This window comes from Borostomias antarcticus, assembly GCF_949987555.1.
Source record: "Borostomias antarcticus genome assembly, chromosome: 20".
NCBI classification, from domain to species: Eukaryota; Metazoa; Chordata; class Actinopteri; order Stomiiformes; family Stomiidae; genus Borostomias; species Borostomias antarcticus.
The window spans coordinates 20,483,805-20,541,304 of NC_140253.1; the positions used below are offsets into that span (position 1 = coordinate 20,483,805).

Genomic DNA, 57,500 nt, shown 5'->3' on the forward strand with positions numbered 1-57,500 from the left:
ATTAGGCTAGATGGTGCATTCAGGATACCTCTGAAAACTGGGAAATGACAAGCAAACGCACAGAGGGGATTAAGGTTTTATTGGGATCTGCTGGATGAAAGAATCATTTCCCGGTTGTGAAGTTTCATCACTAACATTTAACCTTCTATACTATCTATGCTATGCATTAGGCTGTTGCAATATGAACAAATAAATAATAAATTAAGCATTCTAGGGGAGGTTGTTCACATCTGCGTGCAGTGCTTGGCTGCTGTGTTGTAGTGCACAGGGAGCAGTTTTGGGGTGCAATGTCTTGCTGGAAGAGGACACTTCACTGGGATGAGCTGGAATTGAACCGGGGATCTGATCTCCGGCTAGTCTAGCTCCTGAACTACCTGCCACCCAATACAGTACATATGGTTTTAAAATTATATATTGAACAGATGTTAGACATGTTAAAGTGAGTGAGTCGGCGAGTTTCTTGTCTTTGAAATCGAGAGTTTAACATGTTTTTGAAAGAATTTTCAAGGTGCCCATCCACATCCATTGTATGACCAAAAACGGTGGTAGAGCAATTATCAGACTTTCTCAAAAGTGCTAGTTTTGTCAACGTTTTGATCTGAACCATTGTATATGATCATAAGTAACCTTAAAACAGGGCTAAACATGCATTTTCCCTTTACTACTCCTTTAAAAGTGGTGGCCCTGTGGTCCCCATGCTCCAAACTGATTAGGCTTGGTGTCAAGAACAATTGGGTCTTCTTGTTTTTATGTTAAAAAGAAGGTCAGTACTTAGGCTATCTATGTTTAGGCTACTATTTTGTGGTTGATACTTGGTCATATTTTCACCTACAGCCTAAATCTACCCCAATGAAGCTTCTATGTGTGTTTTTCTTCCCACTAGCACTTTTGGCCACGCCGAGTCAAACCATGCTGCTTTTCAAGGCGCCGAGTCAAACCATGCTGCTTTTCAAGGCGCCGAGTCAAACCATGCTGCTTTTCAAGGCGCCGAGTCAAACCATGCTGCTTTTCAAGGCGCCGAGTCAAACCATGCTGCTTTTCAAGACGCTGAGTCAAACCATGCTGCTTTTCAAGGCGCAGAGTCGCGCCCAAGATGGACCATCTTTGGAGTCCCCCAAGTGGGGTCAAAGTGCGCCAGACGTGCCTCAAGCGCATAAACGGGTTGCATTAATGAGTTCATTAGTCCCTGAGTTTTTCAAGTTGCAGGTGATCCTCGACCAAGCCCCACTGGAGCAGTGGAACCTCCAAGCCCTGATCATGGTACTGGAGAGGCGGTTCGGGCGACAACCCTTCAGCTACCAGTCGTGAGCAGTTAGCCAGCTGTTGCCGCCAGGAGGGAGAGAGCCTGGGAACCTTTGCTGCAGACGTGCGTCTGTATGCTCGACATGGATACCCGCAGTTTGACTCAGCTGCACGAGAGGAGCTGGCCCTACACGCTATCCTGCGGGGGCTCACACCAGAACAGCTACGTCAGCATGTCTGCCTTGCCATGCCCCAGTCCGTCAACGAGGCTCTCCACAAAGCTGAATGGGCCAAAGGGGTGCTCTCCACGCAGCCTTCCCAGCAGAAAGCTCCTGTGCTCCGACCACAAGTCCGCAGGAGTGAACATGAGGAGGAGGCAGAGACAGAAGAGGTCCACCAAGCCCGAGAGTCTCCACGTCGGGGTCGCCAATCTGCCCAATGCACACCCAGGTCAGCCAACCGTTGTTACCGGTGCGATGAGCCTGGTCACATAGCCCGCAACTGCCCAGCACTGGCGCCGAAGGCCAGAGCTCCCCAGTCAGAGGGAAACGACAGCAGAGTGGTGTAGTGAGGGGACCACCACTCCAACCCCCAACCCCTCCCCAAGATTGTTGTACGCTGGTTGGCCATGCTAAAGGACTTTACCTGAATTGTCAGCTTGATGGCCAGGCCTGGGTAAGTGCTGATCGACACAGGATCCACCATCTCCCTTGTGCAACTGGGCGTGCTCCCAGACACCACAGGTCTGCTCTCAGCAGCATGGTCACCAACCGCCACCCAGCTAACGACGGTGACTGGAGGGAAGGCTGACATGAGGGGGACGAAGGCACTGCGAGTCCAGGTTGGGAACCAGGAGCTGGTGCACGAGTTCTGGCTTGCCAACATCTGGGACCCGTGCATCCTCGGTCTGGACCTGCTGACCCGCTGGAGAGCCTGTGTTGATGTATCGGGGACAGCCATCACCCTCGGCATTGAGACCGTGGCTCTCCAGTCCGGTCTGGGATAGAACAGGTCCAGGGTGGAAGAAAGAGCCAGTCGCCAAGTAGCTGCCGCCCCACAGGTATCGAGCCCCGGCACTACTCTTTCTCAGTTACCTATTATCAGTGATCCTGTGTCGCCTGCAGAGCTAGCTGCCCCGCCCTCCGCTGAGACGACCAAGGCCATACATGATTTATGGCAACGCAGTAATGACGGCCTCAACTCAGAGCAGCAGCACCAGCTGAAACAGCTCCTTGATGACTACGCCGACATATTTGCTGCTAGAGATGAAGACTGTAGGCAGACTGGGCTTGTCCAGCATGCCATCGAGACCGGCTCTGCCCAGCCCATCCGGTTGCGCCCCAATCGTCTGGCCTTCCACAAACGTCAAGTGGAGGAGGACAAGATTCGTGAAATGGCTGCCAGTGGGGTGATCGAGCCTTCCAACAGTCCATGGGCAGCCCCAGCCATCTTGGTGAGGAAAAAGGATAACAGCTGGCAGTTCTGCATGGACTATCGACGCCTGAATGCCGTCACCAAAAAGGACTCCTATCCGATTCCGCGATTTGGCAACGCCCTTGACTACATCTCGGGGTCCAGCTGGTTCAGCTCCCTCGACCTCCGCTGCAGTTACTGGCAGGTGGAGCTGGTTCCCAATGCGAGACCGAAGACCGCCTTCACCATCGGGCAGGGGTTGTGGCAGTTCCGTGTTATGCCGTTCGGACTCTGCAATGCGCCAGCTACTTTCGAGTGGCTGATGGAAAGGGTGTTGGTGGATATACCCCAGAGTCGTTGCGTCATCTACCTTGATGACATGCTGGTACATGCCACTGACTTTGATGGAGCCCTATCCAACCTGCGTGAGGTCTTCGCTGCCATCCGCCGAGCCGGACTGCGGTTGAACCCAGCAAAGTGTCGCCTGCTAGCGAGTGAGACGTTGTTCCTGGGCCACATGATCGATGCGAATGGCATAGCTACCAACCCAACTAAGGTGGCTGCCATCTGAGACTGGCCAACCCCTGCTAATGTCAGCGAGCTGCGAGGTTTCCTGGGACTGGCGTCATACTATCGCCGTTTCATCTGGGGTTATGCCATGGTCGCCAGCCCACTGCCACCGCCTGACCGAGAAGGACCGGTCATTCGACTGGGACGACGCCTGTGCTACAGCCTTCACCAGACTCCAGACAGCCCTCACTGAAGCCCCAGTCCTAGCCTACCCTGATGTCCGGCGGCCTTTCATTGTGGACACTGATGCTAGTAATGTGGGGATTGGCGCTGTCCTTTCTCAGCAGGGAGATGATGAGGAGCGTGTTGTGGCCTACTACAGTCGTACTCTGCATCAGGCCGAAAGGAACTACTGTGTGACTTGGCATGAGCTGTTGGCGGTGGTTGAGGCAGTAAAACACTTCCGGCTGTATTTGTATGGCAGCCACTTCCTTATCCGCACTGACCATGCCTCACTGACCTGGCTCTTGAACTTCAAACACCCTGAAGGTCAGGAGTATGACTACGAGATCCATCATCGGGTGGGGCGGTACCATGGCAACGCCGACATGCTCTCTCGCCGTCCCTGTGCAGTGGTGGAGTGCCGCTACTGCCAGCAACAAGAGGACTGAGACCAAGCGGAGGTAATGGTAGCGGCCGTCCATGCTGCTGAGACTGAGGAAGGTTGGCTACCCCTGACCAGCCTGCAGCTGCAACAGGAGGCAGATATTACCCTGGCGCTGGTGAAACACTGGTTGGAGATGGGGCGGAACCCTGAGTTGACTGAGGTGTCGGCACAGGGGCCGGAGGTGAAGGCTTACTACTCTCAACGGGGCATCCTTGAACTCCACGACGGGGTGGTGTACCGGACACCATCTGGAGTACCGCCCCCAGATGGTCCATGGTTCAGTGGGGACGGGGCACTATGGCACTGCCAAGACACTCCACCGCCTGCAGAGAAGATTCTACTGGCCTGGCTGTCGGCGAGATGTGGAGCTGCACATGCATAGTTGTGACTCCTGTACTGCCAAAAAGGGCCGGCCCAGTGCTCCCACGCAGCCATGCAGCAGTACTTGGTAGGTGCCCCGATGGAGAGGGTAGGGGTGGAAAGTGGCCAAAGTGGACCGAGGCGTATGCGGCGCCAGACCAGAGTGCCAACACAACAGCAGAGAAACTGGTGGAGGAGATGTTCGCTTGTTTCGGGGCCCCCGGTGAGCTCCACAGTGACCAGGGGCGGAACTTTGAGTCACAGGTGTTCTGGGAGGTCTGCCGGCGGCTGGGGGTGAGCAAGACATGGACGACACCGCTCCACCCTCAAAGCGACGGACTGGTGGAATGGTTCAACCGTACCCTGGCCACCCAGCTGGCCATCCTTAACAGTCAACACCAGCGGGACTGGGACCGCCACTTACCTCTGGTCCTGTGGTCCTATCGGACAGCTGTCCAAGAGTCCAGCCAATGCACACCTGCTGCCCTCATGTTTGGGCGAGAGATCCGGACACCGGTGGACTTGGTGTTTGGCGCCCCACATGAGCCTGAAATCGCTGAGGGGAAGGAGATGGACTACCTCCGAAGGCTGATGGACCGGCTGCAGGTGGTTCAAGACTACACCCGTCAGGCCCAGGCCAACTCTGGGGTTCGGCAGAAAAGGGCCTATGACACACGGTGTCGGGGAGATGCAACGTGCAGCCTAGCGTTTTCGCTATCTATTGTGCAGGTAGTTATTAGTGTTAGAGATAACAGTTTTGGTCTAGTTAGTTTAGTCATAGCAAATGAGTAGTTGCCAGTGTGAAGCTAGGCAGTAGTTTGAGCCTCTGAGTTAACGTTAGCTAGGTTTGCCGACCGGAGCCAGCTAGCTACATTTGAGCTGTTCTGTTCTTGGACATCAATAAAAACACATCAACTAAACTGGCCTGTTCCCTGCCGGTCGCTACAATAAGCTCTCACAGAGCCAATTATACAACAGCTAGTTCCGACCACGCGTTGTGATTGGCCAAGAGGCATTCGGAGCATGCCAATACACCCGATTTATTTGACAAGTCGATGTAAATCAGCCAATTAGAATTGCACAGGAGGGTGCCTGCTGACCTAACAGGTCAGAAGGTTAACATGTCTTGATTGATATGAAATGCATAGATGCGCGCGAGCAGGGAGCATTGAGCAATTCCCCTGCTCGCTCCTGGGACCGGTTTCATAAATCAGCTTGATCCCTGTGTCCACGTAGCTGGTAACTAGCTAGCTGACCCCTGACATTTGACCCCTGTGTCACGTGAATGGTGCTTATGTACTGCCAACGGTTCTGTGTACTGCTAGTTAGTTCCGCCAGCTAGTTCCTCTAGCTAGTTCCGGTAGCTATCGCTAACTGTTGCTAGTTCGCTCAGCTAGCTCGCTAGCTAGTTTTGCACTCCGTGTTGTGTCCACGTCTGGGTTGTTTGGTGCGCCGACTCTCCCTCAAAAGCGCTCATAAACTAATACCCTGCGTATCACGCTATGAATCGAGATATGTCAACTTTCTGACCTGTTAGCAGCAGGTGCCCTCCCGTGCTCTTCTAATCGGCTGATTTACGTTGTTTTCTCGAATAAATAGGATGATTCCTGCTGTATCTGGTGGCCAATAACCACTATATACCAACGGTTAAATCATCGGTAAAGATACTCCGTAAACGCTGTCAGCGGCGTTATATTGCCATAGCAACAGTTAACAATTGGGAACTGTTTCAGATTAGGAATGTCTGAAAGCATGCTGAAAGTGCTATTAGCCTACCTATAACGCAATTTAGCGAAATTGAACATGTATAACATTGTATACAAACCCATCTTTTTCACACACAAAAATAATGACAGTGCAATGCTGTTGTATAAAAGCAATACCACACTGGAGGTCGTGCTTTATCGTGGTTATTGGCTGTGCACCGCATGTCGCTGCCTGGGCCTCCACCAGGTGACCTCCTGGTCCACTCACTTCCAGAATCTCCTAGGCCTCCACCAGGTGACCTCCTGGTTCACTCACTTCCAGAATCTCCTAGGCCTCCACCAGGTGACCTCCTGGTTCACTCACTTCCAGAATCTCCTAGGCAGACGCAGGTGACCTCCTGGTTCACTCACTTCCAGAATCTCCTGGGCCTCCACCAGGTGACCTCCTGGTTCACTCACTTCCAGAATCTCCTGGGCCTCCAACAGGTGACCTCCTGGTTCACTCGCTTCCAGAATCTCCTAGGCACACGCAGTGGATGGAGCTGAGGAAGACGTACCTTATGAATCTCAATATTGACGATGGTTGGTTTACAGTCAGGGAGTTCGCCAGAGTAAAATCCACGCTGAAGCAGGGAAAAAGTGCCGGGCCTCTCGAAACCAGACAACTGATCATTGCAAAGATTCACAATCGCCTGATACTGAATCGGATACAGTGCCATCGACCCTCACCTGAGGGAGAACAAACATTTTCAAGAGGGGAGGACCACCGTGGCCCAGATCTTGGCCTTAAGGAGAATCATCGAGGAGGTACTGTGCTTCATTGATTTCCAAAAGGCATTTGACTCGATTGCACAGAGGCACGATGATGAAGATACTAAAGGCCTACGGTGTCCCTCCCAATCTACTCCAGGACATAGAGACCATGTACATGGGTACAAGAGCCAAGGTAGTGACCCCAGATGGCAACAGTGAGGAGTTTGACATCCTGGCTGGTGTGTTGCAAGGTGACACCCTTGCCCCCTTCCTCTTCATCATAGTCCTGGACTATGCGCTCAGGAAGGCCATCAGTGGTCGGGAAAAGGAACTCGGCCTCACTAGAACACCTAGTTGAGACGACACCCCACCGTAGGTCTTAACGGACCTGGACTACACGGACGACATCAGATCACATTTATTCTGAATACAATAACTGATTGAGTCATGTATTTGTCATTGAGTCATACAGATATTGAGTCAGATATCATTCACTCAATCATATCATTGAGTGAATGATATCTGGATTTCAGTTGTCCGTGAGGTCAAATATTGATTACCCGTTATTGGTCAAATTGGTCTACCAAGCCCGCCTATCAAAATAAAGGTTTGCCAGAACTGCTTTTCATAGGTCAACTGGATTCTTTTTTCTTTTTGTCTCAAAGGACAATTTGCCATTCATTTCCTGAAAGGCACAACAATCTAATTACGCCTTGTCCAAATCAATAACTGAATCGTTAGCTAAAGATTTCACTCCAAATTGTTGTGTTGAGTGTTCATTCAACTCACTCACTCAAAAACACCAATAAAACTAAATGCATAGGCATGATTGTTGAGGCTGTTATCATTGCAGGCACTGTAGAAGTGCTGAGCAATGGAGACTCACTTATTTGACTAGTTCAAAATAAAGGAGCACAGGTGGACACAGGTTGCCAACAGGCCATTTAAACCCATGAGCTTCAACTCTTAAACTAGACCGATGCTGCACAGAAAATGGTGACCCACCGAATTGTGTGACCCTAGAGGTCAATGTTGCACGTTTGTTCATTATATTTTTTCGCCAGCTATTCCGTTAGAGATATGGCAGCAGATGTGCTCGCTATAAGAATAGTCACTGCCAAGAGATAGCCTATCAATGTGTCATGTGCCGTCATAGAAAATGAATGGAACCCACATAGTTGAGCAAATTTGAACCCTTTGCTGTAAACTTGAACACCTGTCATTGAGAGATTTTCAAGGTAGGCTAAGTGTTCAATGCAATATGCACTTTGAAATATAGTAAGTGTGTGTTTTAGAAAACAAACTGGTAACAAATCTGTCTGGCTGAGGTCATCTATGGAGATGTTGATGTGCTCACTAGAGGGTGCTGTGGCATCAGGAGTCCACCTTCCACAACAGGGATCATTTGATGATGCATCTTTCTAACCTATAGGCTATTGAAGGCATTCACCTTGGATCCAACTGAAGAGAGATAAGCACAACTTACTAGAACCATTTTGAGCACATTTACAAGATTTCTTTTAGGAAGAAATGCCTCATAAACCTAGAACTGCCATTCGAATGAGTGAAGTACTCATGACTTCCTAGTGAAGTTGATCATTGGGACTATTAAAAAGTGCAATATGGTGAACAACAAAATCATTTAGTATAAATCAATATAGTGACATGTCCTCAAAACAGGGGCTGAACAGCTGAATTACTTAATACTAAAATGTAAGAATTAGAAAATAACATCAGTTGCATGTTATATTCTCTCACTGATTCAAAGAACATCAGTTGCATGTTATATTCTCTCACTGATTCAAAGAACATCAGTTGCATGTTATATTCTCTCACTGATTCAAAGAACGTCACCAAAATCATGAAATATGTTTAAAACAATCAACTGCCTTCCAAATCAGACTGAATCTAACGAGAGCTTCATGAGACTCAACAGTGGATTTGTAAAGCAGGTGAACAACTCCATTATGCAGAACAACAGACTTTCCCCTTCATTATGGACACGTTATGCCAACAACATCAAAGAGCTTCCCAGACCATCAGCTTGGCTACTCATAACCAGCTTAATCTGGGAAGAATTCTGAAATAGTGTAGTACATTTTATTTGTTAATCCATTTCAATTAACAAATAATTGTTAAGAATTATTTAACAATTCGAGTATGTTAAGAATTCGAGTATGTCCGCATAACACTTACTTGCTTCATTCTTGATTCTCAGGAACACCTTTTATTGTCTTGACATTGTGCTGATACATCAACATACAATTAAGATACTTATCCTGAAGAATTCTTACTATTTTGGGAAAAAGAACATGTAACAGAGCTTAACATGTAACATGAAAAAGGATTGATATTCCCAAATGTAAATTAAACCCCAATCACTTTTAACAACTCTCCCAATACCAACATTGAGGAATCTTAGAATAAGCTAAAACATAAATCAATCTAATTGTTTTTGATCAAGATACTCCTGGTAGGTTTCTCTTGACCTACACGGCTGTCTGTGTAAAAAAATCATTTTCTTATTCTCTTTTTATTTTCTTCTTTCTTTTTTGCTGTGAAGTTTTTGATGCCGTGACAACAGTCTCTGGAAGCCATGCCAATGTTTTAACAGTCCCAATAGTTAGATGTTCAGGTGATGAAGGTTGTGAACAGGTCGGGGGACGATGGACGACGGCGTGTTCTTGTCTTCCAACCCCCCACTTCCCCCCAGTGTCACTCCTCCACCGCCTCCCGGTCCACCAGCTCTCCCCTCAGGCCAAGCTGTCTGTCAGACGCTGGTGATGGAGGCCAGACAGTTGGAGGACTTCTGGAGCTTCTCAGGCTGCGTGGTGGCGGTGGGAGGCTCCGGGATGGAGGGGAAGCTGAACGGCAGGCCGATGCTGGTGCTGCCAATGTGGCCGGGACTCAGCGCCGAGTTCTGTCGCCTATTGCTTTCCACTATACTGGATGTGTTAGATGCCAGGCTTTCACGTGTCCTGCGAAATGGACAGAGGAATGAAGGTATGAAGTAAAGGCACGGTTGGGGGTGAGAGGTAAAGGAACAGAACAGAGGTCATGGAAGTACACAGTTTGATCTCAGTGGTGTTGCATATATTTTATACAAATACTGTCTCTTAGTGTATAACCCCTTTCAGTGGAATTATTGGTCACTCGGGCAAGCACTAGACAACAACAACAATCTGTGATAACAACAATCTGTGATAACAACAATCTGTGATAATAGTCCAACGCTAGCAAGTCGAAAACTCTGAGACCTTGTTATTTGGTGTTGGGATTATTATTTACATATCTCAACTATTCTGTCTTTGGGAGGCTGCTTGTCATTTATAAAGTTAGCTAGCTAGCTAGCTAGCTAGCTAGCTACCGCCGCTAACGTTAGCTAACTTGACAGTGATATCGTCATGGCAAACTGGATGTTGAGATGGACCAAAGTGCCAAACGGTCTATAATACTCTAATAAGCGCTTAGCAATATTTTGACCATCTTACGCCGGCTTCAGACTGGATGTGAAAGCGCCGCAAAGCGCAGCCAGGTTCCTTTCGGCACCCATGTTAACCACCGTGACTGTTCACACCGGTTCGCGCCCTATACCGTCAGAATCGACGTCTGGTCTATTTTTCCGCGAGCAGCGAGCGAACGCTCCTCCCAAAAGTACAGGGGAACAGGGTTGCTGGGTTACCAGCGCAGAGAAATGCACTTCTGGTGTGAACAGCCAGATTCCTGCTCGCCTGAGTATTGACGCTTCACGGCGCTCTCACATCCAGTCTGAACAAGGCGTTACAGGGATAAGTTCCCCATACGCAATTGTTGTACAGTATATTCAAAGACACATACATGTTGCCAAACTGCAGATCACCTCAGTCTAGATGGGCTTACCTCGGGGAGTTGAATCCGCTGTCCACAGTCACGCTGCTACTGTCCATGCTGTCCAGGCGGGCAGAGTGAGCCGACTTCTGGTTGCTGTTGCTCTCAGTCTCCTTGGGACTGAGTAGAGTCAGATTGTTCTCCAGTTTCCGCTGCAGGTCGTGCTCCTTCTCTCGCTCCAGAAGCCACTTCATAGTCCCGCCAGTGCCGCCCCTGGCCCCGGCCTCCCCCTGCTCTTTGTCCTCTGCAGCTGCCACTTCCTTGCGCAGGTCGTCCTCCGCCTCCTCGTCATCCGATACATTGTAATAGTCAAAAGAGGCGGAGGGCGCCTTGGGCTCGGAGCCCTGCGGGATGGCAGCGGAAAGCGGGGAAGTTGCTGAATTCGAAGGCTGCTGGGGATCTAGATTGTCAAGGGCCTCTGTTGATTTGAAGTGCGGGGCCTTTCGCAATGTGCCAGACTTGGTGTAGCAGCTGCTCTCCACGTAGCTTGGAGGCAATGAACTGTGTGGAGGTTTGAACAAAGTGTCTTTGCTGAAGATCTCTTTTCGCTTGTCCACCGCACAGCCGCCTCCCCCTCCGGGGTCCACGTTGTGTTGGTGCGGAGTCAAGCGTGCGTTCGCCACGGGCTCTGGCGTCTGGCTGGGCGTCGGTCGCAACGAGCCATTTTGTCCTTTTGTGGATGAGTCCTCTTTGTATTCCATCGTCTGGGGAGAGGTGAGGTGAGTGGTTTGACGATCGGCCGGAGAGCCCTTCCGCAGTCCCTTGGTTGAGGTTAACGTGTCGTACTCTGATTTCGCCAGCGGGGAAGGGGCGGTGAGGATTGTTTCGTTTGACGTATTGCACTGGAAGTAGTCATCTGCTGAGGGCTTGGGCGACAGTCCCTTCAGATCACTGTAGGCCGGCAAACTGTCTCTACTCTTGTTCCTCTCGAGGGTAGTCCTGATCCTCGACTCGTCCACGCTCCTGTTCCCTAAATCAGGCACAGAATAATCAGAGTTGTACTTAGCAGCAGAGAACATGATCCTTGAGTAATGGGATGATTTCTTGGTGACCCGCAGGTTACCGTCGTCGGTGCAATATCGATTCCGCTCGTCCGGGCTATCGTGCCTCCCCAGCGAGACAGCCACTCCACCGAGAGGGCCCAGGGAGTTGTCCATGGAGCGGGACCTCTCCTTGGACTGGTCAGTCCTCTCGTTACGGGACTTCCTGTCCTGGTTGTGACTGTGGCTCCGGTGCACCCTGGAATGGGAGGTTCCGTGCGAGGGTTCAGGGAACGGCATCTCCGTCCTCCTCTTGGCCAACTCCGCGGACACGTCCCATTCGGGGGCGACGGAGCAGTGGGAATCGGCAACATTGGGATTGCTGTGAACCAGGTACACCCCTTCCCGGCTCCGGCGGCGCTCCAGCGTGTACATGGCCTCCCGCGGTGAGCGCACCAGCGAGTGGCTGAAGAAGCGGTAGTCCCTGTCCCTCACAGCAAAGTCCAGGTTGGAGACGTCGGAAGGATCGCCCCCCCGGGAGGGACGCGTTTTGCTGTGCGAGCGCGATTTACCGTGCGGCGCCCTCCTGTGGCCGCGACCCCTCCGGCTGCGCGAGCTGTGCTGGGCCGACGACCCGCCGGCCTTGCTCCGTTGGACGCGCTCTTCCTCCAGCCTCTTCATCACGGCCGTGTGCCGGGCCACGTTCTCCACCGTCAGGTCGGGGTTGATCCGACGGATGATCTCCATCTCCACCTCCCTGGGGATGGGGGCAGCGGCAGCGACCGTCACGTCCTCGTCGCGGAGCGGCCACTCCTCGGGGGGGAACTGGGCCGAGAATGTCGCCAGCTGCCTCATTTTGTCCTTCTTGAAGCTGAGCCTAAACAGCCTCAAGCCAAATTTCTTCGACTGCTTGTCGCCCATGCCGCCACCAACACTGCTACCCCCGCCATCCTTCTTTTTGGTGAGCGTGTCCATTTTATAGGAAAAGGGGGCAATGGCCTTGTTCTTATCTTGGGGAGTTTCAGGTGAGGGCTGAATTTGTGGGGTAGCGGGTGGTGGTGGTGGGGGGGGCTGGGGATATGACGGAGGGTCTCCTCTGCTCTCCTTGTGCACCTTACTCTGGAGCCCAGAGGCGTGGCCTCTGGGCGCATCGTTGTTGTGTGAGGTGTGGGTTTCGTTGTAGTTTTTCAAACTGGGTCTTTCTATGGTGCAGCCCGGTGTGGAGGGCGTGATGGTGCCTGACTGGGGAGAGGTGCACAGCTGCTGCTGCTGCCTCTCGGTGAGACGGTCCTCCAGGTGGTACCACTTGTTGTTACTACGGATGAGGGAGGGGGTGATGAAGTAGGTCTGGGGAGTGACGATGAAGTAGCCCTCGGGCGACGGGAAGATCTTCCTCTCTTGCACCAGCATGTTCAGTGTGTGTCGCAGTATCTCCGAGCTCGGTGTGGGGACGCCTGTGGGTCACAGATAAGAGTGGAAAGACACATTTTTAACACGTTTCAAAAACAAGTCAGATATATAGAACACTCATCGCAATATGGTGGTCGATAATGTTATCATAGTTTTTAGTCGACCCCCACCTGGCGATAGCCGAAGGGGCGGGGCTTTAAGATAGCCAGTGTTATGCCATTGGTCAGTACCCCCGTAGAACCAAAATCCACCACAAAATGGGCGCCTTTTCAATTAATCTTTCCATTGACAAGAACCATAGTACCAAAATCCACCAAGAAATGGGCGCCTTTTCAATTCATTTTTCCATTGACAACATTTTGATTTTTACATTAAAAACTATGTGTCTCAGTATAGCATAGAACAGGTTTACTCAGGAAAGCATATACTTTGTACATCCGCAGAGAGTCAAGCTTGAGGTGTTTAGTAGCCGTAGATATGTCTGTATTTCAACATTCATTATATTGGACTTAAGACCATACCTGTGCATGGACTTGTTTGACCACTAGATGGGGACATTGAGTAGGGAGGTGGAGAGGGATGGTGGAGTGGATGACCCAGAATCAGTGAGAAGCAGGGGGCTTGTTACCACAAGGGAACATGCATAATGTGTGGGGGACAACATGTTTACATGTGTACTTGTTTTATTAATTAAAAATGACCAGGAGCAACACCATCTTGCTAATTCTAGAACAAGCAGTATGATGTAGGGTAAACAGTTGAGCTGACCTGAGAAGCTGCTGGTCAGGTGCTCCATCAGAGCCTCCTGGGTGACGGGCTTGTGGGCAGCGTTCATGGCTGAGATGGCGAGACACAGGATCTCCCCCAGAGGAATGAACTGGGACTGGCTGATAGGAGACATGCTGATGGGGGACACATCACCTGCGGGTCATAAAAAGGACAGAAGACAGATCATGTAGAAAGAGTAGTGAGGGAACAGCCGGTTTGAGGAAGCAAAGCGGTTGGATGGCTCCTAAAGGATAAGTTGACTTATTTTTACAACTTTAATTATTACAAATTATTATTACAATGACAAGACACACACACACACACACAGCAGTACAGGGCCATAGCCACACACAAGCATCCCCTGCAGCAGTGTAAGGGTAAATGGATGGCACGATGAACCACACTGAACCGCCTGCGATCTGGGGTTGGTCGTTTTTAAACATTGATGAAGAAGTGGGGCCTGGCCGACAGTGCGGCATGCGAGTGCGGTGACCCTGAACAGACAGCCGAACATATAATCACCACTTGCCCCTTGTACAGACCACCCTCGGAAGTACCTCTTTGACCTAGGACCCGAGATGCTGGCATGGCTACACGACACCGAGTTGGACCTCTGACGTTACACGAAAGAAGATGGCACGATGGCAGAAGTGGAAGACATATTGAGCATTATCTCACAAGCCTCCAAACATCCCCGATAAGTCGACAGTAGCTATCCAACAAGGCTCTACCTCAAGGCTTCCACCACCTTTATTGAATAAAGAAGTTCATAAAAATTGCACAATCCACTTTGCACACAGCACTGCTCAGAAGTAACAATCCTCCTCAGTGTTATTCAAGCCAACTGATTAAAGATGACCAAGATGTTTAGAAATGATGATTCCACATGCAGTAGTGAGGAACCCACTCCCTCAGTTGATCAAGGGCAAAGCATCCTACTGTTCTGGGTGAAGGATGGGGGATGAGGAGAGGGCTTCAGACTGCTCCATTTAGATGCTGGATGTGATTTTGTGGGCCTCCGTGAGGTGGACCTGGTTCCTCCCCTCCTTCCCACCATCCGCCATCAACCTGCTCAACAGCTGGACACGGTAGACCTGAGCCAGCTGGGTGGGAGCTAGGTTGGCCACTCTGGCGTCAGCTGTGGACCCCTCTCTCTCTCCCTCTATCTCTCTCTCTCTCCCTCTCTCTCTCCCTCCCTCCATCTCTCCCTCCCTCTCTCCCTCCCTCCCTCCCCTCTCTCTCTCCCTCCCTCTCTCATATATATAGTTTGGTACTTTTTGCCCACCCTCTATACACTGCATATTGAGGCTTTCTGTGCCTTATTGCACAACCCCCACTTTTTGCACATTTCTGTGCCACTGTGCATTTTGATGTTATTGTATTGTCGTGTGCTATGTGTAGTTTTTGCTGCATCTAAGTGAATTTCCCTTTGGGGATAAAGTTCACGTCTGTCTGTCTGTCTTTCTATCCCTCCATCCACCTCTCCGTCACGCTCCCAATGTCAATCTAGGCCATTTCCTATAGGTCACATTTTATAGGTCACATTCTTCAATTTTAATCATCTTAATACATTTCTGAATGGTGGTGTCCAGAATGCCATAGTAGTGAAGTTAGGTCAGTTTCACTGGCATTCCTTTATTATCTGGGTCCAGGCTACCAGGCACACTGACAGACACGTGCAGAAGAGTGGACCACTAATCACAAGGGGAAGGACCATCCATAGACAAATTATTTTGTTCTCCATTTTTAACAGTCCAGTCCACACGTATTTATGTTTGGTCACTTTATTCATACAGAATGAAATGAGATGGGGAGAAAAACCCTCACCAGGACCCAGATCCAACAACCCTCACCAGGACCCAGATATAACAACCCTCACCAGGACCAGAACCAACAACCCTCACCAGGACCAGAACCAACAATCCTCACCAGGACCCAGATCTAACAACCCTCACCAGGACCAGAACCAACACCCCTCACCAGGACCAGAACCAACAACCCTCACCAGGACCAGAACCAACAACCCTCACCAGGACGCAGATCTAACAACCCTCACCAGGACCAGAACCAACAACCCTCACCAGGACCCAGATATAACAACCCTCACCTGGACCAGAACCAACAACCCTCACCAGGACCCAGATATAACAACCCTCACCTGGACCAGAACCAACAACCTTCACCAGGACCAGAACCAACAACACTCACCAGGACCAGAACCAACAACCCTCACCAGGACCAGAACCAACAACCCTCACCAGGACCCAGATCTAACAACCCTCACCAGGACCAGAACCAACAACCTTCACCAGGACCAGAACCAACAACACTCACCAGGACCAGAACCAACAACACTCACCCGGACCCAGATATAACAACCCTCACCAGGACCCAGATCTAACAACCCTCACCAGGACCAGAACCAACAACCCTCACCAGGACGCAGATCTAACAACCCTCACCAGGACCAGAACCAACAACCTTCACCAGGACCCAGATTCAAGATCTAAATGCATGTGTTTTGTCAGCTGGGACCAGTTACACACAAATGTTCAATCTTAGAACGACTTCTAAACTTCGATTGTAAATGGTCACAAACCTCACCCTAATGCAATGACAGACCTTGTTTCTCATAACTCTGTATTAGCTGAGAAGAAAGCCTCGTTGGGAGTGAGCGAGTGTCTCCAGCGAGTGTCTTCCCTTCACGCCTGCCTGCGGAGGCCAGCGCAGCGTCGGAGGAGGAGCGGTCGAGGGGCTCTCCGCCGTCCGACTCACCTGCTGTGCGGTTGCCAGAGGCGGGGGGCGATAAGTGAGCAGGAGGAAGGTTGGCGAGGTGCTTCGGGACACGGAGGTCCTCGCTACGAGACGGGTCCCGCTCTGACGTCCGATCCGAGTGTCCGGGAACGGGCCGGGGCCGCCGCAGACCGCCGCTGCTCTTCATAGCGGCCCCCCCACCCAGCGAAGGACGCCTCGCCACGGGGCTAGAGGGCTGGGGTCGAAGGGCGTGCTGGTTTTTGAGAGGAGGACGGGGGGGGGGGGGGGGGGGGGTTGGGGGGTGAGGGGGAGGCCCACCTGAGGCTTTAAGTGCCTCCCCCACATGAGCCGGGGGCGTCCCGTTCGGCCGCTCAGACGAGGGACATGGCGGCGGGGGCTGGCGGCGCGCGCCCTGGCACACGTACGCACGCGTGCGCGCTGTTCACACCCGCGGGGAAACGGCGGCGCCGGTCTCGGTCCTGGCGGCTGTGGGGGCGGGCGGTCTGCTGGGTTTTCCCGGGCTGGTCTGTCGCGGCGGCGTCGGAGGCGACGGCGCGAGGCATCACCCTTTCATCGGCATCGGTCCCGACCACCATTTGTAGCGTCCCCATCTGCATGCGTAGGGAGGCACATTACGTAGCCGCTGAGCTGTGTGTGAAGGAGGAGGAGGAGGAGGGGGGGCGAGGATAGAGATGAGAGAACTGGGGCATCGGAGGTGAGGAGAGATGTCGGCGGCGGAGGAGAGATGTCGGCGGCGGAGGAGGGCGTTCGGCTGCGGTTATTTCATTAAGGTGAGGGGGGTGAGGACGCCGGGCGGCGGGGTGCGGGGGGAGGAGGGAGAATCGCAGATTAAGAGGCCCCCGTCGTCGTCCAAACAAAAGCCCGATTCTCCACGGGAGCACTCAGCCAAGCCCCCGCAAAAAAACAAAAGACACCCTTTTTGAAGAAGAAAAAAATACAAATAAAAAAAGGAATAAAAAGTGAGAATATCCTCCCTTTTTTCCGTTGCCCTAAGCTACGGTGAGAGCTCTCCGGCGTTCCGGGTGGCTCGATGCAGGGGAGGCCAGATTTACCTCCATCCTCCTCCTCGTTCGATCACACACACACACGCACACACGAGACCTCGTCGTCCGCTCGGCCGCACCGGGAGAGGGAAAAGACGGAGAGAGAGCGCAAACGCGCGAGGCGGCGTCCTCCTCCTCCTGCTTCCAGCGCAGGCCGGCGCGTGGGGCTCCTCCTCGGCGTGCGCCGGACCGGCCGTTCATCGGCAGAGACGGGAGCTCCGGCTGACGCTAGCGCTGCTGCTGCTGCTGCTCCCGCTACCTCCAGGAAGGGTGTGTGAGTGTGTGTGTGAGTGTGTGAGTGTGTGAGTGCGCGCGCGTGTGAGTTTGCGCGCGTCTGCCTGCTCCTGCGCGAGAGTCTGCGTGAGCATGCGTGCCTCCGTGTCTGGGTGATTGAGACTGAGGGGAGGGGGAGGGGGAGGGGGGGGAGTTGAGGGGGGGGGAAGGGGGGAGTTGAGGGGGGGGGGGGGGGGGGGGGGGGGGAGGAGAGATGGAGGACAGAATTGAGCCACTGAGGAAGGAAAACCCCTCCCTGCATGCTAAAAGGCAGCAGCAGCGGTCACATGTGTCCCGGGAGCGACTGGATATCAGGCTGGGTGCTTACAGAGCCTCTGGATGGGATCTCTGTCCACACCTCCACCCCTCTACCCCTCCACACCACTACCCCTCCACCCCTCTACCCCTCCACACCTCTACCCCTCTACCCCTCCACCCCTCCACCCCTCTACCCCTCTACCCCTCCACACCTCCGCCTCTCCACCCCTCCAACCCTCCACACCTCCGCCTCTCCAACCCTCCACACCTCCACCCCTCCGCCTCTCCACCCCTCCGCCTCTCCGCCCCTCCACACCTCCACACAGACGAGCTTCAGACAGAAACGCTAAGAAACAGTGAATGAAATAAGGAGGGCAGATGATCTAGCGTGCTTGTTCCTCTGGGCCAGGGTGCTACTAGGAGCCCTGCTTGTTCCTCTGGGCCAGGGTGGTACTAGGAGCCCTGCTTGTTCCTCTGGGCCAGGGTGGTACTAGGAGCCCTGCTTCTTCCTCTGGGCCAGGGTGGGACTAGGAGCCCTGCTTGTTCCTCTGGGCCAGGGTGGTACTAGGAGCCCTGCTTGTTCCTCTGGGCCAGGGTGCTACTAGGAGCCCTGCTTGTTCCTCTGGGCCAGGGTGGGACTAGGAGCCCTGCTTCTTCCTCTGGGCCAGGGTGGGACTAGGAGCCCTGCTTGTTCCTCTGGGCCAGGGTGCTACTAGGAGCCCTGCTTGTTCCTCTGGGCCTGGGTGGTACTAGGAGCCCTGCTTGTTCCTCTGGGCCAGGGTGGGTCTAGGAGCCCTGCTTGTTCCTCTGGGCCAGGGTGGTACTAGGAGCCCTGCTTGTTCCTCTGGGCCAGGGTGGGTCTAGGAGCCCTGCTTGTTCCTCTGGGCCAGGGTGGGACTAGGAGCCCTGCTTGTTCCTCTGGGCCAGGGTGCTACTAGGAGCCCTGCTTGTTCCTCTGGGCCAGGGTGGGACTAGGAGCCCTGCTTGTTCCTCTGGGCCAGGGTGGGACTAGGAGCCCTGCTTGTTCCTCTGGGCCAGGGTGGGACTAGGAGCCCTGCTTGTTCCTCTGGGCCAGGGTGGGACTAGGAGCCGTGCTTCATTCAATATCCCCCTATCAGCCTGACTGCAGCGCTCTCATGCTCCTTCATGTGATCTACTGCTGTGTAGGCCTGTGTCTGTGGCCCTCAGTGTTAAGTGTCTGTGGCCCTCAGTGTTAAGTGTCTGTGGCCCTCAGTGTTAAGTGTCTGGCTCTGTGTAGGCCTGTCTGTGGCCCTCAGTGTTAAGTGTCTGGCTGTGTAAACCTGTCTGTGGCCCTCAGTGTTCAGTGTCTGGCTGTGTAGGCCTGTGTGGCCCTCAGTGTTCAGTGTCTGGCTGTGTAGGCCTGTCTGTGGCCCTCAGTGTTCAGTGTCTGGCTGTGTAGGCCTGTCTGTGGCCCTCAGTGTTAAGTGTCTGGCTGTGTAGGCCTGTGTCTGTGGCCCTCAGTGTTAAGTGTCTGTGGCCCTCAGTGTTAAGTGTCTGGCTGTGTAGGCCTGTGTGGCCCTCAGTGTTAAGTGTCTGGCTGTGTAGGCCTGTCTGTGGCCCTCAGTGTTCAGTGTCTGGCTGTGTAGGCCTGTCTGCCATGTGTGTTGGCCCCTGTGTTGTGATGTCTGTCTTGTCTAGTAATGACACACTTTTGTTATTTTAAGTACATTATTGCACAGTAGGCCTTCTGGGTCAGGATGTCATTGTAAATAAGAATAAGAATGTGTTCATATTTCACTAGCTATTTGTTTAAAAGTACTCTATTTCTCCAGTTACTTTTTGTTGACTTGATTGCTCACTAGCCTGCGTGTTTTTCTTCAAATTGTATTACTCAAGACCTCATTCATGAAATATACCTAAAAAGCTATAATTCATCTCTGAATATGTAACATTGTGATAAATCAAAATAAACCCACCTAGTAACACACCTAGTGCATCGAAACTGCGGTATTCCACTGAGACACATGAGGAGTTCAGGTTCAATTCCAACACAGAACTCCTGCTTGATACACAGTTCAGCCGAGCCAAGGACTACTCCTCCTCAGTCCAGGGGTCTGGGTCATTCAGGAGGGAGGCCTCCTTCTGAGGCTCGTAGGAGCGTAGCGTCCAGGGGTCTGGGTCAGTCAGGAGGGAGGCCTCCTTCTGAGGCTCGTAGGAGCGTAGCATCCAGGGGTCTGGGTCAGAGAGACAGCGTGTCAGAGAGAGGGAGGGAGGAGACAGCGTGTCAGAGAGAGAGAGGGAGGGAGGGAGGAGGGGAGAGAAGGAGAGACAGCATGTCAGAGAGAGGGAGGGAGAGAGAGAGGGAGAGAGGGAGGGAGAGAGAGAGGGAGAGAGAGAGGGAGGGAGGGGAGAGAGGGAGAGAGAGTGGGAGGAGGGGAGAGAAGGAGAGACAGCGTGTCAGAGAGAGGGAGGGAGGGGAGGAGAGACAGCGTGTCAGAGAGAGGGAGGGAGGGAGGAGGGGAGAGAAGGAGAGACAGCGTGTCAGAGAGAGGGAGGGAGGAGGGGAGAGAAGGAGAGACAGCGTGTCAGAGAGAGGGAGAGAGAGAGAGAGAGAGGGAGAGACAGCGTGTCAGAGAGAGGGAGAGAGAGAGGGAGAGAGAGAGAGAGAGAGGGAGAGAGAGAGGGAGGAGAGAAGGAGAGAGCGTGTCAGCCATCTCACTGCTCCCTCGCGCTGCAACACCGCTCATCACCATGACAACCCCAGCCGATGATCTCACTGCCCCCAGCGAGGGAGCCGGTCTGTTCAACGCCCCGGAGCCGTGGAGGATGAGACCCAGAAGCACGCGCTCGTCCCCTAGCGAGGGAGCCGTGGAGGATGAGACCCAGAAGCACGCGCTCGTCTCCTAGCGAGGGAGCCGTGGAGGATGAGACCCAGAAGCACGCGCTCGTCCCCTAGCGAGGGAGCCGGTGAGACCCAGAAGCACGCGCTCGTCTCCTAGCGAGGGAGCCGGTGAGACCCAGAAGCACGCGCTCGTCTCCTAGCGAGGGAGCCGGTGAGACCCAGAAGCACGCGCTCGTCTCCTAGCGAGGGAGCCGGTGAGACCCAGAAGCACGCGCTCGTCTCCTAGCGAGGGAGCCGGTGAGACCCAGAAGCACGCGCTTGTCTCCTAGCGAGGGAGCCGTGGAGGATGAGACCCAGAAGCACGCGCTCGTCTCCTAGCGAGGGAGCCGTGGAGGATGAGACCCAGAAGCACGCGCTCGTCTCCTAGCGAGGGAGCCGTGGAGGATGAGACCCAGAAGCACGCGCTCGTCTCCTAGCGAGGGAGCCGTGGAGGATGAGACCCAGAAGCACGCGCTCGTCTCCTAGCGAGGGAGCCGGTGAGACCCAGAAGCACGCGCTCGTCTCCTAGCGAGGGAGCCGGTGAGACCCAGAAGCACGCGCTCGTCTCCTAGCGAGGGAGCCGGTGAGGATGAGACCCAGAAGCACGCGCTCGTCTCCTAGCGAGGGAGCCGTGGAGGATGAGACCCAGAAGCACGCGCTCGTCTCCTAGCGAGGGAGCCGTGGAGGATGAGACCCAGAAGCACGCGCTCGTCACGTCACAAGCAACAACATCCCAGGACTCGCAGCAGACAAGTCACAACAGGAAGTGCACACATTTTAATTGGATTGCAATAAAAATTTAATTTGTTTTGTTAAATTAAGCTATTGATTTACTACTGTAGATTTACTGATTTATTAGATATTGAATTTATTTAGATCACTTTTTTATTTAATTCTATATGAAGTTGTGTTTAATTGGTTAATCAATTAGTCAAATGTCTTTGCATGTTCCAGTGTTAGTTTTAAATTTCACTTAAGTTAGCTCAGAAAATGGTCATTGGAATGATGTTTATATCAAGTTCAATGATCTATTGATACCCACATAGCCGTCAGTACAGGCTGGAACCCACGGCCATGACAGGGTCAGTACAGGCTGGAACCCACGGCCATGACAGGGTCAGTACAGGCTGGAACCCATGGCCATGACAGGGTCAGTACAGGCTGGAACCCACGGCCATGACAGGGTCAGTACAGGCGGGAACCCACGGCCATGACAGGGTCAGTACAGGCTGGAACCCACGGCCATGACAGGGTCAGTACAGGCTGGAACCCACGGCCATGACAGGGTCAGTACAGGCTGGAACCCACGGCCATGACAGGGTCAGTACAGGCTGGAACCCACGGCCATGACAGGGGCAGTACAGGCTGGAACCCACGGCCATGACAGGGTCAGTACAGGCTGGAACCCACGGCCATGACAGGGTCAGTACAGGCTGGAACCCACGGCCATGACAGGGGCAGTACAGGCTGGAACCCACGGCCATGACAGGGGCAGTACAGGCTGGAACCCACGGCCATGACAGGGTCAGTACAGGCTGGAACCCACGGCCATGACAGGGTCAGTACAGGCTGGAACCCACGGCCATGACAGGGTCAGTACAGGCTGGAACCCACGGCCATGACAGGGTCAGTACAGGCTGGAACCCACGGCCATGACAGGGGCACTAACATCACTAGATACACAATACAATTATAGTGAATCAGAATTATTAGAATCAGAATCCATTGATTGCCATGCAGTTTTACAACGTAGTAGGAACGAACTAGGATTATAAATGCAAGTTATATATATATATATACACACACACAACAGTAGTCTTGAAGTTAGTGTATTTCAGAGTGTGAGGCTGCTGCTGCTCATCCTACCATCTCTCCAGACGTCCGCAGAGAACGTTCACTCCCTTCCTCCTCCAAACTGCTCCTCCTCCTCCTCCTCCTCTCCCTCCTCCAAACTGCTCCTCCTCCTCCCTCCCTCCTCCAAACTGCTCCTCCTCCTCTCTCCCTCCTCCAAACTGCTCCTCCTCCTCCCTCCCTCCTCCAAACTGCTCCTCCTCCTCCCTCCCTCCTCCAAACTGCTCCTCCTCCTCCCTCCCTCCTCCAAACTGCTCCTCCTCCTCCCTCCCTCCTCCAAACAACTGCTCCTCCTCCTCCCTCCCTCCTCCAAACTGCTCCTCCTCCTCCCTCACTCCTCCAAACAACTGCTCCTCCTCCTCTCCCTCCTCCAAACAACTGCTCCTCCTCCTCTCTCCTCCTCCAAACAACTGCTCCTCCTCCTCTAAACTGCTCCTCCTCCTCCCCTCCTCCAAACAACTGCTCCTCCTCCTCTAAACTGCTCCTCCTCCTCCTCCTCTCCTCCTCCAAACTGCTCCTCCTCCTCTAAACAACTCCTCCTCCTCCAAACAACTGTTCCTCCTCCTCTAAACAACTGCTCCTCCTCCTCTCCTCCTCTCAACTCCTCCTCCTCCTCTCCAAACAACTGCTCCTCCTCCTCTAAACAACTCCTCCTCCTCCTAACAACTCCTCCTCCTCTAAACAACTCCTCCTCCTCCTAACAACTCCTCCTCCTCTAAACAACTCCTCCTCCTCTAAACAACTCCTCCTCCTCCTCTAAACAACTCCTCCTCCTCCAAACAACTGTTCCTCCTCCTCTAAACAACTGCTCCTCCTCCTCCTCTAAACAACTGCTCCTCCTCCTCCTCTAAACAACTGCTCCTCCTCCTCTAAACAACTGCTCCTCCTCCTCTCTCCCTCCTCCAAACAACTGGTCCTTGTCCTTGGACAGAAGCCTGTCAAACTCAGCCTCACCCAGCGTGTCTCACCCAGCGTGTCTCACCCAGCGTGTCTCACCCAGCGTGTCTCACCCAGCGTGTCTCACCCAGCGTGTCTCACCAGCGTGTCTCACCAGCGTGTCTCACCCAGCGTGTCTCACCAGCGTGTCTCACCCAGCGTGTCTCACCAGCGTGTCTCACCCAGCGTGTCTCACCAGCGTGTCTCACCCAGCGTGTCTCACCAGCGTGTCTCACCCAGCGTGTCTCACCAGCGTGTCTCACCCAGCGTGTCTCACCCAGCGTGTCTCACCCAGCGTGTCTCACCAGCGTGTCTCACCAGCGTGTCTCACCCAGCGTGTCTCACCAGCGTGTCTCACCCAGCGTGTCTCACCAGCGTGTCTCACCCAGCGTGTCTCACCCAGCGTGTCTCACCAGCGTGTCTCACCCAGCGTGTCTCACCAGCGTGTCTCACCCAGCGTGTCTCACCAGCGTGTCTCACCCAGCGTGTCTCACCAGCGTGTCTCACCAGCGTGTCTCACCCAGCGTGTCTCACCCAGCGTGTCTCACCAGCGTGTCTCACCCAGCGTGTCTCACCAGCGTGTCTCACCCAGCGTGTCTCACCAGCGTGTCTCACCAGCGTGTCTCACCAGCGTGTCTCACCAGCGTGTCTCACCCAGCGTGTCTCACCCAGCGTGTCTCACCCAGCGTGTCTCACCCAGCGTGTCTCACCAGCGTGTCTCACCAGCGTGTCTCACCAGCGTGTCTCACCAGCGTGTCTCACCCAGCGTGTCTCACCAGCGTGTCTCACCAGCGTGTCTCACCCAGCGTGTCTCACCCAGCGTGTCTCACCAGCGTGTCTCACCCAGCGTGTCTCACCAGCGTGTCTCACCAGCGTGTCTCACCAGCGTGTCTCACCCAGCGTGTCTCACCAGCGTGTCTCACCCAGCGTCTCACCCAGCGTGTCTCACCAGCGTGTCTCACCAGCGTGTCTCACCAGCGTGTCTCACCAGCGTGTCTCACCCAGCGTGTCTCACCAGCGTGTCTCACCCAGCGTGTCTCACCCAGCGTGTCTCACCCAGCGTGTCTCACCAGCGTGTCTCACCAGCGTGTCTCACCAGCGTGTCTCACCAGCGTGTCTCACCCAGCGTGTCTCACCAGCGTGTCTCACCCAGCGTGTCTCACCAGCGTGTCTCACCAGCGTGTCTCACCAGCCAGCGTGTCTCACCCAGCGTGTCTCACCCAGCGTGTCTCACCAGCGTGTCTCACCAGCGTGTCTCACCAGCGTGTCTCACCAGCCAGCGTGTCTCACCAGCCAGCGTGTCTCACCCAGCGTGTCTCACCCAGCGTGTCTCACCAGCGTGTCTCACCCAGCGTGTCTCACCAGCGTGTCTCACCCAGCGTGTCTCACCAGCGTGTCTCACCAGCGTGTCTCACCAGCGTGTCTCACCCAGCGTGTCTCACCAGCGTGTCTCACCAGCGTGTCTCACCAGCGTGTCTCACCAGCGTGTCTCACCAGCGTGTCTCACCCAGCGTGTCTCACCAGCGTGTCTCACCAGCGTGTCTCACCAGCGTGTCTCACCCAGCGTGTCTCACCCAGCGTGTCTCACCAGCGTGTCTCACCCAGCGTGTCTCACCCAGCGTGTCTCACCAGCGTGTCTCACCCAGCGTGTCTCAACCAGCGTGTCTCACCCAGCGTGTCTCACCCAGCGTGTCTCACCAGCGTGTCTCACCCAGCGTGTCTCACCAGCGTGTCTCACCAGCGTGTCTCACCAGCGTGTCTCACCCAGCGTGTCTCACCCAGCGTGTCTCACCAGCGTGTCTCACCCAGCGTGTCTCACCAGCGTGTCTCACCAGCGTGTCTCACCAGCGTGTCTCACCAGCGTGTCTCACCCAGCGTGTCTCACCAGCGTGTCTCACCAGCGTGTCTCACCCAGCGTGTCTCACCCAGCGTGTCTCACCCAGCGTGTCTCACCAGCGTGTCTCACCCAGCGTGTCTCACCCAGCGTGTCTCACCCAGCGTGTCTCACCAGCGTGTCTCACCCAGCGTGTCTCACCCAGCGTGTCTCACCCAGCGTGTCTCACCCAGCGTGTCTCACCAGCGTGTCTCACCCAGCGTGTCTCACCCAGCGTGTCTCACCCAGCGTGTCTCACCCAGCGTGTCTCACCCAGCGTGTCTCACCAGCGTGTCTCACCAGCGTGTCTCACCAGCGTGTCTCACCCAGCGTGTCTCACCCAGCGTGTCTCACCAGCGTGTCTCACCCAGCGTGTCTCACCAGCGTGTCTCACCAGCGTGTCTCACCCAGCGTGTCTCACCAGCGTGTCTCACCAGCGTGTCTCACCAGCGTGTCTCACCAGCGTGTCTCACCCAGCGTGTCTCACCAGCGTGTCTCACCAGCGTGTCTCACCAGCGTGTCTCACCCAGCGTGTCTCACCAGCGTGTCTCACCAGCGTGTCTCACCAGCGTGTCTCACCAGCGTGTCTCACCAGCGTGTCTCACCAGCGTGTCTCACCAGCGTGTCTCACCAGCGTGTCTCACCCAGCGTGTCTCACCCAGCGTGTCTCACCCAGCGTGTCTCACCAGCGTGTCTCACCCAGCGTGTCTCACCAGCGTGTCTCACCCAGCGTGTCTCACCAGCGTGTCTCACCCAGCGTGTCTCACCAGCGTGTCTCACCAGCGTGTCTCACTGTACATCAACACAGAGGTGACAGCGGTGATGGACTTTGTGGTTGTGACCTCCTGGATTCTGGTCGAGCTCCGACTGCTCTCTCTCCAGGATGTCCTCTGGTCGAGCTCTGACTGCTCTCTCTCTCCAGGATGTCCTCTGGTCGAGCTCTGACTGCTCTCTCTCCAGGATGTCCTCTGGTCGAGCTCTGACTGCTCTCTCTCCAGGATGTCCTCTGGTCGAGCTCTGACTGCTCTCTCTCCAGGATGTCCTCTGGTCGAGCTCTGACTGCTCTCTCTCCAGGATGTCCTCTGGTCGAGCTCTGACTGCTCTCTCTCCAGGATGTCCTCTCCTTCTCCTCCGGTAAAGAGGATCTCCAATCAGGACAAATGTCCCAAAATCTGCAGATGGTTGTTTGCATCTTTTGAAAATATCAAAGAAGAAAAACAACCCAAAGTAAACCCGTTTTCCACTGTGGATCAAAATCAACTAACTTCTCTGATGGACGTGAGGTCAGGGCTGTGGCTCACAGGGTCCGTGCTGTTAGACTAGTGCCGTGCTCACTCCTGCAGCACTGGTTCAAATCCCGTTTTTATTCCATGTTCTCCAAAGTTATGTTTAAAGGGCCGTCGGAGCGCGCAGGCCTCTGTCCTGGTGATGCATGTCATCAGCATGTGCACAAACACAAATGTAGGTGGTGGTGCATCAGCTGGGGTTAGGTGAACAGGTGCTCTTCAGCTCTGCTCTCTGACGAATCAGCTACCTAGATAGCTACATATGACAGGACCGACAGCAGTCATCTGGCCATGATTAAATCATTTCGGTCCTAATACCTGTAAAATAGCTAGGGGCTAATTATAGCTAGGTACTGTAGCTAGCTGAATCGTTGCAAAGTACCTGTATGTGCCCGTCTGGTCTGTCTGGCAATGTTAAAGGAGTAGTAAAGGGAAAATGCATGTTTAGTCCCGTTTTAAGGTTACTTATGATCATATACAATGGTTCAGATCAAAACGTTGACAAAACTAGCACTTTTGAGAAAGTCTGATAATTGCTCTACCACCGTTTAGGTCATACAATGAATGTGGGTGGGCACCTTGAAAAATCTTCCAAAAACATGTTAAACTCTCGATTTCAAAGACAAGAAGCTCACCGAGGGTGTAATTGGTGTCCGTTGGTGTTCTGACATCAAATTCGCCGCAAAGTACAGTATGAATCCTGTAAGGTTTTATTGATCATTTTATGAAATCCATTGACTTGTATTGACGCGACCGTTGTAGATGTGTAGATCAATCCGCAGAGGGGATTCAGGAAGCGGAACTACTTACGGTAGCTATTGTTATTGTTTATGTTGCTAGGCTACATAGTTTGCGGAAGTTTACACACGTATGTGCTGTGACTAAATAGTTATGCTGAATATTTGAAAAAGCCTTTCCAGATGAACTAGAATCTTACTTTATGGTGAATTATATTTCAGAACGCCAACTAACACCTCGGTGAGTTTCTTGTCTTTGAAATCGAGAGTTTAACATGTTTTTGAAAGATTTTTCAAGGTGCCCATCCACATCCATTGTATGACCTAAACGGTGGTAGAGCAATTATCAGACTTTCTCAAAAGTGCTAGTTTTGTCAACGTTTTGATCTGAACCATTGTATATGATCATAAGTAACCTTAAAACAGGGCTAAACATGCATCTTCCCTTTACTACTCCTTTGATGAAATGATCCGTTCCGTTGAATTGCACCGATTCCAGATTTAATGCAACTGCTGCTATTGAATAAGTGTAGCCTATCTGGTAGAACTTGTTGTGCTCATAGATCCCCTGAGATTGAACATTGGTAGTGATTGAACATTGGTAGTGATTGAACATTGGTAGTGATTGAACATTGGTAGTGATTGAACATTGGTAGTGATTGAACATTGGTAGTGATTGAACATTGGTAGTGATTGAACATTGGTAGTGCTCACAGTCACAATGCAGATGTCAACACGACAGGCCGTCAATGAGTTCCATGTTCTCTTGATATTAAGTTGAATAGGGTTAGAACAGCTGGGTGGCTTGAGAGGGACAATCCAAGACATACTGCCATATGCCATGTGTGCATTGCAATGCAGGTTTGAATCCCTGTCCTAACCTAGTGTTGCCTTGCTACAGTAGCTCTCAGCTGTGTTCATGCATGTTCCAGAGCTGCAATGCACCGTGGGTTTGAGTCCCACAACACCTGGGGTATGTCCAGGCGCGCAGATTGGCTGGGGCAAGGGGGGGCACTGCCCCCCCTGGTGGCCAGATGCGCAAACTGTCTGCAACGCGTCCAAAACAGTATTCTAGAGACTGGGTCACGACCGGATCAGAGAAATGCACTGAACAGCCTGGCTCCTGCTTGCGAGAGAATTGATCGCTTTGCGGTGCTTATTCCTCATCCAGTTATGGGTGGATGGAAAACTTTCAACTGAATGTTCATATTGTTCTGATAATTGTAGCTATAGCAACATAAGAGTGGCAGCTTTGACAGCAACCCAAACATGAGCTAATCCCATAACTGTAGGCCTATACTGCTAGCCATGAACGAACTGTTGGATAGGCCTACTGCATATTTGCTGTGCAACGTATCCATTGTCCAGTTGTCAAATCAATTATGCACGTAGTATTATTCTTTTGGTGATTATTCTTTGATATAAATGCAGATAGGCTACATGTGAAGAGGCAAGTGCTGGATTCTAATACGCTGTTTATAATGACGCAGCCCGACATGAAAGGCGTAGCATACATTCTGTTTTAATGAAGTAATAAAAAGTCTGTGAACTCTGCCTAAAAGCATGTATTTGGTCTCATTTATTAGCTTAAGTATTTAATACGTGTGGGCGTTTTCAATCATAATACTGTATTCTTGATACAAGAATCTTGACACTTCATGTAGCATATTTCAGTAACAGGCTATTCAACATGTTGAATGAATGAAATTAATTAATTAAATATTCATATAGCCTAGGCTTTGAAACATTCGTAGGCCTGTTTTCTTGCCTATGTGAATGAATATAGGCCCATAATCTGACTTGCCGTGCTGCTCTGGTCCAGGCAGTCAGGAGACATTCACCTTTCACTTTAGTCACTGTTTGCTGCAGTATCTATAGAACTTGTAATATTTATTATTATTTCGTTACTCACGAAGTGAAGAGTTTTTGAACAATGAAAGACATGAAGTGCAGACATGGCCTTAGAGAAAGCGAATGCGTAGCGTAATGAATGGTTCCTCAATGTAGCCTACTTTCCTTTAGTAGCCTAAATTAATTGATTAAATCATTTCAAACAGATCACAAACAAGTAGGCCTAGGCTATCATATAACAAACACAGAGACTGAGTGATCAGGAGGAAGCAATAAAATGACAGTGAATCAAATTGCTTCTTGCTGTATTCTAGAAATACACTCAAATACACTTGACTGCCCCCCCTGATCTAAAAGTCAAACTGCACGTATGGGTGTGTCCCAAAACGTCCACTCATCTCCTTCTCTCCTCCACTACCATGTCTATCCGATTTCCTCCTCTCCTCCTGTCTATCCGATCTCCTCTCCTCCTCTCCTATGTCTACCTGACCTCCTCCTCTCCTCCACTACCTGACGCAAGTGACCAGGAGCAGCTGAGGGGAAGTGAGGAGAATTGGGTCACCACCTTTCACACAGAACAGGACAGGAGGCTACAGCCCTGTTGTTATTGTTATCACCCCGCCCATTCCCAGGGTTTCATGTTCTTCCCATGAGATGCTCTGACCTGGGGAGTTACTCTGCCCTAGGCCACACCCCCACGGAGCAGTCCATGAGATGCTCTGACCTGGGGAGTTACTCTGCCCTAGGCCACACCCCCACGGAGCAGTCCATGAGATGCTCTGACCTGGGGAGTTACTCTGCCCTAGGCCACACCCCCACGGACCAGTCACCACTCACCATAAGGTGGAGCTATGAAAGCCCCTAGGGCCTAAATCCTACACTATTTGACCTAATCACCACTTTAGGTTCTACTCCTCACGATCCTCATCTACCAGAGGGACCATCAAGGTGTACCATGATAGATTTTCAGACGTTTTGAATTGTTGACATCTAAACTGTAGTAGTACCAGAGATTAGTCTTGATCTTGTGCTCTCCGTTTCGAGCTTGGTCAGGGTCTCCTCACTGATATGATGCAAGTCATCTCACTATCAAATTGATTCAAATGTTTCATGACGTTGCTATCTATCCCTTCACTTTTTCCACATGTTGTGATATTAAAGCCTTATTCTAAAATGGATTAAATTCATTTTGTCCCATCAATCTATACACAATACCCCATAATGACAAAGTGAGAAACCTTTTTAAACATGTTTGCAAATATATTACAAAATAAAAAAACTAAATAACACATGTACATATAAGTATTCACTCTCTTTGCTATGCCACTCAAAATTGAGCTCAGGTGCACCACCATCCTTGAGATGTTTCTACAACTTGATTGGAGTCCAACTGTGGTAAATTCATGATTTCATGACATGATTTGGAAAGGCACACACCTGTCTATATAAGGTCCAACTAAAAACTGCAGTATTGAAGGTTCTGAAGAGCCTAGTGGTCTCCATCATTCGTAAATGGAAGAAATGTGGAACCACCAGAACTCTTCCTAGAGCCGGCCGCCCGGCCAAACTGAGCAATCGGGGGAGAAGGGCCTTGGTCAGGGAGGTGACCAAGAACCTGATGGTCACTCTGACAGAGCTCCAGCGTTCTTCTGTGGAGATGGGAGAACCTTCCAGAAGGACAACCATCTCTGCAGCACTCCACCAATCAGGCCTTTATGGTAGAGTGGCCAGATACAAGCCACTCCTCAGTAAAAGGCTCATGACAGCCTGCTGGGAGTTTGACAAAAGGCACCTAAAGAACGCTCAGACCATGAGAAACAAAATTCTCAAAATTGAAGTCTTTGGCCGGAATGCCAAGCGTCACGCGTGGAGGAAACCAGGCAGCGCTCATCACCTGGCCAATACCATCCCTACAGTGAAGCATGGTGGTATCATCACCTGGCCAATACCATCCCTACAGTGAAGCATGGTGGTATCATCACCAGGCCAATACCATCCCTACAGTGAAGCATGGTGGTATCATCACCTGGCCAATACCATCCCTACAGTGAAGCATGGTGGTATCATCACCTGGCCAATACCATCCCTACAGTGAAGCATGGTGGTATCATCACCTGGCCAATACCATCCCTACAGTGAAGCATGGTGGTATCATCACCTGACTATACCATCCCTACAGGGAAGCATGGCGGTATCATCACCTGGCCAATACCGTCCCTACAGTGAAGCATGGCGGTATCATCACCTGACTATACCATCCCTACAGTGAAGCATGGCGGTGGCAGCATCATGATGTGGGGATGGTTTACAGCCGCGGGAACAGGGCGACTAGTCCTGGTAGATAATGGAAGGCTTGGTCACCGATGGTGAGGAGACGGCCTACGGAGAGGAAGTGAGAGACCCAGCAGTGAGATGACAGGGCAGCAGCCTGGAACATGGAGCACAATCAAGGCCTCCCTCTCAACGCCACAAAAACGAACCGATGTGGACTTGGGGAAGCGGAGGAGGGAGTACAGACCCTTCCACATCCATGGGGCAGCTGTGGGGATTGTCAGCACCTTCAAATTCCTGTGTCCCTGTCAGCAATGACTTAAACTTGTCCCACACCCCCACCATTACCACCACTATCAGGAAGGCCCACCAGCGTCTGTCTGTAAGCTTGCTTGGTTTTATTACCTCCACCCCAGCGACAGCAGGGCGAGAGGTGTGTGTTCGGTGGCATGTGTTCATTTATTGGTTTGTTTGTGTTTGCAGGATTACGCAAAAACTCCCGCACCTATTTTCATGAAACTTGGTGGAGGGTTAGCCTTGTGAGACCATCCTGATTTTGCGAGCTCACATTCTGTTTCTCTTGCAAATCAGTCTGGATATTCTCCATACAGATCTGTTTGTTGCTATTGTTTGTGTAAGTATTTTATATGTTTTATCTTGTAAACTCAGCTCCACTGAAAATGAGGGTCTCCTCCAGTGGGCCCCGAGTGGAAATAAAGGTTTGAAATGAAATGAAAGTTTGTGTCAGAACAAAAAACGATCTCGCCAATCAGTGTTGGTTCTGAGGAATTCAAAATCCAAACAGCTACGCTGGGCGGGTCTAGGTGTGATGAAAGCGAGGAGCGGTTTAATTTAGAGCGTGATAGACGGTTATAGACAGATGGCTCATCCAATCACCTGCCAAGTATTTTTGAAAATGCCTGCCCTTTTCCAAACAGTTTCCAATGGAGAGTTCCCAGACCGGATATGCGAAGCAAACCATCTGGTGCGTCAGGCTATCAGCATCAGCTACGAGCCCAAGTGTTCAATGAGAATGAAAAGGGCTTGCCTACAGCACATGTGATGTAAAATGATAGCTTAGATGGACTATACACTTCTCTTGCTCGTGTCTCCTACTCGTGCAGCAAGCAGTCTCTCTGTGTACAATCTTCCATGAAGAAACATTGTTAAAGTGCAACTATCTACTCTATTTCAGTCTTTGCCCAACCCCTTCAAATGAATAAAAGAATGCATTTAGGCAGAGCAACCCTAGAAGGCAGCCTTGTCTATACAGAGCCGGCCCCGGAGACGATGTAAGACCACAAGTCGTCAATACAAAGTCTATGAAATCAAACAAGTTGGACGAACAAGTGCCTCTACTGAAATCAAACAAGCCCCCTATACAGTACCTGTCTGCCGGCTACAGCGGCTAGCTCATGAGTTCCCGCCATAGTTCGTTTTGCGACCACCAGGCCCAAAAACTTCAGAAGCGTGACTTTTTTTGGGCACCAACATTCATAAAGTTTAATGGTCAACATAATCTTAACTCGCCAAGGATAACCGTCGAGCAGTTTTCACCTAATCCCTCCAGAAAGATCGGTTTTGCACCTGTGATCAGAAAGGGGACGTTTTTGAATAATGATGTGAAAAGCAAACATGAATAAATCTAGTAAACAGGATGTAACGGATGATTTTCTCCGTCTTCCCCGGTAGTTTACCCTCACAACACCTCTGCGTTGGAGTAGCCTAGGCTACTGTTGATGCATCGTGGGTTCTGACCCAACACTCCCAGAACCACCGTCCCAGAACCACTGCTATTATTCCCTCAACAGTTTCCCCCCAATTCTCTCCCTGCAGGGTCCTCCCTTCCCTTCCCCTGCCATGCCTCAGAGCACGGAGCCGGTCTCTCCCTGCAGGGTCCTCCCTTCCCTCCCCCTGCCATGCCTCAGAGCCGGTCTCTCCCTGCAGGGTCCTCCCTTCCCTTCCCCTGCCATGCCTCAGAGCACGGAGCCGGTCTCTTCCTGAACAGACCCTTCCCTTCCCTTCCCCTGCCATGCCTCAGAGCACGGAGCCGGTCTCTTCCTGAACAGACCCTTCCCTTCCCTTCCCCTGCCATGCCTCAGAGCACGGAGCCGGTCTCTTCCTGAACAGACCCTTCCCTCCCTTCCCTTCCCTTCCCCTGCCATGCCTCAGAGCCGCTCTCTTCCTGAACAGACCCTTCCCTTCCCTTCCCCTGCCATGCCTCAGAGCCGGTCTCTTCCTGAACAGACCCTTCCCTCCCTTCCCTTCCCCTGCCATGCCAGAGCACGGAGCTGGCCTCTTCCTGAACAGACCCTTCCCTCCCTTCCCTTCCCTTCCCCTGCCATGCCTCAGAGCCGGTCTCTTCCTGAACAGACCCTTCCTTCCCTTCCCTTCCCCTGCCATGCCTCAGAGCCGGCCTCTTCCTGAACAGACCCTTCCCTCCCTTCCTCCTGGCCCCATGTTTAGAACCCCAACACGGAAACAAAGGATTTCATTTAGTCAAAACTAGGCACCGGATTTCCAGACAATGAAAAACAACATTCTTTCCACCCAGCGAGAAAGCTATGAGTGTAAATCATATGCAATCGAGTTCCTTTTTCCTTTGGACTGTGAAAATGTTTTGTGTACACAGCCTACATGAAGCCATTCATCAAAGATTTAGAATCGAAGGTGAAATGTAATCCCATGAATATATCAAAATATTTTGTTTTTGTGATATTTGAAACCACAAATTGTTAGTATGTATATACAGTGTGTGTATTATTTTTTCTTTATCTTTTAACCTTGCTGCCATTACCTATTTGATGGGCGGTATCTATGGGGTGGTGGGAGGGATCTTTAAGGGTGTGTTTGTTATTGTGATTGTCGTTTATGTGTATGTTAATCTGTTTGTACGTGTTTAATGTGTTTTTGTTTGTTTGTTATATTTACAAAATAAATTTTTTAAGTTGACAAGGTGAGTTGATCAAGTGAGTCTCAAGTATGAAAAAATAACTGGATTCTACTACAGTGGGTATTTTGTAACTGATGGTGAAATTGTCTTCAATGTTCTCCAAACTTTACAACAGCCAGACGAAGGAATGATATAACAGTGGAATTATAGATATTGTGAGAATAATGTCTGTTGTCATGAGAAGAGCGTCTCTCAGTCCAGGAAGCAGTGGTCCAGTATGAACAGTGTTAAGGCAGGGGAACAGACTGACTACTAGAAGTGTACAAACTAACCAACGGTTGAGGAAGGAACTTGAGGAATGGTGCAGAGCAGACTAGTCTATATTTCATTTGTTCCTTCATTTATATGAAATAAACTAAAATAAAAAGATGTGTTCTCTCCCAGTCGTGGTGAGCGTCCTCATAGAGAAGAGAGGCTGGGGTATTCTCATAGAGAAGAGAGGCTGGGGTATTCTCATAGAGGAGAGAGGCTGGGGTATTCTCATAGAGAAGAGAGGCTGGGGTATTCTCATAGAGAAGAGAGGCTAGGGTATTCTCATAGAGAAGAGAGGCTGGGGTATTCTCATAGAGAAGAGAGGCTGGGGTATTCTCATAGAGAAGAGAGGCTGGGGTATTCTCATAGAGAAGAGAGGCTGGGGTATTCTCATAGAGAAGAGAGGCTGGGGTATTCTCATAGAGGAGAGAGGCTGGGGTATTCGTGGTGAGTGTTCTCATAGAGGAGAGAGGCTGGGGTATTCTCATAGAGAAGAGAGGCTGGGGTATTCTCATAGAGAAGAGAGGCTGGGGTATTCGTGGTGAGTGTTCTCATAGAGGAGAGAGGCTGGGGTATTCGTGGTGAGTGTCCTCATAGAGAAGAGAGGCTGGGGTATTCTCATAGAGGAGAGAGGCTGGGGTATTCTCATAGAGAAGAGAGGCTGGGGTATTCTCATAGAGGAGAGAGGCTGGGGTATTCGTGGTGAGTGTTCTCATAGAGAAGAGAGGTTGGGGTATTCTCATAGAGAAGAGAGGCTGGGGTATTGGTGGTGAGTGTTCTCATAGAGGAGAGAGGCTGGGTATTCAACATTCTGCAGCGGTTAGTCAGTTAGTCATTAACAACAAGCTAAACATTCCTAAGCTTATCTTAGGTAGGATAGAGGCCACACACACACACACAGACACACACACACACACAAGCAAACCCACATTGACACAGACACACACACGCACACACACACACAATTAGGGGCACTGTAATGGAGCCATGTTGGTGTCAGGTTCCCCCCTTGGAGTATATCCCCTCTTCGCTACCCCACTTATGACACAGTCTTTGCAGATAATTGTCACACTTGTCACTCAAAAGTTCTGACAAACCAAGTTGGAGCATGTATTTCTTCATGGCACACTGCTGTTTCTCCCATACAATAAGTGAATACAGCAGGACAGCCTGTACGTAGGTGTAGACTAGGCTATGAAAGACCACAGGAATCTATAGGCCATTAATAGTGGTAGCTAAGATAAGGACTTAAAATGACTTGACCTTCAACGTACTAGACATGCACCAGAACACACCTATACAGAACACATAGCCTCCCTATACAGAACCCATAGCCTACCCATACAGAACCCATAGCCTACCTATACAGAACACACAGCCTCCCTATACAGAACCCATAGCCTCCCTATACACAACCCATAGCCTCCCTATACACAACACATAGCCTACCTATACAGAACCCATAGCCTCCCTATACAGAACCCATAGCCTCCCTATACACAACCCATAGCCTACCCATACAGAACACACAGCCTCCCTATACAGAACCCATAGCCTCCCTATACAGAACACACAGCCTCCCTATACAGAACCCACAGCCTCCCTATACAGAACACACAGCCTACCTATACACAACCCATAGCCTCCCTATACAGAACCCATAGCCTTCCTATACAGAACCCATAGCCTCCCTATACACAACACAGCCTCCCTATACAGAACCCATAGCCTTCCTATACAGAACCCATAGCCTACCTATACAGAACCCATAGCCTACCCATACAGAACCCATAGCCTCCCTATACAGAACCCATAGCCTACCTATACAGAACCCATAGCCTACCTATACATCTGATGTGAAAGCCCGCTGGTGGTTTGAGGGCCCGTCTGGACCACGCGTCTCTCAGCACCTCCAGGTGATCCTCTCTGCCCTGGATCAGCAGGACGTGTTCATCAATCCAGCCCAGAAAAAAGGTGTCCGCTATAGCGTCCGTCACTTTCTTATTCCAGAAGTGCTGCATATTGACAGCTTTGAAGTCCGCGAAGATCTCGTATCCCATGTGCCGGCGCGGGTTGACCGGGGCTGAATCCTCCTCCTGCGCGCCCACCCGAGACATCACCAGCGCCAGGGAATGGGGCGCGATCTGCAGGAACCTCTCCATGGCTTCTAGCGCGGTGCGCAATTAACAGCCTTCCAACGTGGTACCAATTAACAGCCTTCCAACGTGGTACCAATTAACAGCCTTCCAACGTGGGGTACCAATTAACAGCCTTCCAACGTGGTACTGGTACCAATTTCACTTTTATTCCGCACTTTGATTCGTTTAAAAAAAGAGCACATCCTCCTCATGTTTCAGGTTAGGTAGCCTACTTGTGCACATGCTCCACACAACCGCACAGCGCGCATTGCATTTGCAATACTCGTACAGAGAAACGAGACGGGTTATAACGACTTCCTACCTGGAAACACAAAGCATTGTCATTTAATTGGAATACAAAGCGTCCGCAGTGTTAAATGGTCCAGCAGAAGGGTGGTCAGGCGCGCGGCCGCTAGAGAGGCTGTTCTCCCCTCGTCACCTGTGCGCGTTCCCGTGCAGTCCGCCTCAGCTCCTCGCGTTGTTGCAGAGCCAAGGGGACATTTCAAGCGCAGCCGATGACTTCATCATTCTCCCTCCATGACTTCATCATTCTCCCTCCATGACTTCATCATTCTCCCTCCATGACTTCATCTGATGCCAGCAACCTGCTCCGGAGCGCGCACACCGCGGCCGCGCTGACAAAGGATATCCTCCAATCCTCAGAGGAACATGCCCAGCCTGGAAACCGAGCATCGGGAGTCTCCCCTCTGAGCTGTAGACCTAGAGATACAGCCGTGGTGTGTGTTGTCCGGAGTCGGACTGAGGAAATCAAGTTCACAACAGCCTATTTGAGCAGAACTCCACCCACAGTTGACCAACACTACAAACCCTACGGGGCTCGGGGTGTCGCAACAGTTGAATATGGGAGGAACCACATCTGAAATACATTTGAAGAAGATGAACATGTTCTCATGTTCATGATGGCTGTATGTATTACCTATGTTGATCTTCTGGTGCTGTTGGTTTAATAACTGAAATGAAATTCAACAATGAAATAGGCATATAAACAGACAAGACTGAAGGCCACTTTTATTTGAAACAAACATTTCCCTTTTAGTATTCAGTAGAGATCAGAATCTTTACTTGGCATGCTGATGAAACTGGCTGTCAACAATGCTGACAGATGTGTGTAACTATTAGTGAGGACAGTACGTGGTAGCAGACTCTAATGTGAAGATGAGATAAGTAGGCTATCTGCATGACAACTGAGTGAAGAGTGTTGCAATACCTGAGATACGGTATCGAACTGGGCGCCATACAGAATGAATGTGGAGAGCCTGGTTTCTATTCACTGTTCAATGCGGTTTCCGGTCTAGACTGCTGGGATCCTGTCTAGAGCCCGCCTACTCCCAAACCGGCTGGGGCGTTATCGCTCTCCCACACAAATGCCGAATTGAACAGCCTTGTCTTGCCAGTCGCTAGTTGTTGGCTAATGTTGTTAGCATAAGTGAATGTAGTAGAACATAGTAAAAATTTGCATCACGGCTAGTGGATATTTTCTGCTTCTAGTCCAGCGAGGAATCCAATGATGTCCTACTCTTTACATTTGGTCGATTTTCCTGGCCATTATTTCAGAAGACGGCAGTTTCATGCAACAACTATAACTACCAGACATTTTCTCGTTGGTAGGTCCCATGAGAGGTGCGTGATCCAAGATGGCGGAAGAGACGTGTTATCGTTCATAATTATTTATTAGGCCATTTGGTCAGCCCTAATTACCCAAATAAAAAATCCTGTTCTCCTCAGGACCCCTCCCGGTATTCGTGCCAAATATGAATGATGTCATGACCATGGTGTCGGAGGAAAATGAATCAGACAGAGATACAGAGGCTTGTCTTTTATTGTGTCGGATGATCAAGAGACCATATTCTGATATCTTGATTAAAAGAGATATACAATTTCATTTCTTCTGGGTGGAGGCTATGTTCTTATATTTCAAACAAGTTGACTGATTTTTTTCATTTAGTTTTTTAAAAAGTATTTAAAAGACTGAATCAAATAGTTTTCAACAATTCAGTCTAACTTTGTGTGCTCTCAAGCAACATCTGCTGGTGTTTGATTGCTTTAAGCTACATTTAAAAGACAGTCAAAACCTATCACATAAAACATCTATCACTTTCCTATAAGTTCAGTACAAGGACCACTTGAGGTCTGAATGGTGCAGGAGCCAGAGGGCCTCTGGGAGAAGGCACTCCTTGGTTAATCCCATTTAGCTCCACAGACTGATGTTTCCACCAACACTGTGGAATTGAAGACACAAAGCTAACAACAACCCAGAAACAGAACACATCTTTTTACTTTGTGAGGTGCATGGTAGTTAAAACAAAATAAACCCTCCTGTTGGACACTTCCCTTGCAGTTGCTTCAGTTTAGTGAGTCCATTTGGAGCTGAATGCATCGCTCAAAGAGGGAAGCCAAGATGATGTCTAGTGAGCTCTCTGTAGTCCAGTGATTGTTGGTGTTGAGTTTATTGTGTGTTAATAATAAATACTAATAATTCATTTTATTTATAAAGCACTTTTCACATGAGACAATCTCAAAGTGCTAACAACGAATTATAGCTTATCACTGACCTTTAAACCCGCCACTTGAGTGGTTAAGTGAAATTCTAGTCCTGTAAACACGCATTGCAAAAACACTAACTTACAAATGTAACATAATCCATTTGTGTGAAATAACTTAATAATGAATTGTTTTGTATTCTCCGCCAACGATTAGCCTTCCACTGATCCCTATTCCTATGTACAAGTCAGCACAACATTTCCCTGAATTGTTTACAAACACGCCCCTTGCTCTGTGCAAGCTAACGTAGTGGAGGAGAGGAGCAAACCAGCTACACACACCACTCAGCACTCGGGTGCTTTGACTTGGACTGACGCAACGCAAAACCAGCAGTGGGGTTCAAAAACAACTCCACTCAGAGATTTGAAGCTATTGTACACCACAGCAAAACAACACAGCTCTCAAGAGCACGACGTGAGAACCTGACCCGTGCAGGTCCTTCTTGGAGGTGAAAACATTAGGGACTGAAGTACATCTCTTTGGTCAGCATGGACACCACACACGGGATCTGCTTCTTGGCGTCGAAGCCCGGCGAGTTGGAGACCGACTCGAACTCTAGCGCCACCTTGTGATTGACCCGTGTCAGGATGTGAAGGACCTCCAGCTCGTTCCCATACTTGCTGATCATCTCACACAACGACTGCATGAACCAGGAGCCGGTCTGGGTGTTCCTCCAGGAGTAGTAGCCTGTGGGAGGAGAGGGAGGAGAGTTGGATGAAAGGGTCACGCAGGTAAACGTGTCTGTGTTTGTATCCCAGGGGGGTTAAAGGCAGCGATGAACTGACATGAGTTTATGAGAAAGATCAGTGCTACTATTTGAGTTAGCTCAATGTGCACATGCATTTGCACAAAACATCTGTATGGGCTATTTGATAAAGCGTTTGTGTGTGTGCGAGAGAGAGAGAGAGAGAGAGAGAGAGAGAGAGAGAGAGAGAGAGAGAGAGAGAGAGAGAGAGAGAGAGAGAGAGAGAGAGAGAGAGAGAGAGAGAGAGATAGATAGATAGATAGATAGATAGATAGATAGATAGATAGATAGATAGATAGATAGATAGATAGATAGATAGATAGATATAGTTAGGTGGACATATGGATAGATAGATAGATAGATAGATAGATAGATAGATAGATAGATAGATAGATAGATAGATAGATAGATAGATAGACGGCGGACAGACAGACAGACAGACAGACAGACAGACAGACAGACACAGACAGACAGACAGACAGACAGACAGACAGACAGACAGACAGACAGACTCATTTTTGGAACAGCCGTCCAAGTAAAAATATTGCCAAATCTAAAATGTGTTCCACAGTGTTGGTAGGATGCACATGTGACCCCCACTGGCGCCCAGTGACCAAAAAAGTAGCACGGTGGTAGAGCATGAGACTCTAATCTCTGGGTTGTAGGTTCCACTCTCTAGTTGCCCATAGCTAAGTGTTGTACTGCACTCCTATGGCCAATACACCAAGTTAAAAGAGTGACAGACAGATCAGCGTAGTGGATAAACACAGCAACGCATGTTCAGCCCAAAGCGAGTGTCAGAGCCTGTAGTGGACCTGGGGCTGTGGAGAACGCGTAGAGGAAGTCCGCTTCCACCGGGATCCTGGTGGAGCTCCCGTCAGAGGGACTGTCCGCCTCCACGCCGCCGTCCAGGTCCGTGCCTCGGCAAGCCTGCTCACAAACAGAGACACGGGAGGAGTCATGTGCGTCGGTCCAACCATGTCTCTTGTGGTTCCATAAAACGGCCCCCCTGTCCGTCTCTAGCACGGGCATCTTGGGAAATGGACGTATGAAGTTGACGCATCATGACCCATGACTGGCCCAATCACTAGCCTTGGGCGCAGCTAAGGTTAATGGTAGGAGTGGAGCTACAGTATAGCGCTAGTGTTGGTGATACAAGCCTAATACTGCCGATACTACAGTATAGTTAATGTCCGAATGCGTGCCGACAGATGGCGATAATGAGTGATCTTTACTCATAGCGACTAAGTCCGTTTTGTATGGATCCACACCTTTGAACAAACATATTTTTTCTTCGTATCGAGGTGAAGCCACAACGCTTAGTTACTCTAGAACAGTAGACACGGCTGCCGTGGTATTCTGTCAACAACATGGCCGCAGGGAGCCACTTCCGGGGTTTGTGAATGAGGTTGATTGTATGAGTAAATTAATTTTATTAAGCGCATTTAAGAAAAATGTAATAATGACCTTTATAAGGAATTTGTAATGAGTTGCAAGGGTACCGGTACAGTATACCCACACCCCGACGGGCCTGCTGAGCAACCCTCACAACAACCACAAACAGGAACTGCAGTCTACTAGTGAACAGAACAGGAGAAAACCCCATACCTGGATGAAGAAGAGTTTGGGCTTGCCCACCAGGGAGGCGCAGCGGTCGCCCCGGAACAGTGACGTGAGGCTCTTCAGCTCCACGGAGGCGTCCGTACCGAAGAACACGCCCTCGTCACCGTGACTCAGCAGAACGCACACAAACGACGCTGAGCTACCGTGGTTCTCCTTAGAAACTGCGAAAGCAAAGCGGTCCGAGCGTTAACCGTCACGGACTAAGGACCAAATCAGTACTCCCACAGGCCAACGGTCACGTGCATACATTCTGAATACCAGATACATGCTAGATAAGAGGACCGTGCTTTACGTGTAGCTGTTTTGCTCAGAAGACGATCAAATGAAGAGGTTTAACGGAATAAACGTATGCAGTGTATGGTGTGGCGTATGTGGTCGTTCTTGGTGACACTTTCGTGCTTACCGTGCGTTAAGATGTGCTTTATCTGGTCCACGGTCTGGTCGTTGTAAACTTTCACTTTATACCCGAGTTTACCAAAGACTTTCATGGCATTACCGGCGTCCACGTCGGTACCGTTGCGTTGGTTCATGCCTTCGCAAACGGAATGACAAGTATTGTGTTATTAGAAGTATTACTGCATTATAACAAGTATTACTGCGTTATTACAAGTATTACTGCGTTATTACAAGTATTACTGCGTTATTACAAGTATTACTGCGTTATTACAAGTATTACTGTGTTATTACCACGTTCTGCATTTGCCACAGTTGCTAAACACAGACAGAGGAGGATCTCTCCACATCACAGAGACGTAGTAACGAGATGAACAGCACACCTGTTCTTCTGTCAAAGTTCTTGTTGTTGATGATGACGCACTGGCCGATGCTGGGGTAGTCCAGGCTGTACCTGAAGCTGTGGGGCTGCGCCCTGGCGTCCACCTCCGCGCGCTCTGATCCATCAGAGGCCTTCTCTGCCCTGTGGGATGAAGCGGAAGGGTAAAACGCTAAGTGGACTGCACTTATATAGCACTTTTACACAAAGCACTTTACAATGAAGGCCTCTCATTCACCCATTTGCACACACATTCGCACACCAGCGGCGGCAGCGGCCATGCAAGGTGCTAGCCTGCTCACTGGGAGCAATTTGAGGTCCAGTTCAAAACCGCCGACCATACGATGATTGGACGACTCACTCTACCTCCTGCTGCTCCTGAACATCATACCAAACTAATCATAAAGGGATGCCACGTTACTGTATGTATGTGTGTGTCCTTGATCAGAACTACATGATAGATAGATAGATACTTTATTGATCTCCCAGGGGGAAATTTGCAATTAAGAAAGATAGATAGATACAGATAGATACTTTATTGATCTCCCAGGGGGGAATTTGCAAGAAAGAAAGATAGATAGATACAGATAGATACTTTATTGATCTCCCAGGGGGGAATTTGGAAGAAAGATAGAAAGATAGAGAGAGAGAGAGATAGATAGATAGATAGATAGATAGATACTTTATTGATCTCCCAGGGGGGAATTTGGAAGAAAGATAGAAAGATAGAGAGAGAGAGAGAGAGAGAGAGATAGATAGATAGATAGATAGATACTTTATTGATCTCCCAGGGGGGAATTTGGAAGAAAGAAAGATAGAGAGAGAGAGAGAGAGAGAGAGAGAGAGAGAGAGATAGATAGATAGATAGATACTTTATTGATCTCCCAGGGGGAAATTTTGAATTTCAGCAGTTGAAATTACAGCAAGGTTGGAAAGAAAAGGACACTACATACATGGTAACGAAAAAGACAATAGATACGGGGGTAGTAGCATCAAAACAGTAATAACAGGGACTATATAAATCCATATCCTATCAACCAGTAGGCTACTCTTTCACTTAGTCTCGCGATGCCAGACTTTGAAGATCTCCCCCTCTCCACCACCAAAGTTAATTGGTTAGCTCAAAGCTAGTTGAGCGCAGCATTTAGAGACTGACTTGTGAGTCTACTTAGTCCACACCTTATAACCAGAAGGAAAAGATAGGCTATAGCTATCGTGTTGTGAAAGGCTGGTCCATGTGGGCCCTTTAAAGATGGTGAAGGTCCTACTGTACAACTTTCTGAAGAATGTAGCTCTGTTTCATTGGTGTTTATTTCATGTACCAACATGGAAGCTCAGAAGCAGCTTCTTCCCTTAGACCATCAGGATCCTGAATTACTAGACGGCCTGTTGATCTCTGGACTAAACTCAGTGGCTACACAGCACAACAACACTATATTTATATCTATGCTCGCTAGAATACACATTCTGTAAATAAATTAATAAAATATCCTTCCATGTAGCCTATACTAGCCTATATAATTCGTACTTTGCAACTATACAGGTATATACTCTTTTATTCTGTATCTTGTATTAGTGATATATTGCAGCTACTCCTTTTTTGTTTGTTTACCTCTCTATATTGTTTAGTGTGCACAATCTATGAGTTGACGTAAACATATGTCACTGCTCTTTATGTGACCAATAAACTTGACTTTGTAGTTAATTTTCATATAGGCCCGTGTATTTTTGGTAAAGAAAGCCCATCCGAATATAAATAAAGAGTAGGCTACTACGTTAAATACTCATTTAACACAGTCATGATAAACGCGTATAGACGCGTACTGGCCCGTCTCGGCTTGTTTACTCGGTGTTCATCGCTTGAGTAAACCTTCAAAACGAGTGTGCAATACCTGCCTATGGAATAGCTTTCACCACTTTAAACGATCTGCATGCGAGGTTTGCACGTATCTACTACAGTTTGGCCCAAAGTAGGCTAATCAGTTAAGATAGTATTATATATCCTCATAAGTATTTGATAACAAAGAATCTTACTCTTGTCCATCGCCCCGTCTGGCATCTATGCAGTCTCCTCCAGCCGTCTCGTTTACCGACATGTTATGCGGTTGAATTACAAATGATTGATAAAATTAGAATAAATATTTAAAGGGAAGAATATTAAGTTAATTTGCTGTCTGTTTGCCGAAGTGACTCGGTGGTGGTAAATCAGACTGTGATGCTGATACACATGGCTTCCCTGTTCTTTGTTACTACAAACCAATCAGAGGGCTGGAAGAGAAAACACCACGTTTCTGTGGCGAGGGCGTTTGATTAACTAAACAAGACGGTCCGTTTCTTTGGTTTAAAGAGGTGGCTTTGGTAGAATTATATTAAATCAACCAAAGTCTGGTTTATAAAAAAAACACATTTTTCTCCTAATAATTTGGTTTGAGAAACAACCAACGCCTTGGTGAGAAGGAGGGGCTGTGTTCAGTCTCTAAACCAGCCATAGCGGAACAGCGGCTGGCAGGCTGACTGGCAGGCTGATCTGACCAATCCTAGCGCTGGAGGGCGGGACCGACGGGCTGATCTGACCAATCCTAGCGCTGGTTCGTTCTAAGAAAAAAATGATATCGCGAGACATTTTTAGCGGCAAACTCCACCCTCGCCGAGAAGTGCGAAGAGCCGCAGCTCTGATCAGTAACACTTCTCTGATCAGTAACACTTCTCTGATCAGTAACACTTCTCTGATCAGTCACACTTCTCTGATCAGTCACACTTCTCTGATCAGTAACACTTCTCTGATCAGTAACCTGCTACTGTAAGTACTCCAGCTAGGCAGGGCTTTACTACGGTGTTTATACAAAGAGGGTTTCACTCTCCCCTCTTTTTTGACATCATTGGCAAGCCAGTTAGTTGATCACCACTACTTAAGGTTATGTTTATTCAATGTTATAGGCTTATTCCGTGTTGCAACAACGTATCACGTGTAACTGTATTTCCTTTTACACCCAATTAGCTAGTATTGCTACATTTAGCTGAAGAGGGTGTTAATCTTAAAAATCAGTTACTAACATAGCCTGTAAGACAAATGTGTGTGTGTCTCCTGCTGGGCTACCAAGCAACCATAGAACAGATGATTGTAGAGAGTCTCTTGGTCACGTGTTGGTCTTGTGCTGTTATCATTGTCATCATGCTGCACATTTACATTTCCCAGGGTTCAGCATGAGCCTGCCTGTCTCCTGTCATTGACAACGGTAATATAGAAACACATCAACAGCTATTGATCTGTTTAGGTGCTCATCCAGACTCTCGTCATCTCCCGCCTAGACTACTGCAACTCCCTCCTTGTTGGGGCCCCGGCGTCAGCCATCAAACCTCTAAAACTCGTCCAGAAAGCTGCTGCTTGTCTTACCCCAAGTTCCCACACAACTTTCCTTCTCCGTTCTCTACACTGGCTCCCTGTAGCAGCTCACATCCAGTTTAAAACTGGTACTAGCCTACAGGGCAATGAAAGGAACAGCTCCCTCCAGGCCATGCCAGCCCTACACCCTCTCCTGACCACTACGCACTACGCTGGTTTCCCCGTCACGCCGAGGCCCCTGCGGTCGATCAACACAGTCACGGCTCTTCTCTGTCCTGACGTCACGGCTCTTCTCTGTCCTGACCCCACGGTCACGGCTCTTCTCTGTCCTGACCCCACGGTCACGGCTCTTCTCTGTCCTGACCCCACGGTCACGGCTCTTCTCTGTCCTGACCCCACGGTCACGGCTCTTCTCTGTCCTGACCCCACAGTCATGGCTCTTCTCTGTCCTGACCCCACGGTCACGGCTCTTCTCTGTCCTGACCCCACGGTCATGGCTCTTCTCTGTCCTGACCCCACGGTCATGGCTCTTCTCTGTCCTGACCCCACGGTCATGGCTCTTCTCTGTCCTGACCCCACGGTCACGGCTCTTCTCTGTCCTGACCCCACGGTCACGGCTCTTCTCTGTCCTGACCCCACGGTCACGGCTCTTCTCTGTTTTGGGCTTTGGGACGACAGAACAGCCTTCCCTGACCTGTCCAGTATGATGACTGTGCCTTAATCCTGTCTCAACCAGTTGTTCTGAAAAGAATTCTGGTTTCCCATCAACAACTGCATTTCGGGTAAACATGACAAGACTAGATGTTCATTTTGCCTCAACCAGCCATGACAAACTATTGTGCATCTTTATGACATTGGTTCTAAAAGAACCTGAAGTGCTAATCTTGCAGCTCTATTTTGGGCAAGCTGGAGTTTTTAAATATATATTTTTTGCTGCGCTGGACCACACAACCATACAGTACCCTAAGTGAGAGGACTAGTGCCTGTATCACCTGATTCCTGACAATTATATTGTATTTTTAGTTTGCTATTCTTGCACTTTGCCTTCAGCACTAGATTATGCTCTTAGTGACTTGTTTTAGAAAGGAGATGCACTTGTGAGCTCTGGCAAGTAGTAGTACACTGACTTTTCCTATGTTAAATGCAATTATTGTAAGTTGCTTTGGATAAAAGTGTCAGCCAAATGACTGTAATGTAATGTTCATACGATATCAAGTTTAGAATTACTTGAGTTGTGTTCGTCCCCTACTTTAATTTTCTTGATCAATTCAACTTAGTGTTTCAGCGTGTGGACATCCGTCATGCCCAGTCTGGTAATGTTGTGTCCTTGACCAGGCCAGCAGCACCCGCCGGCAGAGGGAGGATGAGCAGGTGGGGCGACAGACTCCAGAAGGTGGAGCTGCTGGCCCAGTCGTTCCAGCAGGCTCCCCTGGCCCTGCCCTACAGACCACGGCTGTGGCCCCTGCAGCCCTCGTCCACCTGGAGGCTCCTCCCACGCCAGAGGCTGGCCATAGACTTCGCCAGAAGTTGCAAGGAGGTATGAATTGTTCTACAGGTGCACCTCCTTATTTCAGACCAGAGTTTTGCACAGGAGTCCTGGGTTGGTCGTGAGGAGAAGCGTGTACCAGGCGATTGTGTTTACATTTCTTCTGGCCGGTTTCTAAGATTCCAAGATCTGTTCATGCACCATGGACTGGTGCATCTCAGAAAATCAGAATATTTTTCAGGGTTAATTATTTTCCATAATTTAATTCAAAAAGTGAAACTTTCTTGTATTCTAGATCCATTACACAAAGTGAAATATTTCAAACCTTTTTTGTTTTAATCTTTATGATTGTACAGTATGTTCAGTGTTCATTTATACACTCAATACTTGGTGGGGGCTCCTTTTGCACAAATTACTGCATCAACGTGGAGCAACATGGAGGCAATCAGCCTTGAAATATTTCACTACATGTGTAATGAATCTATAATATATGAAAGTTTCACTTTTGGAATTCAATTATGGAAAATAATGAACTTTGCACAATATTCTAATTTTCTGATGTATACGATTTACACATACTAGGAATCTGTCTAGCGTAATGGTGCGTACACTGATGGAGATTAGACAGGCAGGACAGGACAGGACAGGACAGGACAGTGCAAAGACATGACTGCCCGTTTATCCCAGTGGTGAGGAGAAATGAGGTTGGTAGACACACCAGAATGTTGACTGACGCTGAGTTTGTCTGGCCGTGCTTCCAGGACGTCCATGTGTTTGCTCTGGAGAAGCAGCAGGCTTCTCAGGGTCAGAGGATATATCTAGTCACCAGCTACACTGAGTTATGGCACTACTACAGGTAAGGAGACACCATGTTTGTGAGGGCAGTATTATTTTATTGATGGCACTTCTTGGCTGTGTACCTGGTAACCCGTCTACTCTGCTCTCACCAGAACGTATAGGCAGTCCCTGATGCACTGCTATGAGGTGATTCCAGAGGGTGCCGTGTGCAAACTGTATTTGGACTTGGAGTTCCATCGACCGTCCAACCCTGGCTGTGAGGGCAAGGCCATGGTGGCTTGGCTGATCCAGGTACCGCTAGCCAACGTTTCACTACTGTGAGGGCAAGGCCATGGTGGCTTGGCTGATCCAGGTACCGCTAGCCAACGTTTCACTACTGTGAGGGCAAGGCCATGGTGGCTTGGCTGATCCAGGTACAGCTAGCCAACGTTTCACTACTGTGAGGGCAAGGCCATGGTGGCTTGGCTGATCCAGGAACAGCTAGCCAACGTTTCACTACTGTGAGGGCAAGGCCATGGTGGCTTGGCTGATCCAGGTACAGCTAGCCAACGTTTCACTACTGTGACGGCAAGGCCATGGTGGCTTGGCTGATCCAGGTACAGCTAGCCAACGTTTCACTACTGTGAGGGCAAGGCCATGGTGGCTTGGCTGATCCAGGTACAGCTAGCCAACGTTTCACTACTGTGAGGGCAAGGCCATGGTGGCTTGGCTGATCCAGGTACCGCTAGCCAACGTTTCACTACTGTGAGGGCAAGGCCATGGTGGCTTGGCTGATCCAGGTACAGCTAGCCAACGTTTCACTACTGTGAGGGCAAGGCCATGGTGGCTTGGCTGATCCAGGTACAGCTAGCCAACGTTTCACTACTTTTCTTGTTTTTAGCGGAACTGTAAAACAAAACTGCTTTGCACAACAATACTCTTCTGCGCAAGAATAAAACCTTGGTTACCGCTCAAATATTAGGCTTCTTTTTTGTCTCCTCTCTTCGTGTTGTCAGTTTCTCTGTGAGAAGCTGGAGGAGGTGTACGGGATACGGTGCTCTGAAAAAGACGTCCTGAATCTCGACTCCAGCACAGAGGACAAATTCAGTCGGCATCTCATCTTCCTGTTACCAAACGCAGCCTTTAAGGACAACATACATGTCGGTATGTCAACTTTAGTGAGAATAAATAGACTTTACTTTTGAAATCTACTTCGGACTCGAGGCAGTTCGTTGCAAATCGCAGTCTTTAAAGCAATAATCATTATTTTTTTATGTGATTTGTTTAGGTCAGTTTATCAATGCGATTCTACAGCCCATCCTGAGAACACAAAGGCCGGGAGACGACTCTCAGAGCGGTGTGGGGGAAGCCCCACAGGACGGCAGACACCACCCTCCTGTGGAGATCACACCAGCGGAGGCCAGCGGGCCGAGTCAGCAGGCCAAGAGGCGGAGACAGGAAGAGAGAGATCTCCGTTTCCTGTTGGTGAAAAACAAGGATGGCCAGGACTGTACCTTTGTTGACCTCGGTAGGTGGGGGTTAGGGTTAGTGAATGTTGGGGGTTAGGGTTAGTGAATGTTGGGGTTAGGGTTAGTGAATGTTGGGGGTTAGGGTTAGTGAATGTTGGGGGTTAGGGTTAGTGAATGTTGGGGTTAGGGTTAGTGAATGTTGGGGGTTAGGGTTAGTGAATGTTGGGGTTTAGGGTTAGTGAATGTTGGGGTTAGGGTTAGTGAATGTTGGGGTTAGGGTTAGTGAATGTTGGGGGTTAGGGTTAGTGAATGTTGGGGTTAGGGTTAGTGAATGTTGGGGGTTAGGGTTAGTGAATGTTGGGGTTAGGGTTAGTGAATGTTGGGGTTAGGGTTAGTGAATGTTGGGGTTAGGGTTAGTGAATGTTGGGGGTTAGGGTTAGTGAATGTTGGGGTTAGGGTTAGTGAATGTTGGGGTTAGGGTTAGTGAATGTTGGGGTTAGGGTTAGTGAATGTTGGGGTTAGTGAATGTTGGGGGTTAGGGTTAGTGAATGTTGGGGTTAGGGTTAGTGAATGTTGGGGGTTAGGGTTAGTGAATGTTGGGGGTTAGGGTTAGTGAATGTTGGGGGTTAGGGTTAGTGAATGTTGGGGTTAGGGTTAGTGAATGTCGGGGGTTAGGGTTAGTGAATGTTGGGGTAAGGGTTAGTGAATGTTGGGGGTTAGGGTTAGTGAATGTTGGGGTTAGGGTTAGTGAATGTTGGGGGTTAGGGTTAGTGAATGTTGGGGTTAGGGTAAGTGAATGTTGGGGTTAGGGTTAGTGAATGTTGGGGTTAGGGTTAGTGAATGTTGGGGTTAGGGTTAGTGAATGTTGGGGGTTAGGGTTAGTGAATGTTGGGGGTTAGGGTTAGTGAATGTTGGGGGTTAGGGTTAGTGAATGTTGGGGTTAGGGTTAGTGAATGTTGGGGTTAGGGTTAGTGAATGTTGGGGTTAGGGTTAGTGAATGTTGGGGTTAGGGTTAGTGAATGTTGGGGTTAGGGTTAGTGAATGTTGGGGTTAGGGTTAGTGAATGTTGGGGTTAGGGTTAGTGAATGTTGGGGGTTAGGGTTAGTGAATGTGGGGGTTAGGGTTAGTGAATGTTGGGGTTAGGGTTAGTGAATGTTGGGGGTTAGGGTTAGTGAATGTTGGGGTTAGGGTTAGTGAATGTTGGGGTTAGGGTTAGTGAATGTTGGGGGTTAGGGTTAGTGAATGTTGGGGGTTAGGGTTAGTGAATGTTGGGGTTAGGGTTAGTGAATGTTGGGGTTAGGGTTAGTGAATGTTGGGGTTAGGGTTAGTGAATGTTGGGGGTTAGGGTTAGTGAATGTTGGGGGTTAGGGTTAGTGAATGTTGGGGGTTAGGGTTAGTGAATGTGGGGGTTAGGGTTAGTGAATGTTGGGGTTAGGGTTAGTGAATGTTGGGGTTAGGGTTAGTGAATGTTGGGGTTAGGGTTAGTGAATGTTGGGGTTTAGGGTTAGTGAATGTTGGGGGTTAGGGTTAGTGAATGTTGGGGTTAGGGTTAGTGAATGTTGGGGGTTAGGGTTAGTGAATGTTGGGGGTTAGGGTTAGTGAATGTTGGGGTTAGGGTTAGTGAATGTTGGGGGTTAGGGTTAGTGAATGTTGGGATTAGGGTTAGTGAATGTTGGGGGTTAGGGTTAGTGAATGTTTGGGGTTAGGGTTAGTGAATGTTGTGGTTAGGGTTAGTGAATGTTGGGGGTTAGGGTTAGTGAATGTTGGGGTTAGGGTTAGTGAATGTGGGGGTTAGGGTTAGTGAATGTTGTGGTTAGGGTAAGTGAATGTTTGGGGTTAGGGTTAGTGAATGTTGGGGGTTAGGGTTAGTGAATGTTGGGGGTTAGGGTTAGTGAATGTTGGGGGTTAGGGTTAGTGAATGTTGGGGTTAGGGTTAGTGAATGTTGGGGGTTAGGGTTAGTGAATGTTGGGGTTAGTGAATGTTGGGGGTTAGGGTTAGTGAATGTTGGGGTTAGGGTTAGTGAATGTTGGGGGTTAGGGTAAGTGAATGTTGGGGTTAGGGTTAGTGAATGTTGGGGTTAGGGTAAGTGAATGTTGGGGGTTAGGGTTAGTGAATGTTGGGGTTAGTGAATGTTGGGGTTAGGGTAAGTGAATGTTGGGGTTAGGGTTAGTGAATGTTGGGGTTAGTGAATGTTGGGGTTAGGGTAAGTGAATGTTGGGGTTAGGGTTAGTGAATGTTGGGGTTAGGGTAAGTGAATGTTGGGGGTTAGGGTTAGTGAATGTTGGGGTTAGTGAATGTTGGGGTTAGGGTAAGTGAATGTTGGGGTTAGTGAATGTTGGGGTTAGGGTTAGTGAATGTTGGGGGTTAGGGTTAGTGAATGTTGGGGTTAGTGAATGTTGGGGTTAGGGTTAGTGAATGTTGGGGGTTAGGGTTAGTGAATGTTGGGGGTTAGGGTAAGTGAATGTTAGGGTTAGTGAATGTTGGGGTTAGGGTAAGTGAATGTTGGGGGTTAGGGTTAGTGAATGTTGGGGTTAGTGAATGTTGGGGTTAGGGTTAGTGAATGTTGGGGTTAGTGAATGTTGGGGTTAGGGTAAGTGAATGTTGGGGTTAGGGTTAGTGAATGTTGGGGTTAGTGAATGTTGGGGTTAGGGTTAGTGAATGTTTGGGGTTAGGGTTAGTGAATGTTGGGGTTAGGGTTAGTGAATGTTGGGGTTAGGGTTAGTGAATGTTGGGGTTAGGGTTAGTGAATGTTGGGGGTTAGGGTTAGTGAATGTTGGGGTTAGGGTTAGTGAATGTTGGGGGTTAGGGTTAGTGAATGTTGGGGTTAGGGTTAGTGAATGTTGGGGGTTAGGGTTAGTGAATGTTGGGGTAAGGGTTAGTGAATGTTGGGGGTTAGGGTTAGTGAATGTTGGGGTTAGGGTTAGTGAATGTTGGGGTTAGGGTTAGTGAATGTTGGGGTTAGGGTTAGTGAATGTTGGGGTTAGTGAATGTTGGGGTTAGGGTTAGTGAATGTTGGGGGTTAGGGTTAGTGAATGTTGGGGTAAGGGTTAGTGAATGTTGGGGTTAGGGTTAGTGAATGTTGGGGTTAGGGTTAGTGAATGTTGGGGTTAGTGAATGTTGGGGTTAGGGTTAGTGAATGTTGGGGGTTAGGGTTAGTGAATGTTGGGGTAAGGGTTAGTGAATGTTGGGGTAAGGGTTAGTGAATGTTGGGGGTTAGGGTTAGTGAATGTTGGGGTTAGGGTTAGTGAATGTTGGGGTTAGTGAATGTTGGGGTTAGGGTTAGTGAATGTTGGGGGTTAGGGTTAGTGAATGTTGGGGTTAGGGTTAGTGAATGTTGGGGGTTAGGGTTAGTGAATGTTGGGGTTAGGGTTAGTGAATGTTGGGGTTAGGGTTAGTGAATGTTGGGGTTAGGGTTAGTGAATGTTGGGGTTAGTGAATGTTGGGGTTAGGGTTAGTGAATGTTGGGGTTAGGGTTAGTGAATGTTGGGGGTTAGGGTTAGTGAATGTTGGGGTTAGGGTTAGTGAATGTTGGGGGTTAGGGTTAGTGAATGTTGGGGTTAGGGTTAGTGAATGTTGGGGGTTAGGGTTAGTGAATGTTGGGGTTAGGGTTAGTGAATGTTGGGGTTAGGGTTAGTGAATGTTGGGGTTAGGGTTAGTGAATGTTGGGGTTAGTGAATGTTGGGGTTAGGGTTAGTGAATGTTGGGGTTAGGATTAGTGAATGTTGGGGTTAGGGTTAGTGAATGTTGGGGTTAGGATTAGTGAATGTTGGGGTTAGTGAATTTTGGGGTTAGGGTTAGTGAATGTTGGGGTTAGTGAATGTTGGGGGTTAGGGTTAGTGAATGTTGGGGTTAGGGTTAGTGAATGTTGGGGTTAGTGAATGTTGGGGTTAGGGTTAGTGAATGTTGGGGTTAGTGAATGTTGGGGGTTAGGGTTAGTGAATGTTGGGGTTAGGGTTAGTGAATGTTGGGGTTAGTGAATGTTGGGGGTTAGGGTTAGTGAATGTAAACTATACCGGTTGATCTTCTGTTAATCCAGCCGTATACACCAAGAACAGAAACTTCCGCCTCTACAAGTCGTCCAAGGTGGGGAGGACCGCAGCGTTCACTGTGGCGGACGACAACAAGTTCATCACCCGGCCTGAGGGGAAGCTCTCCGCTGAGCAGGGCCTGTTCCTGGCCTCCCTGATCAGCAACGTCAGGTACAGTACAAGCTTATTAAGATCTGTGTATTGTATGTATGTCAGGTACAGTACAAGCTTATTAAGACCTGTGTATTGTATGTATGTCAGGTACAGTACAAGCTTATTAAGACCTGTGTATTGTATGTATGTCAGGTACAGTACAAGCTTATTAAGACCTGTGTATTGTATGTATGTCAGGTACAGTACAAGCTTATTAAGACCTGTGTATTGTATGTATGTCAGGTACAGTACAAGCTTATTAAGACCTGTGTATTGCGTCAAGTTTCCACAAGATGAATTACATGGCCTTTACAATATAAATGTTAAAAAGACAGTACATTAAACTGCATTAAACTAGATATCATTTAAAAGGAAGGGGTATACAATTGGCTTGAGTTTGTTGACTGGATAGATATGATACGAAACTACAAAAAAACGATTAATGACTAGTTTTAGCCTGACAGTTTAAGCCAGCAGTTCAGTGTTGCAATTCTTTTCTTTGTCTCCAGTTTCACTGCTCAGAGGATTCTTACTTGGGACTCTTCAGGCACTCGGGAGGAGAACATTGTGACGCCTCATGCACAGAAAGGTCCACTGAGTACCTCAGGTAGTATACTATACTATATATATTAGTCAACAGTTTAACTAGTTTCAGTACCTAGAATCTTCAAAACCCTGATCTATGATTATGGTGACTTATTATATGTGCACGTGCACATGCACATGACTTATTATACGTGCACGTTACTTATTATACATGCATGTGACTTATTATACGTGCACGTGACTTATTATACGTGCAGGTGACTTATTATACATGCACGTGACTTATTATACATGCACGTGACTTATTATACGTGCACATGACTTATTATACGTGCACGTGACTTATTATACATGCACGTGACTTATTATACGTGCACATGACTTATTATACGTGCACGTGACTTATTATACATGCACGTGACTTATTATATGTGCACGTGACTTATTATACATGCACGTGACTTATTATACATGCACGTGACTTATATGTGCACGTGACTTATTATACGTGCACGTGACTTATTATACGTGCACGTGACTTATTATACATGCACGTGACTTATTATACATGCACGTGACTTATTATACATGCACGTGACTTATTATACATGCATGTGACTTATTATACATGCACGTGACTTATTATACATGCACGTGACTTATTATACATGCACGTGACTTATTATACATGCACGTGACTTATTATACATGCACGTGACTTATTATACGTGCCGGTGGCCCTCACTAGCTATATTATATATATAACTATATTTTCATTTATATAAGTCCATTATCGGCCTGCTTCCCTCCTACCTATGCAGGTACATCACACTGCAAACCAGCACTTACTCCCTACGTTCAAACGACCCCCTCCTGCTGTCTGTCCCCAGGGCTCGTACAGAGCTGGGCCAGCAGGCCTTCATGTTCTGCCCCTCCAGCCCGGAACCTCCTGCAGGCTGATCTGAAGCTTAAGGAGCTGATCCCACTCAATGCTTTTTAAACCACAGTGAAGGGCTTGGAGACAGACTCCATTGGAGTCGGTAGCTGCTTCCCTGGACAGGATTCTGTCCCCCCTGGAAGCCTTTTCTCCATCTAGGCTATGACTCTAGCTCTATGTGATTGGGTGTTGCTACGTGGTATTGTAATCATAGTGCACTTCCAATGTATTATGCTTTTTGCTACGGTGTATATCATGTTGGAATCCTTTGCCTCTATGTTTTGTGTTCTTTGTAAACTTTTCCTGTATTGTCTGACTTGATGTTCTTGTTTTTTTACTGCGGTCACTCTTGGCCAGGGCTCCTTCACAAAAGAGATTTCAATCTCAACAGGATTTCCCCTGGTTAAATAAAGTTCTAAATAGATGGTTATGTTTTAGTTTTTGAACACTATGGACAGAGGCTCATTGATATCTGTGTTTGTCTCCTCATTCATCGCAGACTCTTCTGGTGGCTACCATTGCTCTCCACACCAAGAGGTTGACGACTTTGTTCTGACAGTGGTGAAAAAGGATGGCATACAAGGAGGTAAGTGGCCTAGCCACCATGATCAAATAAACCACCGATATGAGCGTGACGTTTGAGCGTAGAAAGTCTCAGTGTTCGCTACGTCTTCCCAACAGCCATCAGACGATGGAACTACTTCGTCTCGGAGCAGCTGCTCGTCTACGATATCCTGAAGTACCGCTGGTGTCAGAATGTAAACAGATTCCACAAGAGCAACAACATCATGTAAGAGTCACTTCCTGTTTATTGGTCTAGTGATGAACACACTGTGAGCTCTGTTCTCCTTTTCCCCGACACGTCTGTTTCTTTGTCCTTACAGGATTGTAGTGGACCTGAAAGAGGAGGTTTGGTACCAGAAGTGCCACGATCCTGCTTGTAGAAACTTCAGATCCTCAAGTACACATGAGCCACACTGAAAATAGTGCTTAGCATCTGGAATGACCAAGGTCACAAAGTATAAAATGTAGACATTGAGTTGTAAAGCAGTAGCCTGGTAGCAATGACTGACAAGCCCAACTGTTCCCAGGTTACCCACTGCCTCAGGAGATGTGTGTCAGCCATCTCATGACCATGGTCAGTAGTCAAATGGTTTCCACATTACCATGAATGTGTACACACATGTCAAATTTGAGGAAATTCTGGGCATGTTGCTCAGCAATCAGAACACCTGTTTTTACAAATATCAACTGAACATGTGGCATATCTAACGTAGAATAAGAGGTGTGGTACCGTGTTGGCAGGATGAGGAGGACCAGGCCTACCTAATGGACGAAGCGGGGAACATCACAGCCAGTCAGACTGGAGGCCCAGCGGCACTAGAGAGCCCAGCTCCGCTCTCCCCAGCAGGACAGCCCCCTGTCTGGGGGGACAGCCCCGATGACCTGGCCTACGCGGAGGCCCTGGACCACTTTGAGAGGAGTAGAGACTTGACGGAGGAGGTGTCAGACCAGCTCCTGCTCCAGAGCACGGCGGGGTTTGACTAGCAAAACTAAACGGCTAACAGTGCACAAAGTGAATTTAGAGAAATGGCAGACTTTTAAAATTGGTTTTACATTTGCATCTCATTATTTAAGCGCAATCTGGTTTTGTTAATGCACTTTACAATTTCTGAGATTAAAGTTTGATACATTATAATAAATTACTTTAAATGTATATCATACTTTTAAAAATATATAGATTAATGTTCATTCATGCACAGTATACCTGTAAATATTGTCTGAGTTGAAGATGCCCGAAAAGTGCAAGGCAGGCAGAGACAGCTTGGAGAAACCAGTGTTTATTTGGTACAGATGAGTTCCATACTGTAAAGATGTTTTCCACAAAACACAACACACATTGGTTCTGTCCAGAAACAACCAGCAGCCCTACTCCACCAACACCTTGGTGGATCTGAGGGGATGTGAGTAGGAGCGGGGTGTGGCGGTCCATCTTACTCTAGGACTTTCTCCCATCTTACTCTAGGACTTTCTCCCATCTTA

The 57,500-nt window shown here is 49.4% G+C and overlaps 3 protein-coding genes across 3 annotated transcripts; 1 reads left to right on the plus strand and 2 right to left on the minus strand.

Annotated features, from left to right (window-relative positions):
• Positions 1-9,421: 9,421 nt before the first annotated feature.
• Positions 9,422-37,039, minus strand: stox2a (storkhead box 2a; the record flags this gene model as incomplete). The annotated part of the gene is made up of 4 exons (XM_084454368.1): positions 9,422-9,629; positions 10,531-12,952; positions 13,677-13,829; positions 36,721-37,039. 4 exons carry the CDS (start codon positions 37,037-37,039, stop codon positions 9,422-9,424), a joined length of 3,102 nt encoding a protein of 1,033 aa, XP_084310494.1.
• A 2,995-nt stretch (positions 37,040-40,034) lies between these two features.
• casp3a (caspase 3, apoptosis-related cysteine peptidase a) lies at positions 40,035-44,813 on the minus strand (the record flags this gene model as incomplete). The annotated part of the gene is made up of 6 exons (XM_084454715.1): positions 40,035-40,264; positions 41,138-41,252; positions 41,931-42,106; positions 42,349-42,477; positions 42,722-42,861; positions 44,752-44,813. The coding sequence occupies 6 exons, from the start codon at positions 44,811-44,813 to the stop codon at positions 40,035-40,037; spliced, it is 852 nt and encodes a 283-aa protein (XP_084310841.1).
• A 2,610-nt stretch (positions 44,814-47,423) lies between these two features.
• Positions 47,424-57,010, plus strand: primpol (primase and polymerase (DNA-directed); the record flags this gene model as incomplete). Its single annotated transcript, XM_084454374.1, has 12 exons — positions 47,424-47,597; positions 48,308-48,402; positions 48,497-48,635; positions 49,340-49,487; positions 49,612-49,851; positions 53,830-53,992; positions 54,484-54,581; positions 55,957-56,043; positions 56,139-56,247; positions 56,342-56,418; positions 56,549-56,595; positions 56,763-57,010. The coding sequence occupies 12 exons, from the start codon at positions 47,424-47,426 to the stop codon at positions 57,003-57,005; spliced, it is 1,620 nt and encodes a 539-aa protein (XP_084310500.1). The 3' UTR covers positions 57,006-57,010.
• Between the last annotated feature and the right edge of the window lie 490 nt (positions 57,011-57,500).